The sequence below is a fragment of the Lolium perenne genome, chromosome 4 (assembly GCF_019359855.2).
Source record: "Lolium perenne isolate Kyuss_39 chromosome 4, Kyuss_2.0, whole genome shotgun sequence".
In the NCBI taxonomy this organism is placed as follows: domain Eukaryota; kingdom Viridiplantae; phylum Streptophyta; class Magnoliopsida; order Poales; family Poaceae; genus Lolium; species Lolium perenne.
Genome location: NC_067247.2, coordinates 9,523,608 through 9,595,696, shown reverse-complemented (window position 1 = coordinate 9,595,696; position 72,089 = coordinate 9,523,608). Strand labels below are relative to the sequence as shown.

The following is a 72,089-nucleotide window of genomic DNA, read 5'->3' as shown; positions in this document are numbered from 1 at the left end:
GCAAATTCAACAAAGTAGCTAGCATTATTATTCTCATCAAGTGTAGGAGGCATAGTATAATCATCATAAAATTTACTCTCCATAGTAGGCGGCACCAAAAGACCACTATCATTATAATCATCATATATGGGAGGCATATCATAATCAACATAAACTTTCTCCTCAATACCCGGAGGGCTAAAGAGATCATTTTCATCAAAACCGACCTCCCCAAGCTTAGAATTTTCTATATCATTAGCAACAATGGTGTTCAAAGCGTTCATACTAATATCATTGCTACTAGCATGCAAATAAGGTTCCATAGGTTTTTTAATTTTCGCATTAAACCATTCATGTCTTGACTCAGGAAATAGTGTAAAAAGCTCACAGATGTTTTCCATTATGCCTTACTAGTGTTTAACAAGAAACAAAAAGATGCAATTGCAGGATCTAAAGGAAATAGCTTCGAGCACACACACAACGGCAACAGAAAAGTACTTAGTTACCTGGGACCGGAGTATGAGTTGTAGGGATTCGTTGCATAGAAAACAAAAATTTTCCTACCGCGAGAACGCAATCCAAGCCAAGATGCAATCTATAAGACGGGAGCAACGAGGAGATGATCGAGACTCACCCTTGAAGATTTCCAAAGCCTACAAGATGAGGCTCTTGTTGCTGCGGTAGACGATCACTTGCCGCTTGCAAAAGCGCGTAGAAGATCTTGATCACGGTGCCACGATTGGGCAGCACCTCCGTACTCGGTCACACGTTCGGTGTTGATGAAGACGACGTCCTTCTCCCCGTTCCAGCGGGCAGCGGAAGTAGTAGCTCCTCCTTGACTCCGGCAGCACGACGGCGTGGTGGCGGTGGCGATGGATAGCTCCGGCGGAGCTTCGCTAAGCGTGCGGGAGAGGTGGAGGAGAGAGGGGGTGGCCGGCCTCTATGGGGTGCGGCCAGCTTGGTGTCTTGTGGTGGCCGGCCCCCTCCCCTATGCCCCTCATTATATAGTTGGAACCCCCAAGTGTTGGACTACAAGTCTTCGAATAAGACCCCAACCCAAAACCTTCCATGTGTAGGGAAACCTACCCAAGGTGGGATTCCCACCTCAAGTGGGACTCCCACCCTTCCATGAGGGGGGTGGCCGGCCACCTTAGGTGGAGTCCACCTGGAACTCCACCCCTCTAGGGTTGGCCGACCATGGGAGGTGGAGTCCCTTCGGGACTCCGCCTTCCAAAGTGATTTCTTCCGGACTTTTCTAGAACCTTCTAGAACCTTCCATAAATGCACCGGATCATTTCCAAACTTGGAATATGACTTCCTATATATGAATCTTATTCTCCGGACCATTCCGGAACTCCTCGTGATGTCCGGGATCCCATCCGAGACTTCGAAAAATACTTCGAACTCCATTCCATATTCAAGTTCTACTATTACAACATCAAACCTTAAGTGTGTCACCCTACGGTTCGTGAACTATGTAGACATGGTTGAGAACTCTCTCCGACCAATAACCAATAGCGGGATCTGGAGATCCATAATGGATCCCACATATTCAACGATGACTTAGTGATCGAATGAACCATTCACATACGATACCAATTCCCTTTGTCACGCGATATTTTACTTGTCCGAGGTTTGATCATCGGTATCACTCTATACCTTGTTCAACCTCGTCTCCTGACAAGTACTCTTTACTCATACCGTGGTATGTGGTCTCTTATGAACTTATTCATATGCTTGCAAGACATTAGACGACATTCCACCGAGAGGGCCCAGAGTATATCTATCCATCATCGGGATGGACAAATCCCACTATTGATCCATATGCCTCAACTCATACTTTCCGGATACTTAATCCCACCTTTATAACCACCCATTTACGCAGTGGCGTTTGATGTAATCAAAGTACCTTTCCAGTATAAGTGATTTACATGATCTCATGGTCATAAGGACTAGGTAACTATGTATCGAAAGCTTATAGCAAATAACTTAATGACGTGATCTTATGCTACGCTTAATTGGGTGTGTCCATTACATCATTCATATAATGATATAACCTTGTTATTAATAACATCCAATGTTCATGATTATGAAACTAATCATCTATTAATCAACAAGCTAGTTAAGAGGCTTACTAGGGACTCATTGTTGTTTACATAACACACATGTATCAATGTTTCGGTTAATACAATTATAGCATGGTATATAAACTTTTATCATAAACATAAAGATATATAATAACCACTTTTATTATTGCCTCTTGGGCATATCTCCAATAGTCTCCCACTTGCACTAGAGTCAATAATCTAGTTTACATTTGTAAAAATATAACACCTTGGCCTTCTGGTGCTTTATCATGTTTTGCTCACGGGAGAGGTTTTAGCCAACGGTTCTGACACACTCAGAAACGTATGTATTTTGCAATTCAATTTGCGTCTTCACGCATCACTCATTTTCCAAATGAGTCGGCATTTAATATGTTTGGTCTTCTGGTGGAACCTTAATTCCGCGGTCTGAAATATGTCACTAATATTGTCATACACAATATAGCTTCAAAGTTCTGACACTATCGGAACTACACCAAGTTCTCAAAGAACTTCTTGACTTAACATCCTCAATCATTGTCAAAATAATGACATACTCTGCCTTCTTTTGTAGAATCCGTCACAATATTTAGAACTTTTCTAAATCTAGCATTATGCTACCTTTTAAACAACACTTAGCCTAATTTGAGATTGAAATTTTATTTTTATATGTGACAAAACCAATATCGGTGCAACACCTTACAGCGATTTGTTTGTCATTTCTCCATATAAAACTATTTATATATCCTTGGTTCTTCTAAAGTACACAGGGATATTCTTACTGTTTGTCCAATGATCATCACATGAATCATTCTGGTATATGCTCCTAACATTTTAGAGCACAGGACATCTGATTTTGTACATATTAATTGTGATCTAAATCACTCATGTGTTTTTACTCATTGAGTGTCAGATACACTCAAGTTTTGTTAAAACTTCACATGACAAGAACATTTTCTTAATATTTCTATATCGAACTACTTCAATATCCTTTCTATGTACTTTGACTTAAACTTATTATGTGTTTCAATCTATCTTCATAGATCTTGACACTAAATATGTTTCAGTCCATATCCTTTCATTGAAGTTAATTCTCAATGAAACCTTTTATAATCAAGTATATAATTACATCATTTATAACCAACTATATGTATCTACATAAAGTATTATAAATATGTCTCAGCGCTCCCACTTAATTTCTTGCAAATGCAAGCCTCTTCATCGTTTCTGATGAAATCAAAAACTCTTTGACTATTTCATCCGGTGAAGATTCCAACTCCGTGATACTCACTTCATCCAATTGAAGTTCGTTTACCTATCTAGTTTTCCACGGACTAGCAAAACAATTGGTTGTATCTTGTATACACCTTTAATACAAACTTCTGTTAAGTAATGTATTTTGCCATCCTACTATCATATCTCATGAAAGAAATATGTAGCGATTACTAGAATAATCCACATAGACTATAAGCATTGCTACGGAAGATCTAATTTTATCATAGTCAACTCTTTGAACTTTGTCGTAAACAACTTTTTGACAAGTCGAGCTTATTCAAGGATATTCCATCCAAATCCATCAATTTTATAGATCCGTTTACTTTCAAAAAGTATTCATCTATCTTGGATTTCATGGCGTATAGCCATTTTAACGGAGTCAGGGCCCATCATAACTTCTTTGTATGTAGTTGGTTTATCATTGTTCAAAAACAATCCTTTGTTCACAAATCATTTATTTGATCACAAAGTAAACCATACCTACAAGGTTCAATAAGTACTTCGATCTCCATGACTATAACATTTTGTAGACATGGGAGCCATGATCGTCGTGGCCGCTTCCGGAACCAATTCCGATGCTGCGCTACTCTGATCATTATGCTCAGGTTCATAAACCTTATCAAGTTTTATTGTCCTCCCACTCAAATACTTCGCTAAAAACAATTTCTTGGAAATTAGTAAGAAACATCGACAAACACTTTTGTCTTTGTCTCCATAGTGGAAAGAATTCCCAATCAATTCTGTGGGATAACCAACAAAGACATTCATCCGATTTTGGTTGTAAACTTATTTACTTTATGCTAAGCATTCCAAAATTTAAGAAAGGACTATTAGGGTTCATACCCATGCCATAACTCGTATGGTGTCATTTCAACAGATCATGATGATGCTCTATTTAGTGTAAAAGCGGTAGTCACTAAAGCATAATCCACAAAAATATAATAGCATCAATATTTTATCTCATCATTGACCCAACAAGGTTTGGATACATCTCTCGGATACTCCATCATCACTATGATACTCCAAGAAACGTGAGTTGTAGAACAATTTCATAACTCTCTTAGATGTTCGCTAAAACTCGTAATTCAAATATTTCCACTATGATCCAATCATAGATATTTGACTTTTCTATTACGATGATTTCCACCTCATGCTGAAATTTATTTGAATCCATTCAAATGTTTCAAACTTCTTCATTATCGAATATATCCACATATATATACTCAATTCATTATTGGAAGTTTTCATGAAGTAGAAGAATCTCCCGCACAACCTATGCCCAGTGAACCACATACATCATCATGTATTTTTCCACTAAGTTAGTTGCCCGTTCAACTCTTGGCCTATGAACGGCATTTCAGTCATTCTCTTTAGAAAAGATTTGCAAGCGCCAAATGATTCAAAAATCGAATGACTCCAAAAATCCATTTGCATGGAGTTCCTTCATGCGTTCCTTTCTAATATGACCTAAATTGCGGTTCCACAAATAAGTGGAATTCAAATCATTTGCCTTATGGCATTTTAGCGTCAGTATTATGTATGTGTGTTTCACCATTAAGATTTATAATAACTTATCCATCGTACATGGAGTAATGTCATAATTTGAACAACTCATTGTTTTCATTTGACCAGAGCAAAATAACAATTATTAAGTTCTTTATCATAAATTCTAAGGGCTAGATAGGATGCCAACGACGAACATAATAACACTTTATTTTTGTTCCAGAAGTGCATTCCTATCATATTCCTTGTCAGTCACTTAGGCCATTGTATTCTTGTATTGCGTTGTTTTGTATGACATTTCATACCAACCAATATGGTACTAATACCCAAGAATTTCATTGTGTGACCAAACTAGGAATACAACCATAACATGTATATCATGTATATACACCTGAGCTAGACTTTCTAGTCTTTTTCTTTCTGCCAAAATATCTTTTGTAGTTTCTCTTTTAGCTTTCCTCATTATTCAGAAAATACTTCACCTTCAATAACTTCTAGGTTTGTTGGTCAAATACCAATAACCTTGAGGTTCTTACTTTGAAGTTGATCATCATATGACAAGTGTTTCAGATTTCACTATTAGTAGCTTTGTAATATGATGAACAATTTCACTCATAATTTTATCCATTATATCATGAACGACTTTCCGAGACCATGTCTGTACATGTTAGGCTCGTAAAGTTTTAACCTTAGTATTCGCATGTGCAAATCTGGCTTGCACCCGTTGTATGCACACGTAGAATCTATAACACCCGATCATCACGAGATGCTTCGAAACGACGAGTCTTAGCAACGGTGCATACTAAGGACGATCACTTCATGGATATGTGAATATCGTTAGTGCCCCAAAAGTTGGAGAATTGGGATGCCTGGCGTCTTCAACCTTCATACATTCCCATAAAACTTATGAGTTTATGTAGTCTCACCAAATTATATTCTATCATCTTGCAACAAGGTCTTAGATATCACATATATCTCATACCTCGCTTATTTCTGAAAAGTAAATTTTTAGCTCCTTACTTTTCAAACAGATTTGAACTTCAAGTTTCACGGAGGCAAGATGACTTTAGGTACTAATTGAAACCATAGCTCTTTGAATCAACAATGTGAGGTTTACTAAAAGTTTGCAATATGACTTAATCATTTCTTGATTCTTTAACAATACGGTACCAGTCCGTAAAGTTTCTTGTCAGATTTTAACAGTATTTCTATCTCAATTACAAGACTAGCGTTTGGTAGAAAACGGATGCCAATACTACAAATTAATTCAAAATACTACTCAGACTATGTTTATGATAATTAGTTCATGTTTTAATCTAATTACTAATGAACTCCCACTTAATACAACATCCCTCATAGTTGTTAAGTAGTACACGATCCACATCCACTACACCAAAACCGATCATCACGTGAGATGATGTAGCTTCAATGGTGAACATCAACATGTTGATCATATCATCCATATGACTCGTGTTCAACCTTTCGGTTTCCGTTGTCCCGAGGCCATGTCTGTACATGCTAGGCTCGTCAAGCAAACCCAAGTATTCCGCGTGTGCAACATGGCTTACACCCGTTGTATGTGAACGTTGAGTCTATCACATCCGATCATCACAAGATGCTTCGAAATGACGAACTATATCAACGGTGCATACGAGGGGAGAACACTTTATTATCTTGATATTAATGTGAGGGATCATCTTATAATGCTACCGTCGCGTTCTAAGCAAAATAAGATGCATAAAGGATTAACATCACATGCAATTCATATGTGATATGATATGGCCCTTTAGTCTTTGCGCCTTCGATCTTCATCTCCAAAGCACGGACATGATCTCCATCATCATCGGGCATGATCTCCATCATCGTCGGCGTAGCGTCAAGGTCCATGGCGCCGTCTTCATGGTTGTTCACCTCATGTAGCAACTATTACAACTACTTTGAAATACTACTCAACATGAAATTTAAAGACAACCATAAGGCTCCTGCCGGTTGCCACAATACAATAATGATCATCTCATACATATTCATCATCACATCATGGCCATATCACATCACCAAACCCTGCAAAAACAAGTTAGACGTTCTCTAATTTGGTTTGCATATTTTACGTGGTTTAGGGTTTTTGAGTGAGATCCAATCTACCTACGAACATGAACCACAACGGTGATACTAGTGTTGTCAATAGAAGAGTAAATTGAATCTTCACTATAGTAGGAGAGACAGACACCCGCAAAGCCACTTATGCAATACAAGTTGCATGTCGAGCGTGGAGCAAATCTCATGAACGCGGTCATGTAAAGTTAGCCCGAGCCGCTTCATCCCACTATGCCACAAAGATGCAAAGTACTCAAACTAAAGATAACAAAAGCATCAACGCCCACAAAACCATTGTGTTCTACTCGTGCAACCATCTATGCATAGACACGGCTCTGATACCACTGTAGGGATTCGTTGCATAGAAAACAAAAAATTTCCTACCGCGAGAACGCAATCCAAGCCAAGATGCAATCTATAAGACGGGAGCAACGAGGAGATGATCGAGACTCACCCTTGAAGATTTCCAAAGCCTACAAGATGAGGCTCTTGTTGCTGCGGTAGACGATCACTTGCCGCTTGCAAAAGCGCGTAGAAGATCTTGATCACGGTGCCACGATTGGGTAGCACCTCCGTACTCGGTCACACGTTCGGTGTTGATGAAGACGACGTCCTTCTCCCCGTTCCAGCGGGCAGCGGAAGTAGTAGCTCCTCCTTGACTCCGGCAGCACGGCGGCGTGGTGGTGGTGGCGATGGAGAACTCCGGCGGAGCTTCGCTAAGCGTGCGGGAGAGGTGGAGGAGAGAGGGGGCGGCTAGGGTTTGGGAGAGGGGGTGGCCGGCCTCTATGGGGTGCGGCCAGCTTGGTGGCTTGTGGTGGCCGGCCCCCTCCCCTATGCCCCTCATTATATAGTTGGAACCCCCAAGTGTTGGACTACAAGTCTTCGAATAAGACCCCAACCCAAAACCTTCCATGTGTAGGGAAACCTAATCAAGGTGGGATTCCCACCTCAAGTGGGACTCCCACCCTTCCATGAGGGGGGTGGCCGGCCACCTTAGGTGGAGTCCACCTGGAACTCCACCCCTCTAGGGTTGGCCGACCATGGGAGGTGGAGTCCCTTCGGGACTCCGCCTTCCAAAGTGATTTCTTCCGGACTTTTCTAGAACCTTCTAGAACCTTCCATAAATGCACCGGATCATTTCCAAACTTGGAATATGACTTCCTATATATGAATCTTATTCTCCGGACCATTCCGGAACTCCTCGTGATGTCCGGGATCCCATCCGAGACTTCAAAAAATACTTCGAACTCCATTCCATATTCAAGTTCTACTATTACAACATCAAACCTTAAGTGTGTCACCCTACGGTTCGTGAACTATGTAGACATGGTTGAGAACTCTCTCCGACCAATAACCAATAGCGGGATCTGGAGATCCATAATGGCTCCCACATATTCAACGATGACTTAGTGATCGAATGAACCATTCACATACGATACCAATTCCCTTTGTCACGCGATATTTTACTTGTCCGAGGTTTGATCATCGGTATCACTCTATACCTTGTTCAACCTCGTCTCCTGACAAGTACTCTTTACTCGTACCGTGGTATGTGGTCTCTTATGAACTTATTCATATGCTTGCAAGACATTAGACGACATTCCACCGAGAGGGCCCAGAGTATATCTATCCATCATCGGGATGGACAAATCCCACTATTGATCCATATGCCTCAACTCATACTTTCCGGATACTTAATCCCACCTTTATAACCACCCATTTACGCAGTGGCGTTTGATGTAATCAAAGTACCTTTCCAGTATAAGTGATTTACATGATCTCATGGTCATAAGGACTAGGTAACTATGTATCGAAAGCTTATAGCAAATAACTTAATGACGTGATCTTATGCTACGCTTAATTGGGTGTGTCCATTACATCATTCATATAATGATATAACCTTGTTATTAATAACATCCAATGTTCATGATTATGAAACTAATCATCTATTAATCAACAAGCTAGTTAAGAGGCTTACTAGGGACTCATTGTTGTTTACATAACACACATGTATCAATGTTTCGGTTAATACAATTATAGCATGGTATATAAACTTTTATCATAAACATAAAGATATACAATAACCACTTTTATTATTGCCTCTTGGGCATATCTCCAACATGAGTGCCTTTTACCTTTCCTCCCGGGCAACGGCGCTAGAAAAGTGCTGTTGCCGTGGGAGGCAATTCTCTGTGGTGTAACTTTTCTTCAGATTCCCCAGCAACGGCGCCAGAAAAGTGCTTGATGTCTACGGGTGCTTCTATTCTTGTAGACAGTGTTGGGCCTCCAAGAGCAGAGGTTTGTAGAACAGCAGCAAGTTTCCCTTAAGTGGATCACCCAAGGTTTATCGAACTCAGGGAGGAAGAGATCAAAGATATCCCTCTCAAGCAACCCTGCAATCACGATGCAAGAAGTCTCTTATGTCCCCAACACACCTAATACACTTGTCAGATGTATAGGTGCACTAGTTCGGTGACGAGGCGGTTCCTCGGCAATGCCCACCATGAGGGGCTTGGGTTTTAGAGAAAGGAAACGACGGAAGTTCCGGGAGCGAGGCGGTACACGACGTACCCAGGTTCACGCCCCCGCGGTGGAGGGTCGCTACGTCCTGCTAGCAATCCACTATATGAATATATGTATACAGGGGGCCGCCGTAGGCGGAGTTGTTGGATCTAGTCTAGTTCTAATCCGCGGGTTGCGGTGTCTAGGCGTGTTGCCTCTAAAATTATGTTTCTGATTGTGTGTGTCCCTAAGGGGTGCCCCTGCCTGGCTTTATATATCAGCCAAGCTAGGGTTTACAAGAGTCCTAGTAGGATTCGTTTTGGAGTCTTCTTTCCTTGTAGTCCAAGTTAAGGCGCGTGTAGGTCCAGCTTGTTGAGTCCTTGTGCTGGTACAGCTTTATAGTTTGCACCGGGTATGGTAATGTCGAGTACCCGAAGGGTTATGCCCACGTCATTCGGCGAAGAGATAGTGAAATACAAGTGGTATGAATGAATATGAGCAGTAGTAACGGCGCCAGAAAAGTGCTTGCTGGCGTGCAGTTGATGGTAGTAATATTGCAGGAAGTAAAGATGCAGTAAAACAGTAAACAAGCGATGATTGCAGTATTTGGAAACAAGGCATAGGGATCATACTTTCACTAGTGGACACTCTCAACATTGATCACATAAATAAATAAGTTCTCTTCCTTTGTGCTACATATACTCTTGTTTGATAATGAACACCATTCGTTGTGTAGGGCTACAAGAGCACCTCAATGCCGGAGTTAACAAGCTCGACAACATTCGGCATTCATATTTAAGTAACCTTTAGAGCATAATAGATCTTTGCAATTTAAACCGAGTACTAACATAGCATACACACTATCACCTTTACACTATGAAGGGGGAATAAATCACATCAATACTATCATAGTAATAATTAACTCCATAACCTACAAGAGATTATGATCATAGCCTACGCCAAGTACTACACGATGCACACACTGTCACCATTACACCGTGAAGGAGGTATAGAATACTTTAATAACATCACAAGAGTAGCACATAGACTAATAGTGATACAATGCTCATCATATGGATCTCAATTATGCAAGGCAATTCATGAGATCATTGTATTGGGGTACATGAGAGAGAGATTAACCACATAGCTACCGGTAGAGCCCTTAGCCTCGATGGAGAACTACTCCCTCCTCATGGGAGAAAGCAGCGGTGATGAAGATGGCGGTGGTGTCGATGGAGGAGCCTTCCGGGGGCACTTCCCCGTCCCGGCGGCGTGCCGGAACAGAGACTCCTGTCCCCCAGATCTTGGCTTCGCGATGGCGGCGGCTCTGGAAGGTTTCTCGTACCGTGGCTTTGTCGTATCGAAGATTTAGGTCAGGGAGCTTTAAATAGGCGAAGAGGCGGAGTCGGAAGGCTGACGAGGCAGCCACACAATAGGGGGGCGCGGCCCAGGCCCTGGCCGCGCCACCCTGTCATCTGGTGGCCCTGTGGCCCCCCTCTGCTGGCTCTCGGGTGTTCTGGAAGCTTCGTGGAAAAATAGGATGCTGGGCATTGATTTCGTCCGATTCCGAGAATATTTCCTTACTAGGATTTCTGAAACCAAAAATAGCAGAAAACAGGAACTGGCACTTCGGCATATCGTTAATAGGTTAGTTCCGGAAAACGCATCAAAACGATATAAAGTGTGAACAAAACATGTAGGTATTGTCATAAAACTAGCATGGAACATAAGAAATTATAGATACGTTTGAGACGTATCACTGCTCCTTGTGTTGCATGTGGGTGTTGCAGCCAGGGTCATCCTCGATCTGTCGGTATAGTTCCGGTGGATGTGGCGATCGGTGAAGACCGGTAGTGGGGGGATGACAACCTGGCTTGGAATAAAGGGGCTTTGGTCCTAGGATCCCTCTCACGCCATGGCGAAGATATACTTGATGTTTGTCTTCATTGATCCGGCCGAAGTGTCGAGTTCCGGAAGGCTCCGCCGGCGAACTCCAATGGACAAAAAGCTAGAGATTGCCGGATCGGATGGTACTCTATCGCGTGCAACCATGTTTTTTTCTAACCATTTGGTTTCCGAGGGAGCGATGCAAAGCTCTGCAATTTGTTGTCATCGCGGGACATGACTTTAGTTCCATGGTGAAGTCGGTCGCGGAGAATGGCATGGAAGCCGAGATCGGATGACTGGTAATGGTAGTTCGAGTCCTAGTGGTGATGAGATTTTGGCTTGGTGATTCGTGACTTGGAGTAGCGGCATCGGCAAGTGGGGCGATAACACAGGAGAAATTCTGTGGACGATAACATAGAAGAAATTCAGGGTCTAAACTTGCAGGATGAAACCAAAGGTCTAGCCTTAATTGGTTGTGCCTGGTACTGATCTTGTTGAATACATTGTTTTGCGAGCGCGAACTTTCTTCTATGTGAAAACATACGATCTATGATCAGGACCATGACGGTGCTTGTGCACTATTTCCTTCTTGGAGACGTCGCTATTGGAGAAGATGAATTTTTGGTGCTTTCTTAGTGTTGTTTGGTCTGCTGCTACAAGAAATAGATCATTGTAGCAGGACTCTTTTCAGTAATTCTTCTTTCATTTTTAGCTGCGCGTTGTTGCGTTGCAGAGGCCGGATGTAATTAATATCTTCGTGGTATTGATGTATTCCCTTTTTCAAAAAATAGCAATGTCCTAAAATAGAACAAATAGTTAGCATATTATTAACATGGATAACCAAATAAGATCATTGAAAAAGGATATGGAAGGAGGGAGCAATATGAACTGTAAAAAAACATTAAAATGGATGCACTTGAAGTAACCAAGGTCATACCTGTATCATCTTCCCCAACTATACAACATAAGAGCACATCATTCTCACTCCACAAAGGGTAGGAAATTTCAGTGAAGAATATCCTCAGGTTACTTAGATGTGAAGCTATAACGGATGCAGCCCCCTCCAAACTCAAAAAATGTTGAGATTACTCACATCTCAACCAGTTCAAACAGAAAAATAAAACGTAAAAACAATATTAAATGGATTATCATGATGAGAACCTTACAATGCTCGCTAATTTAATAAAAGCTGTATGAAAATCACAACACAACATGCACATTATCGAAAAACAGTCTAGAGCATGGCACGACTGCATACTACGGAGTAGATTGTAAGATCTTAACTGTCACAACTCAACATAGAAAGAGAGAAAGATAGAGGAAGACTTTTGTGTTGTTCGCCCTATTGTATTTGTGTAGGGCTACCTCGGCATGATTTCGTGCAACCCTTTGTCTAGACACCAATCTTCTTTCGCGGAGTGGGGTTCCTCACCTCTAGAGATTTCCTCTTCTCCATCACAAGTCGAGGTCCAGAGAAAATTTCCATTTCCAGGGAAGGGTCCGTCGGTGGTTCGGGAAAAAAGAACCGAAACCTAAAGCATGTTGCTCCAAGTTGATATCTACAGGAGTGCTCGTCTCCTTGGACACCCACCAGCTCGGCTCCTGATTCAACATATATATGGTTCACAGATTGTTATACCATAAAAAAAAGTTCAGTGCCATAACATGCGAAATTTAAGAGTACCATTTCCAAGTTTTTTCTCTCTTTCATGATGAAGCTGCATGCAGATTTCATGGAACATGGTTCACATATTCTCAAGTTCGTTTAGGACTCCAATTTGGCATGATGAATTGAATAAATAAATGTCAGGTGTGGATAGATAGCAAGCTTCTGATATAATGGAACACAACAAAAGCAATACAAGAGCGGTTCTGATATTATTTTCCTACAACGGATTGCTGAGTTTTTCAGTAGAATTGTTAGCATGTGATCTATGCAGCTCGCAATGTCGAATGGTTTTGTCAAAGAAACAAAATACAGCTAACCAACTACAACAAAAAATAGTTGGCTGATGAACAAAAACTGACAACTTCATACTGGAGCCAAAGGTTTAGCTATCTTCTTAAGAATGTCGAATAATGATGCATAATGATATTGAACAGAGACAGAGATCAACCAACAAAAAACTGAAGAGTTTAGGATTTTTACCTCGCGTATCTCCCCTTTGAAGCGGCAGGAGAACCTGCAACTTGGTGTTGATTTGGCTCCTCTGGCAACACATGTAAACTCTCCTGATACCTGAAACGGTACAAGTTCAGAACATAATCAGAATCAGAGTAAAAGCATGCCAAACATAATCGTATCCAATACTATTATAATTTCTAATTGCAGAAGATTTTAGATCAGTGAGGCCACAACATGATTTTCTCAATCAAGAGCTCAGAAGTATGTTCCGTGGTACACAATGCGGCAGACAAGGATTGCGTTTACCTGCAGGTGGGGACGCGCTCTCGGTTAGCCCATATCGTTCAGAGTTTGGACCTAGCGTCGCCGATCGGTGAGATAGCGCGGCGGCGCCTAACACCTATACACCGGCAACACCGGTCGGAGAAGGGGCAAGAAAGATCGGCATGAGAGAAGAACTTATGGATGCTCCACACTGTGGCTGCCGTCGTCGTGGTCGTCCGCATGTTCAACAGAAAAAGGCGAAAGAGAGATTCTAATCTGAATCGATTGGTTGAACTGCGTAAGTCCGGATTGTAACTACGAGGGTGTGTTGATCTCTGACTCGGTTTTCGATTCTGCAAAGTTTTGTTTTCCTCTTCGGTTGGGACTCGGAAAAAAACCCTATGAAAACCGAAGCTGAACACCAGTCGGAAACCTCTAGCCACCCATCGTCGATCCTGACCTATATTAGGGGTCGAACGCAACGCAACCTCACGTCTTGGGGTTACACTAGAGGGCTGCGAATTGATCTTCGGAATCGATCGAGTCGCTGCGTGCAGTCCATCTTCCGGTTCGACCATGGCGGATCACTGCTGTGCTCATCAGGAGGTTTCTTCGTAAGTCCTCTTCTCCTCGACCTGCGTGCGTATCTGCGACTACTCTCTCTCTCATTCTATTCCGCCCAGCTAATTCTGATCTATGAATCGTCTCGCATTCTGTTCGATTCGGTTCCAAACTAGGGTATCCGAGATAAATTTCTTACAGTGTACTGAAATTAGAATGATCAGACATTCTTGACCTGCTCTTTCTGAACATACCATGTGTTCTGGTTCAGGTACAAGGAGAATCTGGCAGAGGAGCCAAAGCAGCACGTTCCTACAGCTGCCGCTGCTTCGACGGGGAGGTACACAAGGTAACTCAAGTTCCTAACCTCCTCTCTCTTTCCTTTTGGATTTCTCTCTGGTGAACGCATCTTCACTGGCATTCAACCAAGTGTTGAAGACCGTGACTCAAATGCTCTGTTTCCAGTATTAAGCTGCACATGTACCTGAAATGCACCTTCTTCGCTCCGGCCTCCCCCTGAACCTTGGGCCGCGCCTTTCGACCGCTGCCGTGACCGAGCTCCGTGTGCTTACCTCCGAGTTTAGCTCCTTGGAGCTCCGTGATAACCCGGACTTTCGTGATAGCCGCCTCAATAACAAAAAGCTTTCAAACAAAAGTTTCTATGTCAATTCTTTCAGGCATCTGCAGACTGACGAGCTGGCCGTGGGGATCTGGAGGAGCGCTGCCCCCCTAAAGTGCAAGGTTTTCTGCTGGCTTGCTAGACGTTGGCGCCTCCAAACCAATGCGAGACGGTTCCGGCATCACCTCTCCACCTCCGCAACCTGCCTCTCCTGCCCTGAAGACGAAGATATTGATCACCTCCTGCTTCTATGCCCCCGCGCTCAGGAAGTCTGGCATTTCTTCCACAACAACTTCGGCTCCCGCGGGGTCGCCCACTTCACAGACATTTGGTTGGCTCGAGACCACTCCTACGAGGAAGCCACGATCAACACCGCCATCGCTTGGACCATTTGGAAGAGGCGGAACGCGCTTGCCTTTAATGGAATTGTGGAAGACCTCTCCCTCGCCTCCCGTCGCTGCATTGAGGATGTTAGGCTTTGGGCCTATCGTTGTAACACTCCCTCCTCCGCCGACGCTCTTAATTTTTGGTGTAATAGCTATGACCCCCCCTGAACTACTCCCTCCTACTCTACTCCCCTCTGCCCTCTAAAAACTGTTGTAATGTTCCCTGGTTATGCTCCTTTCTGGAGTAGTTTAATATAATCGTTCAGGCTGGCGCAAGCCCGCCGTAGTCCAGGTCAAAAAAAAAAAAGAATAGATATCGCAAAGACCTTGGCTGGTTCAGCTATCATGTAAACGTAAACATCAAGAGTTTCTTTTTCAAAAGCCACTGCAAGTTAATTTTTTTTTTCAATTAACTCTGCATTCACTTCACTCTCGTGAAAGAAAAACTATTTGGTGAATGATACTACTCGTAAAATGTTTGGTGCATGGCTTGACAAATTTTAATGACGTCAATGAACCAGGAGTCGAGCCGGCTGGCTTTCCAAGGAAAGGAGTACTCCCGAAGGCATCAACATGGAGGAGCATGGTTGGAGGTTTCAGTTCCATTTTCCCCAACCCACGGGAGGGTACGACAGCAGCTCGGATTCTGACTGGGAGACCCCGGTTATAAGGCAGAGGAAACCTCTTGAGGTGAGGAACGCGCGCCACGAAAGAAGAGCTGCGTTGAGAGAAAAGACTGCCCGTCATCACGCCGAGGTGGCCTTGCGCAAGTACAACAGAGCGAACAAAACCAAGGTATTCCTCTCTCTTTCTCGCGTGTGCGCGCATGCGTGTGTGTATGCAGTGTGACAATTGGCATGTCATAATCTAGTGTTCAGCGCACTAGACCTATTTTTCGTGATAATCTGCCCTTTGTGTTGCTGCTTTCATCTGGCTTTCATCCAATTTAAGCATTGTAAGATTATTAACCTGACTAATCCATATTTGTTGTTGTTGTTTTCTTGCAGTTTGAGCTGGAGGAGGTTCGAGTAATCTCTATATTTTTTGAGTTTGGAGGAGGCTGCATCCATTATAACTTCACAGCTAAGCAGCCCGAGGGTCACCAGCTTGGTAATTCCGCCATTACCAAGCTATTCTTCTCCGAAGTCGACCCCAGGTTTCGGAATGAAAATGATGTGCTGCTATGCTGTATAGTTGAGGAAAATGACGCAGGTACGGACTTGGTTACCTTGGGGTTAATCCATTACCGTTTTCTTGATTCCTCATTATTCTCATGTTAACTTGTTTTTTCGGGAGCTTTGCATCAGGTGCAATTTTGTCAATCTCATATTATTTTCGTCACAATCTCATATATTGTATCCTGGTGGTTTTATTTTCCAGGACACTGCTTTGGCTGCGAAGACTACAAGCCTATTGTTCACCCAAGTAGCCAAGCATACGGTGGTGGTAGTAGTACCTGTATTGAATTTCCTCGCTCGGACGGAGATAGCACAGAGAGTGACTAGTATGAAACACTAGAAGCAGCGCTGGTTTGTGTGGCTAATCTTATTAAGGCTGTGTCTTGCGAGAATGCAAGGGCACCATGTTCGTTGTCGGGTCGAGAAAATGAACAACTTAAGCATGTAGATAAAGAAATGTACATCTAAGGAAGTCAAATGATAATATAGTCCATATTATAAGGAAAAGAATTCTGAATTCTCATGTGGATGTACAATTATATTCTTGCCTACTAGTATAAATTAAATTTGCAGTTAGTTATGCAGGATATTATAAGGATTGGATCCTGAAACAAATTCGGCAAGGCATGTTCTTTACTGTAATCACCACACTCCACCGATAATTTCGATAATTTCCGACAAGCAGGACGTAGGGCCTAAACTCCCAAGAGCGGCCTGAACTTGGGCAAAATTGCCATGTGTTTGCCCTGCTTGTGTGAGATTGTTCACATTGCATTGTCGCCCCTCACCGAACCAAAAAAAAAGGGTAGTCTCACCCTTGGTATCCGTGAATGCACCCACCACAAACTTCTATCACAATGTTTATTTGAAAATATACAAACAACATGTTTTAGATTGTGGCTTTTTTCCTGATGGTTTGGTAAAAACACAAAAAGGGAATGTTTTCAATGTTGTGGCTTTTTTCCAGTGGGGATTGGCCTTTGGGAATATGGGTTGGTGGCGTGAATGGCGGGAATTGTATCACTGTTGACCGACGGGAATATTGCCCCCTGATGTTGTGGCTTTTTTCCTGCTGACGGTTGACCGACGGGAATATTGCCCCCTGGTGCAAAATTATCTTCCTATGTCGACTGACATCTATCAGAAATGACTTTCCTGTCTAACAGCCAGGCGTAGGTTCTTCTCACTGCTTAGGCATCTCTCTTGGCTAACCTTAGCAGTATTAATATATTCCAAAATCAATACAGTACAGTACAAGGTTTAGATGTGCCAGTTGCATCTAGCAACCAAACTTCATCCACTCAAAAAAAAATTATACTATTACATTAGAAAATACCTTAACAGTGATAATATACTCCAGAACCACATACTTTATAAAGATGTCTCCCGCCAATGACGCAGACCACTGTGCTAGTTTTTTCTTTTGCGAATATTAGTTGGCATTAAAAAAAACAACGAAGAGTACAAAGCACCTCAAAAAAAAACGAAAATTACAACGAGATCTTTGAGAAACCCTTCATCTTCAACGTCCAGACCGTGTCGACGGCTCGCCGCAGCTGCCGCACCTCTACGAGCTAGCATGACGTTGTTGGTTGCGGACGGGAAGTCGCCGAACGGATTAAAAAGAGCACATTCGTCCCGGAGACAAAGAAGAAGGATGAACTGCCGATGAAGCTTCTTGATGATCCGAAGATCCTCACAGCCAGAAGTCATTGAAGACCAAACCACTTCCACAAGCTTCTCGATGTCGCCATCTAGATGAGGCTGAAGCCGGGGAGACCTTATCGAAAGAGATGCTGCCACCACCACCTGAGCGCCGCTCCACCAAACATGAACCCTAAAAACATGAAAAACGAAGCCCTCCCGCTGGCAGGCCATGGCCTAGAGGTCACAGAGGCGAGGAAGAATGGCGGCGGCGCCGACAAGAGACCACTGTGCTAGTTGCATCTAACAACGGAATTTCATCCCTTGAAAAAAATGACTTAATAATAATAGCGTTTGATACAAAAAAAAATCATACACATGGTGGTTTCTTTTATAGCTTCTCTATGCTAGTTACTGAAAAATGATAATGCTTGGTCTAAAAATTTTGCTAGCAAATTTTTGGAGGACACTGAATGGTCCAAACGAAAGCTACAAAGACCAATTCTACCAGCGAGATCGTATGGCGTCCCCGTAATGTCCGTGCATGTGTCGGTGCCAGGGTCATGGATCTGAAGTACCAATGACTCCCCTTGGTCAAAAGAGCATTGCAAGAGCAGCTTCCCACCATCACCCAACATCCTGAGTGGCATGTAACGGCAAGCAGGTGGCTCCATTGTAATCGTGTACGCGTTGATCCAGGTTTTCTCATCGGAACTATCTAGGATCCATATGTTGGTGAATGGATCTGGTAGTTCAACCTGGCCATGGGTCTCAATGAACACAGAGTGTACCAAACACAAGGCACCATTGAGCTCTGTTAAGCGGATTCCCACTGTTCCACTCCACATCTCCTTGCCAACAAGTTTTAGTGGCCCTTCGATCACATCCTCCTTCCATCGCTCGCTCTCGAGGTCGAAGCAGAGCAAAGTATCGTCGTTATAAAGTCCCTTGTTCTGAAAGACGTGCATGACACCATTGATGACGACGGGGGAGCCTCGCTTATAGCAGATCTTGGCCGGCGACGGCTGCATTTGCCTCCATCCCCTGCCGTCTCCTAAAGTGAAGATCTCCCATGTTTGGTCAGCGACGAGGCGGACAAGTTTGTATCGACCCGAGAGCTCTTTTACAGTACCCAAGGATGAATATGGGCCATCCAATCTATAGATTGAGCCGTGCAGATGAAGCCATACTGTCAGATTTCGGCCGCCCAACACGCGAGCAGTATAGAGTGTCCTGCGCCGTCCAGAGCCAACAGTATATGTTGATGAGGGTATTTTAGGAAGATCATATTTTGTCCCGCAAGGCAGACTCCATCTCCTACCCCCGTTCGTTCACTTTGCCCACCCAAAAAATCCCCTCAGATATTCCGGCCGCCATGGACCTGCTCCCCTGTAGTCCCTCCTCTCTCTCCGGCTTGAGCAGCGGCGGAGACGGGAACCACCCTTCCGAGCCAGGGTCCGGCCGCCGCCGCCGCCAACGCGCAGCCCCCGTATCCCCTCCTCCTCGGTCGATTTGAATGGCCCCTACAAACTAGGGTTCGGGCCGTCGCTGACGCCGACCACCGTGGCGCCGCTGGTCGATCTCCGGCCAGGATGATCCGCGGACATGAAGGTTTCGGAGGGTCGCGCGGCCCAGCCGGTCAAGTACTGGGCCGAGGCAGACGCGGTGTCGCCGGCGGGTGTCGCCGGCGGTTGCCGCCGACCACGGCGACGAAGCTGCAGGTCCTCTGAACAACGACAACGGACTCCTCTGAACAGAAGGTACGTTGTGGTTTCAGCCTTAGATACGAGAACCGATTTTAGGAGATATGAAGACGGATTTTATTACTCACTCATTTGATCCTATATAGCTAGAGTTTTGATTTTGTTGCCTTGCCTGCTCGTTGCGGTGACATATTCACATAAATGGTTAGGCTTAGGCATGTCGAGGGCTTAGATATATGATGGAATCATATTGTAGGTTAGTGAACACATATTTCTGAGTAACTCACATCATGCAGGATATCTGAATAACAAAATTAGTAATTGAACGAAGACCTAGGAAGAACTATGGAGCTTCTCTAGGATGGTATGATTACTGTGCATACTTCGTTTCTGATAAAAAATACTTTAATCAGGTTCTGAGGTGGCTGAAGAAGGTGTGCCATGAATCACAGCAGGATAATAAGCGTCCCGCAGACTCTGAGCATTTTTCAGTTCCTCCGATCCATACTAGGCATATGAAGTCAAATTCTGCCTCCACTTCTGATGAAGAAAGAGAGGACATGGTTCCCATTTCCTGGAGGATGAAGCGGCGCCACCTGGAAACTAAACACGAAGATGCCAGCTACGAAGTGAAGCCGAAGGTGTATCCATCTACCAGCAGTTGTTCCCAGCAAGAGTTTGCGGAAGCAACTAGAGATGCAGCTTCAGTGGTCCGGCCAAAGCGAGTGAAAATCCGGTTCACTCCTAGCGCTAACAGACTGGTTGAGCAGCAGGACAGCTCAGGTCAGGGATTTGCAAGCGATGACAAGTCACCTGGGTATTGGCGCACGTATTAGGGTGCGGCTACACACAGGTGCTAACCTCAACAGATAGAATTCTTTGTTTAGGTGCATTGTTAACTAGACGAAGCGCTTGCATTATGGTTAGCACAGATGCTGACTGACTGAGTTTAGGAAGGGTGAGGAGAGGAGGATAGGGCTGATTGCTTTGGTTAATCCATTCTTTGTGCAGCATGGCCTCCAATTTGAGGCCTCGCAAGGCATGGTTAGAAATCATGATTTGTTTAGAGGCTCAGAGTCACCGCTTGCCGCTCTTTGATGCCTGCATTGCCTGTGACGGAATTGGGCCTCGCTACCTTCCATTCTGCAAGTCCTTTTTTCTTTTGTTTAGCAGCTGTAAATCTCTCTGTATCTTCTTGTTTTTATCATCAACGAGAGCAGCATTAGCTGCCGCTAACTGTATTCTTTCATACTTTCATACGCTTGTCGATTCAAGTATCCTTGGTTTACCTACTTCTGAAATATTCAATCAATTAAGCAAATCATTCTTTTAGGATGTTAGTTGGTTGATTTGGTTCCTGTTATGCGTGCTTACAAAGAACTAGCAATTACCCAGTTAGCTAGCATGAATGGTCCGGTGTTGGGAAAGCAGCTATCCTCCAGTCTTTCTCATTGACATTATTTGAAATACTTTTGTTGCTAATTTTGTCTCAGTTGAGGCACAAAATGAAGGAGCTCCTAACTTGTATTTGTTGTCTTGTATGACAGGTTGATGCTGATGACAGCATTTGGCTGGAGCTGGATGAAGGAATGATCCCATCAACTATTTTTAGAAGGATCATAAAAAAATTATACTTAGCCAAAATAGTCTTCTTCTAGAAATAACGAGGCATGTGTTTTAGCTCCGGTCAGCCGAGCATATATTTGTCTGAAATCGAATCTTTATATTTGCTTGTGAACTGGTTGTTTGGTAGACCATATATTTAGTGCAAATATTGGACTTTTACTTTAGTGACAATGTCCATGTAGGTAAAATTTCAGTGTTTATTATCAAGTCCATATATCACAATCCCTGCATATCCTTTGTAGTACTTGTAACCTTCTATTTCGATTAAGTGAAAGATAATCTTTTCCGTATAGTTTCAATTGGTACTTCCTGAGGACGCAACATAGACTGGTTGAATTCAGATAAGAATTGCACACAGTTTAATCTCGTGTGTTCGAAGGCCACCAATTTCATATTCAATGGCATCCGCCTTTTGAGCGTTATTCAACCCATGACGAGACTTTATGAAAGTTGTCTGATCACCAATGGCGAGTGGATGGTTATGTTCAACCATGAAATCTTTTACAAACCATTCACCACTTTTCATAGACATCTCGATCTCCATCGGAGCACTTCCTCACCCGGCATCCACAATGTCCATACCTGGCTTCTTAGTCAGCTCTTCTTTTCTAACACTAAACCCCCTTGGACTTAGCATACGCATTGTAGTACTTGTAATCTTCTTCCTCGCTACTAAAAGTTTTGTTAACCACCATATCATGTTCTTTATTGTCCTCCATGCCCTCCATGACATACACTGCGGTTATGAATCAGAGCTAGATTATTACGAGTCTGATACTAAAACTAACACATGTTTCAGTATGAATAATGCAATATCCATGTCATTCACTGCTTAAATTTTTTTACTTCAGGATTATCCTTCTAAACTACACAAATCTGGCCCACACTTAATTTAGCAATGATACTGACATGACAGAAAGTATATGCAACACATTACGATCACCATATACAAGTTCTTGTATCAGCATCTGGGCAAAAACATAAACGGAAACTGTTCACAAGATTTGACATGGGTAACTCATGATGAATCTGCACAGCGGTTCAATCAAACCTGTACATATAGTTCTGCTAACACCATCTACGCAAAACGAAGAAAATAAAACTATTACAGAGTTTTGCCACAGGTGAAACTCGCAATTGAATCTGCATAGGAGATTGCTGCGGACATAATTCTCAATTAAGACAGATCGAATTTACAATACTTAACTACACAGCTAGCTGATATAGTCTAATTTCATCTCAGAGTATGAATTTAGTTGCGATGAGGTTTCCCGGATCAGGACGCAGAGATCTGCGGTGTGGTCGACGAGCGCGCGACCACCTAGGTCAAACGCGGCGGGGGCAAGCGGGTGATGGCGGGCCAGCGCCGGGCGCTATGTATGTGGCGGCGGCCTAGGTCAAACACGGCGGCCAGATCGACGAGCGGGCAACCTCGGTGGAGGCGGCAAGATGCACACAGCAATGGCGTTGAAGGCAGAGGACTCGTGTGAGAAACGGGCTGGGAACTTGGCCCATCATTAACTCGCTTTACATTTTTTCCCCACTAATTTGAACAGATAGAATTGTCTATCATACCCTTAGCAAATCAAGGGTATACTGCTACGTGCAGTATAGGGTACCGTAAAAACCCTCCGACCCGAAGGGATGGCACGGCCGAAGCCGAAGGTGATGTAGTAGCGCGTGGCAGCGTAAGGAAATGTGTCCTGCTCTCTCACTTCCATATGTGGACAGGACACGAGCACCTTCCTGGTGGCCGGATCGACCACGTTGATGCCGCCGCACGAAGCGCCGTTGACGCAGATGAGGTCGTCGAGGCTCGTGTTGCACATCATCCCGTAGCCACCAACGCCCTTGATGACCCTCACGAGGTTGCCGTCCATGTCCATGAGCCGCATGTCACGCCCACCATCTGGTTCTTCTTCTTCGAAGGAGCCGGCATCGACAAGGAGCGGGCCGTGCCGGGACCTGTGCGCGGCAGCAAAGACGGGGCTGCAGATGACGTCGCGCCACGGCTTGGACACGCATCGGAACCGGCAGACGGACTTCACAGGCGTACGGGAAAGGATGTCGAAGACGACATGGTAGGGCAACGAGACGGTACCCATGCTGATCGTCCGTCCTGGGCCGCCGTGTAACTAGCTCACTTTGGTTAGCCTAGCTAGCCCTGATTTCCTCGACTAGTAACTCACGCAGATATATGCATAGCATCTTACAGAAAGTAACCAAGTAGGATTAGGATTCCTTTTCTACCCGGAGTCTGAGTCCCAGCTGCACGAAACGTCTGAAACTCTTAGACGTACGGTACCCATGCAGCTATGTCTGGAGCCTAAGTCCGACGTTTAGAAGGACTCAGACTTTCGGGCGAGACCGACCTGGAGTCAGATCTGTCACGGTCTACTCGTTTGTGTATATATACAAACCAGTACGTGCTATCCCAAGGATATCCAGGGACAAGGACTCGGAGGACGATCGTATCTGTGCCATGGCCGACGTGAAGGCAGAGAAGAAGGAGAAGGAGGCGAGGAAGAAGAGGCATGAGCGCCGGGTGGCCTTGCTCCTGCAGAGCTCAGCGGAGAAGTACTGGTACCCTAACCAAGAGGAATCCCAAGAGGGTGGTTGGAACGCCGGCGACTATTTCGCTGCGAGGGTATGGAACACCGACAAGATCAGTGAGTCTCATCGTTCAGACCTCCTATGTTGCTAATTTGTAGTACTTCCTCCATCCATACATCCAAATTTTCTTTATCGAAAAAAAATACATCCAAATTTTGACAAATCTAAGACATCATTTTATGGACAGAGGTAGTATTTCATTCCACTGTATTGTTAACCACGTTCACGTATATATTACATTGATGCAGCCCCTATCCCTCCCATGTATTTAACCGACGACCCTTCTTCCGGACGCCCCAGAGGGTGCCTGCAGATTGTTTCCATCAAAATCGCATCCATAAGAGGAGGTCTACGGTGGCCGATAGACGTGTTCGGCATGGTCACCGCGCGCGATGTCCTAGACCTTGATCGCAAGCGCAACATTATCTTCACGCGTGCAAGAAGTAATTGCCAGACCATCACAGAGAAGGTAACTATTTTCCTGTCCACGGTATCCAATCAACCATTTTTTTTATTGTTGACTTAATTAACGTTCACATGTGCTGCAGGATCCATATCTACTACTCACAGGTCCTACCCGTGCTGTTGTGACATGTATGGACCCTGGTACCATCGAGATTGTGCTCAAAGTTAAGGGCGCAACCGAATCCGACGACAGAGACCTGAGTTTTCTAGTCTTGACGTTAAAAAGCGGTGGGTACTGTTCTTTCGATGGGGATTCGTAGCACACTGAAGCTGCAATTCCACCACATTTACCAGGCTGTGGAGGCAACAATCAGTGTGCGACTCACTTGCGGGTCATCGTTGCCACCTGGTGGGTTTCAAGGTGTTTTTACGGCTAGCACCGCCAACATAGATAATGCGGAAATCTTGTTGCTCGCTTTCAAAGACGCTAGATTGCCTGTCGCCGATGATGGCACGATCAGTCTCTCACGGCGTGTTGTCTCCGTTGGATATGGTAGAAGTGATCGGCTCAAGGTCTCTATCCTGGCACGGTCTGATGAAGAGACCGGAGAAATCGATACAGGAGATGCTTTAGTTTTCATACCCCAGAAACATGGTACAAGTTGTGGTGTGCTAAATGTCGGCGTGTGCAAGATGCAAGTCACAGTTGCATGGTCACTTCTGCCGTAAAAGTTCACTCAATACAATGGAAAGTTTAATATAATCAGTTGATGTAAATATGTTTCTTGAGAAAAATGAGAAGCCTCTTTGGGCGTTGTTCTTCATATCAAATCAGCAGTATGTTGTTCTAACGGGAAAAGAAATACTAAAAAATTATGCTGAATTTGATTGTCTAAGCTACAAAATATTAAAAGGAAAAACACAGTGAGATGATAGATACCTCAATAACTCGGTACAAATTTAGTAAGTTCACCAAAGAAGGTTACATAATTAGGTGCTCAATATGGCATTATCTAGGCACACTAGTGGAAAATAGGCCTAATGTCGCGGGTCGTATGACCCTTTTGTCGCGGGCGGCCAGCCGCGACAAGGGAGGCGCGACATAAGGTCCACCACGTGGCAGCCGCGGGGCGCGCAGGGCACGGGCTCTTTTGTCGCGGGCGGTATTACCACCCGCGACAAAAGGCCCTCTACGTGGCGCACGCACAATGCTGCTGCTTTAGGGTTTGAGAGGTGCAGCACCCCCCCCCCCCCCCCCCCCGCCACCGACCCCCTTTTATTTCATTTTTTTCATTCGAAAATAAAAGTTGCATATATTTGTACGCTACTAGAAGTGGTACACGTTCATTCACTATATATATATAGATCGATCAAACAAATATTGGAAGCAAAAGTCGATTCCCCTTACACATATTCGTAGATTCCCTATATATATACATGGAGCTCACGATCGACAAGCGGTACTAACGACCGTCTATTTGGAGGTAGAGCATCTATTTGGACTAAACAAGCCTTTGTTGTTTATTACTTCTCTAACCAAAAGTCCCACCAGTTCCTCCGCGATTCCTAGTAGGTGTTCCTTTGGTTGGAGTCTGTCCCGCATAAAGTCGACCTATATACGAAAATGAGATGAGTATGACTATATCAGTCTTGATAACGAAATATTGATGATAATAAATAAAGTTGTGAATGTTATTGCTTACGTCGAATTTATTTTTGTTCTGCTTCTCAGTGGTTAACATGTGAATGGACTCGCAAACGTAGTATCCACATAAATTCGTCCCTTGTGGCTGCTGGGGGCACGGTACATGAGTAAATGTTACCTTCTTTGCCCAGGTAATCTCCTTATGATGATTCTTCAAAGCTTGCCAAGCCCTGCCAGGCAAAAGAATGATTGAATGAGTGGATAATTAATTGATATCTCACGAAAGATAAAGCGCGGCGATGAAGGAAATTACACTTGGAGCAACTTCTGCAAGTCCTGGAACCCGTCCACGCCTCTACTCAGTGGGTCTCTTACTTCAACTATTCCCTTATCAGGTTGAATGTCTAGTAGAATCCAGTATAAGCTGCACATGTTATGCATATACGTCAGGAATTACACTTAACATCGAGTAAGAAAAATTGAATGTGCATAAAAGATCATTAAGACTCTCACTCGTAGTTGTAAGGAAACAATATTGAATCACAGAAATATTGCTCCCCCAAAAACCTTAGTAGGTTTCCCCCCGTTTCTTCGCGTTTATGCTTTACCGTTTCAACATGTATTTTATCTGGGTCAATAAACCCAACATTGATAATATTATTACTTTTGCATTCACTGATCTTCGCCGCATAAGAGAACACATAAGATATAATGAGTATATGCAATGAAAACGAACATGAACTGAATGAAAATGAACTTATATGTAGTTAACAACTTACAAGCAATAGCAACTCATGAGAGATTTGTCGAGGGCATCTAAATTGAATAACTGCCAGAGTTCATTCATCTCAATATGGATCTCCTCCTTTCGGTAGTAATATTCCCATGGTATACTCGCCACGATGTACATTATGTTCTCCTTGCATGCATCAAGGTACCACTGATGCAAATTCCGCATATGTGTTGGCAGTTTATGCAGCTGCTCTCTGCTGACCAAGTCGGCCCCGTAGACAAATTTAGGAGCTATATCAGCAGTGGGTAGTGCAGCATCTGCTGCAGACAGCAATTCCTCCACGGTAACTGAACAGGAAGCCGCTAGCCTTGCAGCTTCTTCCATATCGAGACCACCATGTTCCTGGTACACCTTGGGAACATTAAACACTTTGAGTGATGGGATCGATTGTTTGGGCTGATCTCCGAGGAGGGGAACTTCCTTTCTCTTTCTGCCTTTTGTCGTTTGCTTGGCCTTGAGGGGTGCACTTGTTGAACTTGACTTATTCTCGGCTGCACTTCTAGCTGATGATTTGCTCGTGCCAGCAATGTCCTTCTCCTTAGCCTTTTCATCCTTCTTATGGTCAATTACCTTCGCAAGAGTGCGTGTATAGTCATCCTTCTTCTCGTGTAACTCATACTGCGATGGTGTGTTCAGAAAACTAGTGGCATATTCTATTTGCTTCTCTGTGTATGGCTCTGGCGCTGGAGGTTTTGGCTTATGAAAAAAATCATAATTGTATTTCTTAACAATGGCATCATTTTCCTCCTCAGTACGATCGTAAGGACGGGGGGGAGGAACCTTTGGTACTTTTGGGAGGGGCGACATCTTGCGGACAGGACTCTTGAAACGCTTCCGGCTGGGTGCATTCCGAGTCTTAGTGGGCGGAGGCGGCGGCGCTGGAGATGGAGATGGACTACCGATGTCGTGGTAGACGTCGTACCCACGGGGTAATGGTGGCGACATGTGATCAGTAGGAGGAGGTGATGGTGGCCTGCGATCACCTGGAGGAGGTGATGGTGACCTGCTGGGACGACTGGTACTAGGGGCTACCCAGCCTGGCAGCCTGATGTTCTTCTTTTCCCAGAGAATGATTTCACCCAGCACCTCTCTGAGTGTAAGCCCCCCATCACCTCCAGGGATTTCGAGCTCCAATGTCTCCCACGACGGGACAACTGAATCCACCCCGACACGAGCATAGCCAGCTGGAATCGGATTGCCATGCCATGTTGCCGGCTCACCTTCAGGTCCAAATGCCGGTAAGACATAGCCGACCGCCACCTTAACAGACACCTTCCTGAACACCTCATGGAGATCACAAGGTGTTTGCTCCTTGATTCCATCCAAGGGGTCGCCAGGACCGGCATCTATCATCATGCATGTAGGAGGGGCCTCCGAGTCGGCCACGCTGCTGTCTCGTCGCTGAGATATGCCAGCGGTATTATCTGGCGGGCGCTGTCCTTTTAGTTCATTTATCTCCCGCTGCTGCTGCTGAAGCTCCCGCTGCTGCTGGTCAAGTCGGCGTTGGAACTCGGCCATCCGGTCATTCTGCACCTCCAGCTGGCGTTGTTTAGCTCTCGCTCGGCTTCTATAAGTCTCCGCGTCGGCCGGAAACCCAAGCGACCACGGAACACTAGGGCCGAAGCCTCTTGTTCGTCCTCCCTTCTCAGGATTACCGAGGACAAGCGTCAGCAAGTCTTTGTCTCTATCGGGAGCAAACTTTAGTTTTCCCGCCTTTATATCTGTCGTCACTTCAATCCATTTTTTCCTGGGTACCCTAACCCTGCTGTCACTTTCAACAATGTTCCCTGTCTTCATGTCATACTCACAACCATGCGCGAGGAACCAATTTCGAGCCCTAATGTCCCATCCTTCTCGCGTGGGTTCTGGAGTGATCCCATTCAGCTCCATCTCAGCCTCTTGTGCATCCCACTTAGGCATGGCTACTTCGTAGCCCCCTCGCCCCGTATGATGGTGATATTTCTTTTCGCTTGCATTCTTCTTGTTTTTCTTGGACAGGTTCACAGCCTCCTCTGATTCTTTGTACTCCACAAATTCTTCCCAATGATGCTCCTGCTTCGCTAGATAGTTCTCGAATAATGGAGGCTTCTGGTCTTTCTTATAATTTTTCCATAACCGGTTCTTATACGCCCGGAAAAGTTCCCCCATCTTCTTAAGAGCCCATTTCTTCACTAGCGCCCTCTGCTTAGCATTCTCAGACTCCGATCCCAAATCTGGCAAAGTGAAATGTGCCATGAGGTCGCCGAAAAGTGTGTCTTTGTACCTATCGGCAACCTGATTTTCGGACACATTCTTGGTCTTGTTCCATTCTCTGATAGTGATCGGGAGACGATCTCTAACCACAACTCCGCACTGATTTTTAAATGTCACTCCGACACTCGCGGGTACCACCGGTTGGCCTTCCGGTGATATAGCTTCAATTGTGAAGTGGTCTTTTTTGCCCAACTTCTTTGCCGGACCTCGTTTCTCTATCTTATCTTCGGAGGCCTAAGAGAATACATATAGAATTGCATTAATGCCTCTATACTAATGCCTCTATACATATGTACATATAGAATTCCATTAATACCTCGTCATGACCGGAGCCGTCGGCTTCTCCGTCACCGGAGCCGTCGGCTTCTCCATCACCGGAGCCGTCGGCTTCTCCATGACCGGAGCCGCGGGCTTCTCCATCACCGGAGTCGCGGGCTTCTCCATCACCGGAGTCGCGGTCTTCTCGGTCGGCTTCTGTACCATCGCGGATTATGTCCACGAACATGTCTTCCTGTTCCAAGTCCCGTTCGAATGGATCCATTGTTTCTGCAAAAGAATTAAATCGATAAGTACATGTTCTAACCCTAACCCTAATCAAACACAAACCAAACCCTAACCCTAATCAAACACTAACCAAACCCTAACCCTAATCGGCGACACGTGTTTGCGAGAGGGAGAGGGTGTCGGCGACGCGTGTTTGCGAGAGGGAGAGGGTGTCGGCGACGCTTGTTTGCGAGAGGGAGAGGGTGTCGGCGACGCGTGTTTGCGAGAGGCTCGGATGTTCGCGAGAGGTAGAGGAGAGGGAGAGAGAGGGGAGTTGCGGCGTCGAGTGATCGCGAGAGGGAGAGGGAGCACGGGACGAGGGCGATTGCGCGAGAGGGAGAGGAGAGGGCCGGTGTCGGCGTCGGGGGTGTTTGCGAGAGGTAGAGGAGAGGGAGAGAGAGGGGAGTTGCGGCGTCGAGTGATCGCGAGAGGGAGAGGGAGCACAGGACGAGGGCGATTGCGCGAGAGGGAGAGGAGAGGGCCGGTGTCGGCGTCGGGGGTGTTCGCGAGAGGGAGTCGTCCGCTAGGGCTATGTACTAATTAATTTTAAACTAACTATAACTAAATACACTAAATAACTAACTAAATACATATACTAAAAAACTAAACTAAATACATATACTAACTAACTAACTATAAACTAACTACTAAATACGTGAACTAAAAAACTGTATTAAATACATTAACTAAAAAACTAACTAACTAATTAACTATTAAACTAACTACTAATTACATAAAACAAATGAAATAAAAACTAAAAAATTAAAACTATAACTATACTAACTAAACCTAAAACTATACTAACTAAACCTAAAAACTATACTAACTAAAACTATACTAACCTAAAACAATTACAGAAACTATACTAACTATACTAACTATACTAATTAAACTATACTAACCATACTAATTACTAAACTATACTAATTAACTATACAAAAAAACTAAAAAAAAAAACTGAGCTCGATCAGCTCGGCAGAGAGGCAGCGGTGCCGGCGCGCTACCTTGCAGCGACCGAGGCGGCGGCCCGAGGCGCGGCGGCGCGTAGAAGTAGGCGGCGGCGGCCGAGGCGGCGGCCGAGGCGACGGCGAGGCGGCGGCCCGAGGCAATTGGCGGCGGCGCTGGAGTCGAGGCAGAGGAGGCGCGCGGCGGTGAAGCCCGAGGCAGAGGAGCGCACAAGCGTCGGCGGCGATGGCCCAAGGCGGAGGAGCGCGCGAACGGCTGAGGGCGTCGGCGGCGGCGCAATCCGGCAGCCTGGCGGCGCGAAATCTAGGGTTGGCCTCCTAGTCGTCACGGGTTGTGGCTTGGCCCGCGACGGGCGGAGCTTTTATATCGCGCTCTTTTGTCGCGGGCGGTGGCTCAACCCGCGACAAAAGGCCCCCCTTTAATCGCGGGCGGTGGCACGACCCGCGACAAAAGGGGGGGTCTTTTGTCGCGGGTTTAGCCACCGCCCGCGACAAAAGGCCCTTTTGGCCGATCCGTGGCACTGCGCATCCAACGGCTCCGGCCGTTTGAATCCAACGGCCTGGAGCCGTTGGACACGGATCAGCCTCTGTTTTTTTTTTCTTTTTTCTTTTTTTCTTTTTTGTTTTTTCTTATTTCAATAACTTTTAAATGGTAAATCAAATAGAAAAGTGTTATATATAAAAATTTGTCAGAAAAATACAATGAACATGAATATGACATCCATATAACTATTTGCATCTCACAATGAACATAGTCGTGTATGTTTCACCCCTAATGATATGCGGAGTGACACCGAGTAAGGTTTCACCTCGCCACGTGTCGCCGCCGCTTCCACGTGCCTCGCCCGGTCGCTGCCGGCGTGCGACGTTTGTAGCCGTGGCTTACACGTGCCTCGCCACGTGTCGCCGCCTCTTCCACGCGCCTCGCCCCGTCGCTGCCGGCGTGCGACGTGTGTAGCCGTGGCTTACACGTGCCTCGCCACGTGTCGCCGCCGCTTCCACGTGCCTCGCCCCGTCGCTGCCCGCGTGCAACGTGTGTAGCCGTAGCTTACACGTGCCTCGCCACGTGTCGCCGCCGCTTCCACGTGCCTCGCCCCGTCGCTACCCGCGTGCGCTATATAGAGCGACGAGTGCGGGCGCAACCACACGTCTCCACCGCCTCTGCTCATTCATCTCCGGGATGCCTCCACGTCGTCGAGGGGCGTCCGGTTTCCGTGGCGTTCGAGTGCGTCCGAGCGGCAGGTTCTACGCCGAGATACGCGCCGGTGGCTTCCGCCTCACCCTCGGCACGTACAACACGCCGGAGCTGGCGGCGCGCGCTTACGACGCGGCGGCGTGGCGTTTTCGGTGGCCACGGCGCGACACGAACTTCCCGGATGTTGAATCGCTAGAGGAGGCAGAGTTCCTCGCGCCACCGCAGTGCCTCGTCGACGACGAGGACCATCGACGGCACCGCCAGGTGCAGCGCAGGATCGTCATCGCCGAGCACGACGAGCAGTTGATACGCCAGTGGAGGGCGCAGTTCCCCAACGACGTCGACAACACCGACGCGTTCTTCGCTATCCTTAGGGCACAACGCAGGTCCAACAGGCGCCACCATCGGGCCGTCGCCACATTCGAGCTCGAGAACCCGAATACAACTTGGACCGAAAACGACCCTCGGTGGGATGACATTTGGACGGAGACAACCTCCGACGACGACTGAGACTAGACTAGTAATTTATCTATTTTATTGTAATTTCAATAAAGTCGTTGTCGGTTCTATTAGTTTAAATTTAGTTTATAAAGTCGTTGACGGTTGTTTTTGTTCAATAAAGTGGTTGACACAAAATTTATTACGACTGAATTGAAATTAAAGTACAGAGCTCAACTGAAAATTAAGATACATGGCCAGATTCGAATGTTGGAGCCATTCAATCATAGTCGTGCCTAGCCCTATAATAGTCGCCACTGTAGTCATCATAGTCGCCGACGTCATCGTCGCTAGCATCGGGGTCGCGGTTGTCCAACCTCGGCGGGTGAGCACGCGTGGGCTGGGATTGAGGGTAGCGCAGGCGGGGGCCACGATAGGCCATGACGCTCTGGAGAGTCCGGCCGCGCCACCACATCCGACGGCCGGCCTCGTTGAAGTTCGAAGGAGGCGGGCCATCCTCCTCGTACCTGGCAACCGCCCTCTCACGCCGATTGATGAAGAAGCTGTCCCAAGTCGGGCTGTAGTCGGGATGCCACTGGGGATTCCTCCGCTGCTCAGGCGTGAGCTCGAAATAGTAGTGGTTCGTGATGGCCATCTCGCGTGGCACACCAAGAGGGATAGGAGGGACCGGTACGCCTCCGACGCTCAGCAACCAGCCGGTCGGGATGCGGTAGCCGGGCGGGCAGGGGTAGTTCGAGGCGCAAAGTGCCTCCGCCTCTCGGGGTGTTAGACATACGATGGAAGCCATGGGAGAGAGTGATGAGGTTTGCAGATATGAGTCCAAGCCTACATATATATAGTGAAAAAATGGCGGGAATGCGGGAAGAAAATAGGCGGGAATTAACGAAGTGGCGCGCGAAACTTTCATCCCGGGTGGAGGCTCAAACCGGGACAAAAGACTAGGGGAGGCTTATCTAGGAGGGCCTTTTGTCACGATTGGTGGCTGCAACCGCGACTAAAGCTGTCGGCAGGATAAGGATGTGTCGGTAACCTTTTGTCACGGTTGGTGGCTGCAACCGCGACTAAAGCTGTCGGCAGGATAAGGACGCGTGGGTGGACGCACTGCTCGATGAGATAAAACATGTAGCGCACGACGCCCTGTCGAAGGAATAAGACAATGTAGAAGCGGTGCCGTGCCTATAAAAGGAGCATCGATACGCCTTGCCAAGAAAATCAACAAGCCAAGCACAGTTTCATTCCCATGGATGAAGGAAAGGGTTCTCATTATTACATAAATGTAGAGATTGTCTTGGGAACTATATATGAAGAATACATTATTACATCGCCATCTAGTGTTGTGATCTTCTACGCCGTAGCCATGGAGAATCTTCATCATTTAGCAAGATGTTTGGGTCAATTTTCACCGTGAAGGGCGGAATTTCTTTAAACTTATTATAATCTTCTGACATGTCTGTCTTGTCATCCACTCCCACGATGTTTCCTTTCCCCGAAAGAACTATGTGGCGCTTTGGCTCCTCGGTTGATGTATTCTTTTGTTGATTTCTTTTTCTTGATTTGCTAGACATGTCCTTCACGTAGAAAACTTGAGCCACCTCGCTGGCTAGGACAAAAGGCTCGTCCAGGTACGCAAGATTGTTGGGATCCACTGTTATCATACTGTACTTATCGTCAATATGTATAGCGCTGAGCTTCACCCATTTGCACCGAAACAAAGGGACCTTAAAAGTGGGACCATAGTCAAGTTCCCATATCTCCTCTATGTATCCAAAATATGTGGTGGTCTGCCCATTCTCGTCTTTTGCATCGAAGCGGACACCGCTGTTTTGGTTGGTGCTCTTTTTATCTTGGTCGATCGTGTAAAATGTATTCCCATTTATCTCGTACCCTTGGAATGTACATATGTTTGAAGATGGTAACCTGGCCAACAAGTACAGCTGCTCCACAACAGATGGGTCATTAATGAGATGTCTTTGCAACCAACTGCCGAAGGTATTCATGTGTTGACGTGTAATCAAGGACTCGGGCTGGCCCGGGTTTATTTCTCGTAAAACATTCTTATGTTTCTCGATGTACGGAGCCACCAAGATGGAATTGTATAGAACTGTGTAGTGTGCTTGATTGAAAGAAATCTTGTCCCTGCACACCGTTGCTTTCCTTCCTAGTGTGCCTTTTCCAGTCAGCCTCCCCTCATACTGAGATTCAGGAACACCAATCGGCTTAAGGTCAGGAAGAAAGTCAACACAAAACTCAATGACCTCCTCAGTTCCGTAGCCCTTTGAGATACTTCCTTCTGGCCTAGCTCGGTTATGAACATATTTCTTTAAGACTCCCATGAACCTCTCGAAGGGGAACATATTGTGTAGAAATACAGGATCGAGAATTCTAATCTCTTCAACTAGGTGAACGAGGAGGTGCGTCATAATATTGAAGAAGGATGGTGGGAACAACAACTCGAAGCTGACAAGACATTCGACCACATCTTCTTGTAATCCTGACAAAGTTTCTGGATCCATTACCTTCTGAGAAATTGCGTTGAGGAATGCACATATCTTCACAATGGCTAGTCGAACATTTTCTGGTAGAAGTCCCCTCAATGCAACCAGAAGCAATTGTGTCATAAGCACGTGACAGTCATGGGACTTCAGGTTCTGGAATTTTTTTCTCCTTCATATTTACTATCCCCTTTATATTCGACGAGAAACCAGACGGAACCTTGATACTGAATAGGGCTTCAAAAAAGATCTCCTTCTCTTGTTTGGTAAGAGCGTAGCTGGCAGGCCCTACAAACTGCCCTGGATGATTGCCGTTTCGTCCTTTATGAAGTTCCTGGTCCTCCCGTGCTTCTGGTGTATCTTTTGTCTTTCCATACACGCCCAGAAAACCTAGAATATTCACACAAAGATTCTTGGTCAGGTGCATCACGTCGATTGCAGAGCGGACTTCCAGGACTTTGCAATATTCTAGCTCCCAAAAAATAGATTTCTTCTTCCACATGGGCGCGTGTCCGTCATCGTCTTTCGGAACAGGTTGACTGCCTGGACCCTTTCCAAAGATAACATTTAAATCCTTCACCATGTCAAATATATCAGCACCAGTACGGGGGACAGGCTTCGGACGGCGGTCTGCCTCGCCATCGAAATGCTTGCTTTTTTTCCTTAAGGGATGCTTGCGTGGAAGGAAACGACGATTGAACGGGTACACAACTTTTCTGCTTTTTCCCAAATATTTACTTTCAGTCTCATCTAAACAGTGTGTGCATGCATTGTATCCTTTGTTCGTCTGTCCTGAAATGTTACTGAGAGCAGGCCAATCATTGATGGTTACGAATAGCAATGCTCGTAGGTCAAATTCTTTCTCCGTGTGCTCATCCCACACACATACACCTGGTTTGGCCCACAACTCCAAAAGTTCATCGACTAATGGCCTTAGGTACACATCAATGTCGTTGCCCGGTTGCTTTGGGCCTTGGATAAGCACTGACATCATAATGAACTTCCGCTTCATGCACAACCAAGGAGGAAGGTTGTAGATACATAGAGTCACGGGCCAGGTGCTGTGACTGTAGCTCTACTCCCCAAAAGGATTCATGCCATCTGTACTTAGACCAAAGTATAAGTTCCTTGCCTCACCTGCAAAATCCGGGAACTCTCTCCCGATGTTTCTCCACTGCCGACCATCAGCGGGGTGCCTCAACATCGCGTCTTTGTTACGTTCTTCCATGTGCCATCGCAACAACTTGGCATGCTCTTTGTTTCTGAACAAACGTTTCAACCGTGGTATTATTGGAGCATACCACATCACCTTCGCAGGAACCCTCTTCCTGGGTGGCTCGCCCTCAACATCACCAGGGTCATCTTTTCTGATCTTATACCGCAATGCACCACATATCGGACATTTATTCAAATTCTCGTACTTCTCACCGCGGTAGAGGATACAGTCATTAATGCATGCATGTATCTTCTGCACATCTAATCCTAGAGGGTAGACAAGCTTCTTTGCTTCATATGTACTGACGGGCAATTCATTATTTTTTGGAAACAGCTTCTTTAATATTATCATCAATTTCTCAAATCCCGAGTCAGTCACACCGACCTCTGCCTTTCATTTCAGCAATTCCAATATGCTACCCAGCTTTCTATGCCCATCTTCACAACCTGGGTACAACAATTTGTGGTGGTCCTCTAACATCTTGTCGAACTGCAACCTCTCCTTATCCGTGCCACAGTCTCTTCTTGCATCAGAAATGGCCCGACGAAGATCATCATCAACAGGATCATCTGATGCATGTTCTTCACCTCCTTCTTCTTCATTGTCGTCCATTGCGGTATCAAAGCATTCAGAGAACATAGATCGGTACTTGTCATCATTATCTTCTTCTTCATCGCCGTCTTCCATCATAACCCCTTCTTCTCCGTGCTTGGTCCAAACATTATAGCTGGACATGAATCCAAACCGAAGCAGGTGGCTCTTAATGTCTCTTGAGCAAGAGTAATCCTTCTCGTTCTTACATTTTAGACATGGACAGCACATAAAACCTTGCTTCGACTTGTTGGCCTCGGCCACAAGCAGGAAAGAATTCACGCCCTCTCTGAAAGCGGGAGCACATCGGTTACCGTACATCCATGGATGACTCATCTGCATCATAAGTACAATTATATATGTATCAGATGCAATCACCTTGTTAAAATTGGTATTGTACGGACTATGCATATATATATAGTCGAGAAAATAGTTGCTAACCTTTTAGGATCAAAAAGAGGAGAAATCTTATCAAATAAAACCAAGTGGCATCCCTCTCACAAGCATTCCATCAAGCACCTCTTGTGCACATGTAGAAAAAATGAGCTAGCATACATCTCCACCTTCACCACCAAGGAAAAAATGAGGTGGGGGGTGGCTGGCTGCTTCTATATATATAGGCATGGACATTTTGTCGCGGTCCGACAAAAGGGGTGGCCACGTCGCTCCGACCCCTTTTGTCGCGGGTCGTAATACCGCCCGCGACAAAAGGCCGCGACAAAAGCATCTGCCGGATTAGGAGCGATGTGGCCACCCCATTTGTCGCGGGTGCAGGCGCGCCCGCGACAAATGGCTCCCACGGAAGCCCTATTTTCCACTAGTGGCAGTAGTTTGTTGTTCCAGGAGAGGTATCTTAATAGTTAATATTTGTAAGGCCTCATTCGGCACACAGGTTTTTTCAGGGATTGGAGTGTATCGCTTCGCCGAGCCAGCCCAAGACCTCCAAAAACGCTAGCTTTGTTGTTCGGCACACTGGGTTTCAACAGGTTTGGAAGTGTTCAGTCTCAAATATTACCGCAAAACACACCGATACATGTGTGAATCTAAACGCTAGTCTCCCCTCGCGTTTTCTCTGGCTAGTCTTTCCTCGCGTTTTGCCTGCTGTAGATGCTGGCGAGTTGCATGCTGCAGGTACTGGCCGGTCTCAAGAAACACCAGCTCATCGCCTGATGATGCGTCATGATTGCTAGCTGGTCCTCAAAAGCTAGGAAATCAGGACGCTCCCAGACCAGTAGCAAGTTTAATCTAAACAAACCCTGAGTAAACAAGTGTTTCCACCCAAAACACTAGACATAATACACCTCAATCCCTGCCTACCGAATGAGGTCTAAGAGCATCTCCAGTCGCGTCTCCTAAAGACGCCCCCCAAACCACGTCGGATTGAGTCTTTGGGGGACGTGTTTTGTTCGTGCCGCATTTGGGGGACGTCGCTCCCCAGCCGCGTCCCCCAAACATCTCCCCCAAATATTTAAAATACATTTTTTGATATTTTTATTTCAATTTCCACAAACTAATACATAATTGGGAACGTGGTTTACACGAAGACACAGTTAGGAACATGGTTTTCCACAAACTAATACATAGTTTGAACCATGGTGGACACAAATATAAAATTTTGCAAAGAAACTAAACCTAACTAGGCTGTGGTGCCGTGCGAACTTCTCCCAGCCGATGTTGAGGTACATCTTGCTGCGCGCGTCGTAGATCACGTCGATGATCCACCGGTAGTAGCCGCACGCAGCCTCCCGCAGATGCATCGTGCGCGAGCGGGCGTAGTCGGCGAAGGAGTCCGACAGCCTCTGGATGCCGCGCGGATCGCCCTTGAGGACGAGGACGAACTCGAACAGCATGTCCGGCTCCACGTCCATCTCCGACGATGAAGCCGGCGGCGTGGGAGGCGACAGCGAGCGTTCAGCTCTGCCGCGGCCACGACCACGACCACGGCCGCGAGGTCGGCCTCCGCCTCTACCAGACATAGCGTCGAGTCTTGTTGAGATGGTGGCGGCTAGGGTTTGGGAGAGAGGCGCTAGGGTTTGTGTGTGAGAGGGACGATGAGAGGCGGCCCTTTTATAGGCCGGAGGGAGGCGGAGGAGCGGTGGCGCTCATTAACGCCGGCACGTAGAGCTAGGCGCGACGGGATGAGTCGCTGCGGCTCTGCGGGAACTGCACCGTCGCTGCGGGAACTACACCGTCGCTGCGTGCCAATAACTTCCGTCGCGAGGTAGGCGACAGTTAGGTTAAAATTTATTGTGCCGCTGACGAGTCGGCCCCGCCACTCCCCGCCTCGCTTTTCGGTGTGTCCGGCGTCCCCGGTGCGTCTCCTGTGGGATCGGGACGGGCTCGGGGCGCCGGACACCGTATGGGGGCGCGCCGAACAAAAATGGGCTTTGGGGGACGCGGCTGGAATGGTTTTTTGGTCCGGCGCGCGCTAGATCCCTTTGGGGGACGCCCGGACGCGGCTGGAGATGCTCTAAGGGGATATAGGTTGGTGGCGTGAATGGCGGGAATTGTATCACTGTCTTGCCCCACATCATATTTTGCATGTAAAGAAGGAGTTTTGCTACACCTACGGGATTCGCCTACGGGATCAGCCTTACGGGATTACATGGGCTTAAGGTGGGGGCTCACGATCCGATAATCACGGCAGCTGATTTGTTTTGCACCAACGGAGTGTCTCCACCTCAGCCCGTAACATTTGCCCGTAAGGAAACTCCCCGTAAGTCTAGCATTTTCGGTAAAGAAGCATGGAGCTATTAGCCTCACAAAGAAATAGTACATCCATCAAATTTTCCATATAAAGTATGTGTATCAGATAGTTGTAATTACAATGCAAATCCCACGCATCTCATATACGTTTTGTGAGCTTGCTAGTTGCTACTAATCCTTGCTACTAAGTTATTTGTTGTTTCACAAGTCCCCCATCAGACAAGGGGTAAATGGAAAAGAGGAGATTATGTCATACTGCACTCTTACTCGGCCCAGGTCTTCTATCTTAGAGCTATTCACATGATAAGCTAATACTCGATAACTGCATAACCTAAGCAAGAAGACGATCTCTTTGGTAGGATGAAAACCAAGTATAGAAACACCACCGGGCGGATGTGGGTCCTTAGTCCCTTCTTGGGTCTCACTAACGTTATCATCATCCGAGTCCCATTCAAGTTCCTCTTCCCTTGGTGCTTCGTTGATCTTGCTATGTACATTCTGCCTCCAGGGTCCATCGATCTTTTTCATAGGCAAATTTGCTAGCAGGGGTTCAAGGTTGACCTCCTTCCTCAATATCCACTCCATCTTGCCACGTGATTCGTCGAGGAACCAAATCAAAAGATTGAAGCGAGAAACGACCATTGCGCAGTACACCCCTTTCTTCGATTTCCCTAGACGGTAGTCCGAAAAGTCACTTATTGTATCTGTCTCCAAGGAGAAAGTACACCTTGGAAGCTTGGTTACTCGGTATGTATTGCTTGATGAAGCAATTCTGCAAAATACAAAAAAACAGAAATCATTAGTGGATTAGTGGACGTGTGTTGATTCATTGAACCTTTAAGCTGTGGGAGAGAATTTAAATAAACTTGCACATAGATAGAAGTGTACCTCATGACAAAATCATGTTGTCGCACGTAGAGGGCTCCTCGCCAGTATGCGCTATAATACCACCGAAGTTGTCCATCGGATACCATGTCGGCAGTGGCACCTGCGGCACCTCCCTCCCGAATGAATGTCCTGTCCTCCCACCGCCGTGTGCTCGACGAGAAGACACGCATAGCGTACGACGAAGGAGGCCATTCTGCTTCTCTGTGATCCTTTGGACCACTCTTGTGGATTAGAAACACCTCGTAGTGCGGCGAGATGGCGGGGTCGAACGCGATGTACTCTTTCAGGTTGCATCGGTGGGAGATCTTGTGCCGCGTGCATGGCGGCGGGTCCGGGGTGTAGGGCAGCCTCTCGCAGCGCCGCGTCGCGGGGTTGACCATGAGGTCCTCATCGACGAGGAGGAGGCCGTTGCAGTGGTCGGAGATGACGAAAGTCACGGTGTAGCCGAGTTCCCGCAGGTAGCGGAAGTCGGCGCCGACAGGCTGGTGCGGCGGGCGTGAGAGGTACGGCGGGAACTCTGCATCGTGGGCGACGAAGAAGATGCCAGGCATGGAGAGCGGGAGGAGGTCCACGTGCAGCAGGCGGTGGTCGTCGACGGCGGCGCGCCACGCCTTGCGGACGCAGCGCGAGACGGCGAGCCAGCGGGGCTCGAGGCGGCTGAGGATGTTGGCCAGCACGTCGGCCGGTAGCGGCCCCGTATGGTCCATCTCCTCCGTGCTCGGTTGGCTCCACTTCTGCAACTATTTCTCTGGTCTGGTCTCACAAGTCCTAGTATATATGTACTGCGAAGACCTTGCTGCTATCCGACTCGGTGATCGATGGAACACGACTCCGACAGGAAACCAGTACGCCGTCGCCTACTCGCCTTGCCACGTCGGGTGCGCAGTGGGCAGAGTTGGGCACTGCCGCTTTTTGCTGCTTTGGGTGCGCACGCCTGCTCTTGTTCCCTGCAGGCTGCAGGCAACGCAAACACGAACCGTATCCGATCTGGATTTGGATTCTGGGACTTCTCTCTGTATAAATCCTACCCACGTCTTCAGAGTCAGACAAGAACTGCAAACTGATCTGCAGATACCACATAGTACGATCGATCAAGTGATTGCACAAAGTCGAACATGGCGGATCACGGCCGTCCTGACCAGCAGGGTGATTCGTAAGTTCTCTGTCTCATGCACGCAATTCGTATGTATGTAGGTCGCCGTCCCCCCCAAGGCGCCTCCCGCGTGCCCCGTTGGTCCGCTGCCTGAGATCTCGGCAGGATCGATCGGAGCGGCCACCCCCACTTGCAGAGCCATGTCCGGCGATGTCTCTCTGTTCCATAGATATTCTACCTTCTGAATTTGGTCTAGTTTCGATTCGTCTCTGAACGAGAATACAGTACTATACGTGTATTGTTAATCATAGATTATATTGACCACTCCGCTCCTGTGTTTTTTACTAATTCTAACCAAATGACATGTTACATGTTCTGGTGTAGGTACAAGGAGCATCTGCATGTCTCGCCGGAGGAGCCAAAGCACCACCACCCTTCAGAACTCCCTTCTGAAGTTGCAGCAGTCTCACCTGCTGCTCTAAAGGGTAGATATGCTAGGTAAATCTACATGTCGCAAGACCTTTAATCTTTAATCGTTTATCAACAATTTTCAAAGGTATAATTTACGATCACAGTTATATGACACAAACCGAGAACGCCATGTAATTGTGGATGGACGGAGTATCACAAGCACTCGTGTTTTGCTCGCTCTCATTGAGTCAAGCCATGTACCCAACCTGCTCATGCCATTATATTCTGCATCCACACCTTGCAGCTCTTTAATCCACGATGCCAAATTTGAATTTCAAATAATAAACTTGTCAGACTTTATAACTTTTTGTGCACTCATACACACACCAAGACTTCATCATAGAAAATAAACACAGAAAGACTTTGTTATAGAAATAAATAGTAAATGGATAAACACACCAGTAAACTTTTTTGCTTGGTAGGGGGATGTTATGTGGTATTTGATTATTTTTTAGTGAGTTTATAATTTGTCAATGCACTAGGAGTCGAGCAGTTGGGGATTCCAAGGAAAAGAGTACCCAATGGAATAGGAGCCGAGTCGGTTGGGCTTCCGAAGAAAGGAGTACTCCTGAAGGTGTCAACATGGAGGAGCATGCTTGGAGGTTTCGGTTCACTTTTCCCCAACCACCGAGAAAGTATGGTGGCCCGGGTTTCGTTCACGGACGTTCAGTTTTACCGAGGCAGAAGAAACCTTCAGAGGTGAGGAATGCACTCCGCGAAAAAAGAATCACGGCCAGACAAAAGGTTGCACGTTACCATGCCGAGGTAGCCCTGCATAAATACAACACAGCAAACAACACAAAGGTAACCCTCCCTCCCTCGGCCCCTCTCTCTCTCTTCTCCCTGTCTTATACTTTAACGTATTTCTCCATCTTGTTTTTCAGTTTGAACTGGTGGAGATGCGAGTAATCCGTTTGTTTTTTGAGTTTGGAGGGGGCTGTATCCATTATAACTTCACAGCTAAGTCTGGGGATCATCATATTGATGATGACAGCAGTACCAAGCTATTCTTCTCTGAAGTTAACGCTAGCTTTCAGAATGAAAATGATGTAGTCTTGTGCTGTATAGTTGGGGGAAATGATGCAGGTACATACTTACCCAGGCTTGTTTACCCTGCTTCATGTTTGTTCAATTCCTAATTACTCCTAGTGGGTCTTTACCCATATTAGATCCAAGATATCACATATAAGATATACATTCAATAAACCTGATTGATTTACCCGACCTTGCTATCTAAATGATCTAGTACCACCTTTTTTTTGGAAATGATTTAGTACCACCTAGTTGAGTGTCCTGCAAATATGATGAAGGTATGTCCCAATTGTATACCCTAAACTCTAGAATTCCCAGATTGCTGGCACTATGAGTGACAAGCAACATTCAGGGTACAATCACTATGCACCACTATCCGCATGGATCATCACGCTATGCAGAAAGGTGTAGGATATTATGTAATGTTGGTGATTTTATTGCTCTTCTTTCTGCATAAAGTAAAGAGTGTCACTATTCATACTTGAACATCCTACACATATGAAGAATTTGTGCTCAAAACGAACTACGGAGCAATTAACTGAAGTAGCATGTTTTGGATGCACATAACTGTTTTGTTCCAACCATAGTTACTTCCGGTCAGGTCTATACAACATACGTCTTTAGAATAGGATTTAGTCATAAATTTTCGTATTAGGTGCAAAATTTTATTTGTTGCGGTCTTAATTTATTTCCTAATACTAATATTCAGCTAACTCTCTTGCTTATCTATCTTTAGGGCATTGCTACGGTTGTGAAGGTCACCAGCCAGTTGTTGTTCACCCTAGCAGCCAAGCATACGGTGGGGGCAGTAGTACTTGCATCAATTTTCCTGGTTCGGACGGCAGCTCAGATAGTGATTAGTACTATGTGATAGTGCAGGCTTTATAAAGTATGTTTAAGATATATTTTTGCATGATGTAAGTAAAGCTGGATGTGGAACATCAGATGAAAACCGAGTTTCGATTGCATAATTTCATGTTTACAACACGATTTCCTTGCCTTTTGGAATTTTCTATCTAGCATGAAAATTTTGGTTGACATGTTTCATTTTTGCGTATTTTTTTGATATACATGCTTGTGACATGCTACAAGTAGTTTTTGCACTTTAAGATGCAGACTATTCTTCTAGTTTAAAATGCTGGGCCTGTGCGGCTACTATAGTTGCTCGCTCGGTAACACGCATTGGCTTAGGGCTTGTTCAATGACACAGAAGACACGCAGTCCATGTTATTTCGAGAAGACAATAAATATAATCGGTATAATGCACTACTTTTTATTGTTATATGTAGCGTTCAATAAAACTAAACTAAAATTAGTAGAAATTGTGTTGATAAGAGAAGGCACGTGGTATAATGAAGAAAATAACTTTTTTTCTATTTTCTGGGTCATTATTCTTAACCTGTGGCTAGATGGTTAAGAAGGCACTAGCACCGCAGCCACGAGGACTCAAACACAAATTCAGTTTGACATTTTTGTGTTTTATAAAACCGAAATATTTTTCATCGATGTTTCTGGTGACATCTATGGTGACTTCATCAACCTCAAGACCACTCAGGTCAGTTTTTTTGGACTTAGTCTCTCGAACGTGCTTGCAGGCCGGGGTAGTGTGTGCGTTCATCACGTACGTTCCTAGAGGTGAGTGTATATACATATTTTTCAGCTTTGCGTCTATAATCTCTACTATTAAGAGCAAACTGGTGAATGCCCGGTGTCACATTTTCAGGATGGACAATAATACCCCCCACGTCCAATCTAGATAAGTACGGAAGAGAAGAAGATATATTTTTAAAATTAAATATCCTATCTGATCCAACAATATCGGTAACAACCCGCTTTACGTTTGCCAAGGGGAGAAAAATAAGCGGCACTACCTTCCCGCTTCCGCATCGCGCGACTGAGCTAGGATTTCCTTCCCATTGGGGGCCGCCTCTTCCATCCATTGGCTGCCACCGCCAGTCCTGCCCGGGACATCGTCTGCGCCACCTACTCACCTGACTTCCACCGTCACAGATCGACCTGGCCGCCCGAATCGTGCCACTGACCTGCGGCCTCGCCCGCCCGCCTTCTGTCCATGCGACGCTGGGTCAGTGCCAAGGAGCGCCGCACATTCCTCATCCATCCGCATCCAGCCGGAGAAACCAACGAGCAGGTCGAAGACTCGAAGTCGCAACCCACCAGGAGCAACATCGCTTGCCTCTTGGCACCTCCATTTCATCGCATCGCCACCGGTTGTCAGTTCCGTGCAACCTACGGATGTGCAGTGGTGTCTAAGAAGAAACACAAGAATTTGAGTCCTCGTTCCGTGGTTGGGTCTACAGCTCGGCATCTCCGCCAGCCAATTCCTCTCCATCTTCGTCTCCACTCTCCAAAGTCACTTCAGGTGAGAGGTGACCTCCCTGCGGCCGTTTGCTTTAGTTGGTCCCTGCTGGTTTGTTCTGAAAACTGTGCAGGAATAGAGCATTAGCATCGCAAAGCTAGCAGCAACAGTAGGGACGAGCTGAGGAAGAAAATTGGGCCCACCTTTCATTGAATGCATAGCAAACTAGAGCATGAACAAAAATACAGAGCGAAGATTTTGCTAGCTACGTGTACATTATTGCTGCACTGAATTAAGGACATGTGAGTTGTTTGGTTGCCTGTGGTAATTCATTATTCATGTTTCTTCAAAACTCCCTTTTTCGGCGAATTTGTTCGCAACTCTAATTTTACTATTCATGCTCCAATATGATGAGCAATGTAATATATGTATTTTTTTAATCTTTGCAAATACCGGAAACAATGATCGTTTGGAGAAGATGGCAGAAAACCAAATGTTATGTGACATAGTCGCGTGTATAGGTATATCTGTTTGTTATGCTCGCTGAGACATGCACCTGCTCCAATCATGTCATGTATGAATCAACCAGTTGTGATCTTTCTACTTTGTTGTTCCATAGGTTGTTCTTGCAACTCTTAGATCAGCTAGATATTTAAAAACAGATGCAACTTGGTGCTATATGGTTCGATGGAACTGTATTGTTAATTTATTTTCTAGATGGACATCACACTCACTCTTGGATTTTTTTTTTTAACTTCTGGCACTTGAATACTTTTTTTATAGAAATGGGGCATCCCCAACTTGAATACTTGGTAAATGAGTATTGGCACTTGATTTACCATGCGAGAGTGATCTGGAATTTATTTTGTAGTTATTGTACTTCTGGTGTTATGAGAGTGTAAGTAAGTCTTCTATTTTCTAATGATAATTAGGAACCAGATGCGAATGGTCTTCATGTGGTGGCTACTACAATGGATGCTATGAAGATACTACCTCCATCCTAAGATTTAAGGCTTATAACTTTTCAAAAAGTCATACTATATCAAGGTTGATCAAGTTTTTATCAAAAATAGTTAACATGTAAAATACACAATATCATATTTATTGATAGATTCTTCTAAAAGTTTAGTCAAACTTTACTCAATTTGACTTTTCAAAAAAAATATAAGCTTGCCTTGGGATGGAGATAGTATTTGCTTCCTAGATGGACGGTATAACTCTTCGTGGTGTACCCTATCATTTCCATGATTACCTATGATTATTTCATTCGCGTCCTGATAACCTTTTCTATTTATCAGGTTAAATGTCCTAATATTGAGTGTCAATCGGAATTTCACGACGAACCATGTTCGGAACTGAAGGGTATGGCAGCATGGAGTAACCATTCAATGAGTTTTTTTAATAACATTTTAGAGACTGTTTGGATTAGTTACTCCCTCCTTTTCATATTAGCTACAGCAGACGAAGTAGTTTGTAATGAGAGTGGTATTTTGGCACATGCGAGCATATGCTTTCTTTATTTTAAAATGCATGTTACGCATATTTTGAATTTTTTTTAAAGATTGAAACAAAAGATTCGCACGTGTATCTTCACGTGCTACGCGTTCACAAAGTCATTTCATGAAAAAACGACTTGTAGTGTGGCGTGTGTAGAAAGACAAAATTCAATGCTAAAAATAAGGCTTTTCAGAAGATAAATTTTCTTTTTTTTTTTACATAGACTAGAAAACATATTGGTTCCTTGCGAAATTTGATGAACACACATATATTATGGAGATGTACATGTTTTTTTGTGATTTTTTTTTTGAAATTTCTAAATATTTTTTTCATTGCCTCTTACGAAATGAAACCATTATGAGGTTAGGGTGTTAGGCAACAAATTGGCAGAGAATAAAGAAGAGATGGCTCTTGTGTGTATAACAAGATATTGTGTACATAAACAGAAGTGGAAGGATTAAATGCACAACATCGGAATGGGTAAGTTTTCCAGTCTTCCTCTGGTGTGGTTCCTGAGGAACCTTTTGCCGTCCACGTGCCTGTGATATTGCTGCCCCCGGGACAGCTGCTCTCGGTTAGGCAAGGTCACGTGGGTAAGCTGGCGGCAAGGCGAGAGAAAGCCGACGGAGGGGCGGGAAGAAGGAGGCGGCGCCGAGCTTGTGCGTCGGGAGACGACGAACCTCGTAGGCGGCCATCACGTGCTCTGGATGGGAAATCGACGGCGGAGAGCGCGCATGCTAGAGTGGGGGAGGCTGGCGGCGAGCATGGTTGGGCTGGTAAGTCGGAGGAGGTTGGGGCAGGAGGGAGACAAGGAAATCACATTTTCCTTGTCTATTAAGAGCAAACTGGTGAATGCCCGGTGTCACATTTTCAGGATGGACAATAATACCCCCCACGTCCAATCTAGATAAGTACGGAAGAGAAGAAGATATATTTTTAAAATTAAATATCCTATCTGATCCAACAATATCGGTAACAACCCGCTTTACGTTTGCCAAGGGGAGAAAAATAAGCGGCACTACCTTCCCGCTTCCGCATCGCGCGACTGAGCTAGGATTTCCTTCCCATTGGGGGCCGCCTCTTCCATCCATTGGCTGCCACCGCCAGTCCTGCCCGGGACATCGTCCGTGCCACCTACTCGCCTGACTTCCACCGTCACAGATCGACCTGGCCGCCCGAATCGCGCCACTGACCTGCGGCCTCGCCCGCCCGCCTTCTGTCCATGCGACGCCGGGTCAGTGCCAAGGCGCGCCGCACATTTCTCATCCATCCGCATGCAGCCGGAGAAACCAACGAGCAGGTCGAAGACTCGAAGTCGCAACCCACCAGGAGCAACATCGCTTGCCTCTTGGCGCCTCCATTTCATCGCATCGCCACCGGTTGTCAGTTTCGTGCAACCTGCGGATGTGCAGCGGTGTCTAAGAAGAAACACAAGAATTTGAGTCCTCGTTCCGTGGTTGGGTCTACAGCTCGGCATCTCCGCCAGCCAATTCCTCTCCATCAGGTGAGAGGTGACCTCCCTGCGGCCGTTTGCTTTAGTTGGTCCCTACTGGTTTGTTCTGAAAACTGTGCAGGAATAGAGCATTAGCATCGCAAAGCTAGAAGCAACAGTAGGGACGAGTTGAGGAAGAAAATTGGGCCCACCTTTCATTGAATGCATAGCAAACTAGAGCATGAACAAAAATACAGAGCAAAGATTTTGCTAGCTACGTGTACATTATTGCTAAGGACGTGTGAGTTGTTTGGTTGCCTGTGGTAATTCATTATTCATGTTTCTTCAAAACTCCCTTTTTTGGTGAATTTGTTCGCAACTCTAATTTTACTATTCATGCTCCAATATGATAAGCAATGTAATATATGTATTTTTTTAATCTTTCCAAATACCGGAAACAATGATCGTTTGGAGAAGATGGCAGAAAACCAAATGTTATGTGACATAGTCGCGTGTACAGGTATATTTGTTTGTTATGCTCGCTGAGACATGCACCTGCTCCAATCATGTCATGTATGAATCAACCAGTTGTGATCTTTCTACTTTGTTGTTCCATAGGTTGTTCTTGCAACTCTTAGATCAGCTAGATATTTAAAAACAGATGCAACTTGGTGGTGCTATATGGTTCGATGGAACTGTATTGTTAATTTATTTTCTAGATGGACATCACACTCACTCTTGGATTTTTTTTTAAACTTCTGGCACTTGAATACTTTTTTTTTTAGAAATGGGGCATCCCCAACTTGAATACTTGATAAATGAGTATTGGCACTTGATTTACCATGCGAGAGTGATCTGGAATTTATTTTGTAGTTATTGTACTTCTGGTGTTATGAGAGTGTAAGTAAGTCTTCTATTTTCTAATGATAATTAGGAACCAGATGCGAATGGTCTTCATGTGGTGGCTACTACAATGGATGCTATGAAGATACTACCTCCATCCTAAGATTTAAGGCTTATAACTTTTCAAAAAGTCATACTATATCAAGCTTGATCAAGTTTTTATCAAAAATAGTTAACATGTAAAATACAAAATATCATATTTGTTGATAGATTCTTCTAAAAGTTTAGTCAAACTTTACTCAATTTGACTTTTCAAAAAAAATATAAGCTTGCCTTGGGATGGAGATAGTATTTGCTTCCTAGATGGACGGTATAACTCTTTATGGTGTACCCTATCATTTCCATGATTACCTATGATTATTTCATTCGCGTCCTGATAACCTTTTCTATTTATCAGGTTACATGTCCTAATACTGAGTGTCAATCGGAATTTCACGACGAACCATGTTCGGAACTGAAGGGTATGGCAGCATGGAGTAACCATTCAATGAGTTTTTTTAATAACATTTCAGAGACTGTTTGGATTAGTTACTCCCTCCTTTTCATATTAGCTACCGCAGAGGAAGTAGTTTGTAATGAGAGTGGTGTTTTGGCACATGCGAGCATATGCTTCCTTTATTTTAAAATGCATGTTACGCATATTTTGAATTTTTTTTAAAGATTGAAACAAAAGATTCACACGTGTATCTTCACGTGCTACGCGTTCACAAAGTCATTTCATGAAAAAACGACTTGTGGTGTGGCGTGTGTATAAAGACAAAATTCAATGTTAAAAATAAGGCTTTTCAGAAGATAAATTTTCTTTTTTTTACATAGACTAGAAAACATATTGGTTCCTCGCGAAATTTGATGAACACACATATATTATGGAGATGTACATGTTTTTTTGTGATTTTTTTTTGAAATTTCTAAATATTTTTTTCATTGCCTCTTACGAAATGAAACCATTATGAGGTTAGGGTGTTAGGCAACAAATTGGCAGAGAATAAAGAAGAGATGGCTCTTGTGTGTATAACAAGATATTGTGTACATAAACAAAAGTGGAAGGATTAAATGCACAACATCCGAATGGGTAAGTTTTCCAGTCTTCCTCCGGTGCGGCTCCTCAGGAACCTTTTGCCGTCCACGTGCCTGTGATATTGCTGCCCCCGGGACAGCTGCTCTCGGCTAGGCAAGGTCACGTGGGTAAGCTGGTGGCAAGGCGAGAGAAAGCCGACGGAGGGGCGGGAAGAAGGAGGCGGCGCCGAGCTTGTGCGTCGGGAGACGACGAACCTCGTAGGCGGCCATCACGTGGTCTGGATGGGAAATCGACGGCGGAGAGCGCGCATGCTAGAGTGGGGGAGGCTGGCGGCGAGCATGGTTGGGCTGGTAAGTCGGAGGAGGTTGGGGCAGGAGGGCGACAAGGAAATCGGGGTGGTCTCTACTCGCTAGGGTCCATGAGGGAAATCGTGTCAGTGTCCTTCCTTTTACGGGGGTGCGCCAGAACGTACGAGCGGGCGCCTGTGCGTCCGCTAGACGAGTCATATAGTTAAAGCACTTTTCGCGGAGGGATTTAGGTGTGCCTTGCATTCAGTTGTTGTGTGAGTATAAGTTGTGAGAGGTGCAAGTTATTGCATTGTTCGGTTTGCTATTTCGCTACGGTTAGGTGGAATTGCTATTGGTAAAAAGTGAGGTAATCCAAGTTTTTCATTCAGCTGTCGATGCGCATGCAAGCTCTCCTTTATAGTTGCTCGTAACCTAGGTTAACCTCTCTATAACTCTTGCTCCTCAACTTTGAATAAACATTTTATGGTTTCCCTCCTTTTGGAGATTATGGTACAATGGAAAAAAAAAGATTTTCATAGGCTAATTTACTTGCTTGTGCTATTACTTTAGACGCAAAAAAAACTTAAGCTGCTTGTCATTATCCTAGACAAAATGTTAATGTTTTCCTTTTTTTTTCTTGTTTGCGAGGTCATAAATTTGATCTTATGTACCATCCGGTGTTGATCCCATAAATGCTATATCAGTTATATTTCAATTTCGTCACTTTTTCTAGCAAAAAGATGAAGTATTATATTAAAACGTTGGTGGAACGGAGATCAACGATTCAACTACTTCTTGTTTGCATGATAGAACTTTATGTGGAAAATTGACAAGTTGCTTTCTTCTGCACTCTCGAAGATGGGCATACATGTGTATTCATGATCTTGGTTTTCATTACCTCTTCTAACATCTTTGTGATCTTCTTTACCTGGTTGTAGTACAAATGCTAAATAGTTTTAAAAAATTATTTTGATGTGCACAATTATGCGACACAAATATTTTCTTTTCACGTGCAATGTGCCATCAGATTTTCTCAAATAATTTTTATTTCATATTCCATTGCCTACTTTATGCATGATTTAGAAACAACGTTGAGCAGTATGAGGTTGCGCCATCATAGTTTAGTTGAACATCTTAAACATCTCAAAAATCTCACTGATCAATATCATTGTCACCGGTACAACGAAAAGCACATAACCTGCAAGAATCAGTGTTGAATTACATCTTCATTAGATTGCACTTAAAAGTGAAGTTAAACCTTAATTATTTTGTAAATATCATGTTAACATCTTTTAATACACGTGAATTTTCACTTGTATTGTATTTGCATGTAGTGCAACAAAATAAATTTAGTGAAACCGTAGCGAAGCACGGGCATCCAACTAGTGTGTTTATAGAAGAAAAAAGACAATCATTTTTTTTCATTCTCTGCTCGAACTAAGAAAAACCCGACGACGGCAAGAAAAGGCTGACATCAGCGCTGGAGCTTCTACCTGAAAATTAAATTGAAAGCCCACCACAGCCAGCAAGCAGCCTCTCCACGCGGCCGCTAGGGCTTTTCGATTTTTCTCTTCCCACGCCTCCCCAAACCCGAGCCCCGGGCCGCCGCCGCCGCCGCCACCGCCGCGCGATGGTGAGGCTCAACGCCGACCTGATATGGAAGAGCCCGCACTTCTTCAACGCCATCAAGGAGCGCGAGCTCGACCTCCGAAGTAAGTATTATTCCCTTCCTCCACTCCCCTCGCCCGCCCATCAGATCTAGGGTTCTGCCTTATCCGCCCCTCTAACCGGTTCCTTCGCCGCCGCCGCAGGCAACAAGATCGCCGTCATCGAGAACCTCGGCGCCACCGAGGTGAGCCCCGCCTCCGCCTCCGCCACACCACACTCTTTTCCTTCTCGTTCAAAGTAGTAGCATGCCATGAGTTCCTTCGAGTTCAGTACCGCTGCCTGCAACCTTACCCGCAAAAAACAAAAAAATATAGCGCTGCCGCAGCCGAACTGGCTACAGAGGCTGGGAGGGGTAATGCTGTGGTGTTGCTCAAGTTAGCAGAGTCACTGATGGGATTAGCTCTGCTGCCCATTCGATGCTAGCCGAGTAAAAACATCCCCTCCATGGGTTTGCAGTCCTTGGCCATGTGATAACCAGGGAATTTTAACCTTTATCGCTGTGTGCTATACTGCTAATGCTGTGCCTGTGCATTTTATTTATTTTTTGCTTGAGCTGGTACTGTTTCGCTGGCGTTCTGAGGAGTCCTGCAAGTACTTTTGAGCGTAGCGTTGTACAAACTTAAATTGTTATCCACATGCATCACATTGCGTCCCTTTTTTCGAGTTAATAGTGTTCTAATTTGAGTGGCTAGAGAGACTTGGATGGGTAATGCTGTTGTGCTTTTCAAGTGAGCGGATTTTGCTGTTTGATTATATATATGTTGGTCATTCCATGCCAGCCGAGTGACAATTTAATTCGTGGTTTTGTAATCCTTAGCCAAGTAATGACCAGGGAGTTTAACACTTGTCACTCTGTTATTGCTGCGTTGGGTGCATTTCATTTTGTCATATTGAATTGTGCGCCATGTAGGTTTTTTTTTTAGCTTAAACTCGTAATGTTTTGCTGGGGTTGCAAGGAGTGTTGTGGGTACTGTTTGAGTATTTTTACCGTAGTGTAAGCCAGCCTTAAACTGGTAGTGCTTTTACCGTGTAGTGTCAGCCAAAGAGTGGTGCACTTTGTTGCTGCAAAATCTCTTGATCAATTGAGGTGTTTAATCTGCATGGACAATTTCTAACATGTTCTAGCGTAGCTGATATACTTTATGTTACTGAGTCTACTACAAGTGCACATCTTGGTGATTTCTTTTATAGCGATGGCTTAGATTTCAAATTGAACTGATAGGGTTTATCTTTATCTCATTTTGAATTGCCTGTAGTTCCTCCAGTTTCTTCTCTAGCTGTTTTTGTAAATGTCCCTGTTGCTTTATTTTATAACAGGACCAATTTGACACGATCGACTTGTCGGACAATGAGATTGTCAAGCTCGAGAACTTCCCTTTCATGAACCGCCTTGGTACTCTGCTAATCAACAACAACAGAATCACACGTATCAATCCCAACCTGGGTGGTAAGAGGAACAATACCTTGTCTCTTTGGTATCTGCTTGCATCAACTTGCATAATTTGGTCCATAGCTTGTCTATTTTTTCATTTTTCTATTCTTTGTTCTCATGTAGAGTTCTTACCGAAGATGCACACTTTGGTGCTGACGAACAATCGTCTTACAACTCTTGCGGAGATTGACCCCCTTGCCTCTCTCCCAAAGCTGCAATACCTTAGCTTGCTGGATAATACTGTAATTAAGCAGCCAGACTACCGGTTGTATGTGATCCACAAATTGAAGCATTTGCGTTTGCTGGACTTCAAGAAAGTGAAACAACAGGTTAGCAATCACCATGCTCTTGAGAATAATTATGTTCCGATGTTGATATTTGATAATCATCTGTAGTCAAGTTTGATTCTTTAGAATCTTGTTACAATTTTTTTTCTGTAGTGCCAAAGCTTTTTTTTTATCCCAAATGACCTCTATTTAATTTTCATTGCAGTTTCTCTCATTTCATAACTAAACATGGTTTTGTAAGGTCAACACCCTAGGTTTGCCTTTTTTAGATGCTGTAACATCGTCAGCCATTTATGTTCAATCGTGCTGCATTTGTTATCTAAGATATGAGTTGGTTCAAACAAAGTAAAAAAATTAACAGCATTGCAAGATCATGTGATTTACACTAATTACTAAACTATGGATGCATTAAGTCATGTGTTTAAGTAGGGATTAATATTCATTAATCCATGATAGAAATGGGGGTATATAATCAATATTTACTAGTTAGTGAAAAACACCACCTAGATGCTATGAATCAAATCAAGAAAATTTGAAGGACTTAAAGAACAGAGGTGGCATCATTAATTGACAGTTTATGAGTATGGTCATACTCCTTTCTAGTAATATTTTTCTCCATTCTGCACCTTTCTTATGTTCTTTTTTGCAGTTTCTTAGTGGAACTAGGTTCTTTTGTTGATTTGTACCATGTGCTCATTTTCTCCATAATGAAGTTTTGTAGAAGTTGCGGAAATATACAGAAACCCCATCGCCGCTTGATTTGTTGATTTATTCCCCACAGGTTTATCCATTTCCTTTGGAATGATTTCCGAAATGATTTTGGAATTGACCTCAGAAGTGCTGGCAGCAAAATGGACAAAAGAGCGACTCTTTTAATTTTGAATTTCTGTGAATTAGATACAAATGCTATTGAATGCTTTTGGTTGGCATGCTTTTTCATGTTATTTGGGGTGCATGATTTTGTTTCTGTTTCTGACATTTTGTATGAGATTTTGTGTTCCTGTAGGAGAGAATTGCAGCAGCACAAAAGTTCTACTCGAAGGAGGCAGAGGAAGAGGCGAAGAAGGTAGCTGCCAAAGCTTATACTCCAGTAAAGGTGGCTCAAGATACCACCAAGGAGCAGGGTCCTAAAGTAGTGGCCCCAACACCCGCACAGATCATGGCTATCAAGGTACTTAGGCACCCTCTTTTTATGTTGGTCACGTCCTGTTCATTTCATTAGTACAAGTTAATTAGAACTCCTATAGTTGACTTTGGCATTCAGAAAAAATATGGCCATCTCTTACTGGCATGTTTTGTATGTGCTGGATAGTTAGCTTCATATGTTTTTGTCTTACTACCATGGTTCATGTTCATCTCTAGGTATCATGTATTCTCAACTGCCATATCTAAGTCCTGTTGAAAATTGCAGTATCTTCTATCTCTCTTTGTTATAAGTATGGCTGTGAATTTTGGTTGAACGAGTTTTGCATTTGTAGGCTGCTATTGTGAACTCTCAGACACTTGACGAAGTTGCAAGGCTCGAGAAGGTAACATGGCATGTCATTTAGCTCTGGTGCTTTCTACACTTCAGAGCAACCAACTTGTGTACTGATATACTGTTGTTCATCACCGTAAATAGGCTTTGAGCACTGGCCAAATCCCTGCTGAGTTTGAGATCCCCAAGCCTGATACCAACATGGCTGAAGCTTCAGAGGAAACTGACAAGATGGAGACAGACGGCCAGGACCAAGAGAAGAACGGGGCTGATGAGCAGAAGCAAGACGAAGAGAGCATCCCAACGCCAATTCAAGAGGTAGTGATGTTTGCAGTGTATTTTTTGCCTTATGTTTCATATGCTACCTATTGTCTTCATGACAGCTTCTTACCTCGGATTTTTTTGCTGAACTTTACAGGATTGATGTAACGCCCATACACCTGTATCATCTGGGACCAATGTCTGAGCTTGGTTGCTGGTTCTGTGGCGGGCGAAAACGAGCTGCAACGCATGCCTAGTCTCACTGAACGCTCTCCTAGTATCAGTATTGCTGTGTCTTGTGGATTCTAACAACAGTTTTCAGTGGTACTGTCATCTGAGTTGAGGAAAGAAACACTGGGTTTTAGACCTAAGCTCTGCTAGATTTGTTGGTGTTGTAGGCTGTAGACAACACAGGCGCATATCCTGAATGTTGCTGAGACTGTATTTATTCATTTTGTTGATTCCGACTTGCTTGGGATCCACTGTAAGTGTGTTACTGATTACTGAGATAGTATGTTACACCCATCATTAGTTTTCTTCTTGGATTTGGATCTTGATGGGGTTTCTAATTTAAAATGAGAGCACCTGTTTATATCAGCTTATGGAGAACAAATCCGTACTTGCATAACACAAAATCAATTGCGCATGATGTCATACAATGATACAACTTCCAAGCTACACAGAAATGCTGCTGATTTGACAATAATTACTCACTCTTTCTTCGTTACAGTTCTCCAAACTGAAATTAAACTTAAAAAACACCAGAACAGATCATGAGGTTCAGGTTGACGCATGCATCAAGCTTTCTGTAGCACAATCCAAAAAGGTCCAATTGACAACACTGGTGACTACAAGTCTCAGTTTCTAATGTACATAGGGAGTGAGGCTCAGGTTGTAGGAGACAGAATCTAGTGAAAAAAAATTCCATTTCTCTTCCGTCTCTCTCGAACCTCCTCCTCGCTTCTGGTCTCCTCCGCAGATAACCCGGGCCTGATCGGAGCTTCTCCTGCCGGCGTTGCCGCGCAGCGAGGGCGAAGGGATGGTGCCGGCTCTAGGATTAGTTTTTGTCTTTGTTTAGAGTTTTCCTATATGGAGTTTGAGGGTAGGATGGTGGATCTCAGCGACCAGATCCATTGCGTCGTGGGTCTCCTCTTCCTTGCTGTAAGAGCAAAGTTTAAAACCCAAGTTTTGAGTGTTTGATGACAACACTTGAGTAATCTCACCGTGTGCCTTGAGTATCATTGTTAGATTTGCAAGTGCAAGGTGACCTCGCTGGACACGTCAAGATCGGAAGACTGAAGCGTAGTTGATAGGTTTTCTGATTTTGTGTGTATATCGCGAGGTGACATGGCTGGAGAGAAAAAGGGGAGAAAACCAGTTTTAGCCAGGCCGGTACTACCGGTACCTGTAGCGGTAGTACCGCTACCCCTATGGGTACCGCCCCACGGTACCGCTCTGAGTTCTGCGCTAAAATGGTCCCACAGTACGAGTTGCGGTACCTCTGCGGTACCTGGAGTGGTAGTACCGCTTACGAGCGGTAGTACCGCCCATGGTATCGGTCAGGTACCGTAAACTAGTTACGGCAGTACCGCTCTGGTACCGCTTTGGATCCAGTAAGGTTTGGACCCCATTGCGGTACCTCGAGCGGTACCTCTAGCGGTAGTACCGCTCTGCGTCCACGTGGACCAGATCTGGGGAATTCAAACTCAGAGCGGTAGTACCGCTTACCCAAAGAGGTAGTATCAATTAGGCAAAAACTGGACATAACGGTTGGATTTGGAGGAGCCTATTTAAGGGCCCCTTCTTCCCCAACTCGTTTTTATCTCTTCCCTCTCTCTCTCCTCCATTGTTGCTGAGCTTAATCCTTGAGGATCTCCCCAACCATCCAACCAATCTTGCCCAAACTTTGAGGAGTGGTGGAGGAGACCCCGATCTATAGTTCTACCAAGAGCGATTTCACCAATACTAGCTATTCCTTAGTGGATCTTGGTGGTAGGGTTCCTATGGTGGGACATTGGAGATGTGCAGCTATGGAGGCTAGCTTGGTGATCTACTAGCTCCATAGGGTGTTGGGAGCATCCTTGTGTGTGGAGCTCGCCCCAACCTTGTGAAGGAATCACCGGCTCGACCGGTGCCTTAGTGGAAGAGGGGGAGCACCTTCGTGGAGCTCTCTCGAGGAAGAAGGTGAGGCCTTCCTTCGTGGTGTGGCCGTCTAGTCTCTTGTGTGAGACTAGCACCTCCTCAACGCAGACGTACTTCCTATTGTGGAAGGAACTGCGGGAAACAAACCTCGCCTCGTCTCCGCGCCCCCGGTTGTCTCGCTCCTTACTCTTACTACCTAGTTGATTCCTTCGCTTTTTTGCACTTGTCCTAGGATCATTGTAGGATCACCGCTATCGCTAAAGTTATCACCTTTACCTTCCGTTGCACTAAAAATTGAAAAAGACTAAAACTTGTTGTAGCGCCATTCACCCCCCCCCCCCTCTTGTTCGCTACGATCCATTCAAGTGGTATCGGAGCAAGGTTTTCTTGCTCGGGCTTTACCATCTAAGAAATGGCCGAACAAGAGGCGGATGGGAATGGGTCACCTTTCCTTGTGCCACCCGCTCCATCATCTCCCATCGATACCACAACGGCGACGTTGGATGACCTCAAGAAATTGGAGTCATCCATCGTTAACCAAATGAAGGCGATGATGATGGAGTTGGTTGCACAAAAACCGAACCCCATCGTTGATCCTAAAGCAAGTGCCGAGGATCCCCCACCAAAAGTTAACCCATTTCCTCTTGTTGATTTTGTCACGCAAGCGACAAAAGATCCACAAAAGGAAGGGCTTGGGGAGACCGGCACTTCAACAAAGGGGAAGGATGAGACACCGGTTGCGGAACGTCTAGGGGGTTATCATGAGGTGCCACCACCAAGTGATTACACCGTAAATGTTCCAATACCTATGCCACATATCTTGTCGCATGGATCACCACCATTACTTGAGTCAAATAACTTTGAAAATTAGCAATTCTTAATGCATTCTCATGTGCGCAGCGCATTTACCGAGCTTTGGCGTATCATCGAGGAGGGCTATTCACCACGAGACCCAAAGAGCTTGACAAGAAGAGAAGTGGTGGATGACCAACTCAACGCCACCGCCATCAACATGATTCACATGGCCATCACGCCCAAGGACCATGCTCATATCCGCTCGCTCAAGACCGCCAAGGAAGCATGGGATAAACTTGAGAAGCTCTTCCTCGGAAATGCAAGCATCCAAAGCTCTCGTTTTGATGAAGTGAAAAACATGGCCGACAACTTCTTCATGATTGAAGGAGAGTCCCCCGAAGAAATGTATCGGCGCCTCATCGCTCTTGCCGTGCAAATGCAAGATCTTGGAGCAACGTTTGTGGATGACCATTGGATCAAGCGCAAGTTCTACAACGCTCTCCTCCCTTATGAGGAAGTGAAGTTGACGGCCATCCGCCAAAACGCATCCTTCCGTGCTATGACATCCAATGAAGTTCTTAGCGAAGTCATCGCTTTGGACATCTCCAAGAAGAATGCAGAGGATCTTGTTGCTCACGCCCACAACTCCCGCAAGCCCGACCTTGCATTGAAGATGGGGGTACATGAGGCTAGTGAAAGTGATGAGGATCCCGTTGAGTGGGGACCGGATGATCTCAAGATCAATTATCATGAGCACATGGCTCTCGCCGCCAAGAAATTTTGGGATGGAAACAAGTCCCGAAGCACAAGACCAAGAAGATCACGTGATTCTCCAAGAAGTTTCTCCAAGAGCCCAAGGGAGGGGCAAAGGGGAAGAACATGCTACAATTGCGGCGACAAGAATCATTTTGTCACGGATTGTATGTTTGAGAGAAGAGAAGATCATGGTGGAAGGCTTATCCGCAAGGAAAAGTTCAAGTCACTCTCCAAAGGATTCTCCAAGTTCTCCCCCAAGTCCGATGACGACAAGGTCTCCTTCACCAAGAAGCCTAGAGCCTTCATCATTCGAGAAGAGTACTCCTCCGATGAGGATGAAGAACGTGGGGACAAGAGCTCCAACAAGGAAGGAGAGGGAGTGGCCGCCATCGCCATTACCACTCCCTCTATCTCCCTCTTCGACTCTCCCAATGAGAACCTCATCACCAACAATGCTCGTTGCCTTATGGCAAAGGTATCCACGGAGGTAAAATCCCCCTCCAAACCATCATCCTCGACTAATGCCTTATATATTGATGATGCCACTAGTCTCACCGTTAAACGTGAGATTATGGGTTTGGATTCTTTTCTCACTAACATGCAAGGGGATACCAAGACTCATGTTGGAGCTCTCTTGAGCCAACTTGGTGCGTCACAAGACCTTATATAGGAGAAGGAGAAGTTGGAAAGGGAAGCGGCAAATGAGATTGCCTCTCTCAAAGAAGAGCTTGAAGATGAACGAAATCTGCGCATGTCTCTTGAAGCTAGTGTCATCGTCCTTGAAGACTCCAACGAAGCTATTGTTTCTCGACTCACCAAGGATCGAGACCATGCTCTTGATTTGATTGGTGAGCTCAAAAAGAAGATGCTCTCTCTTGAGGAAGCCAACAAAGAGAAAGATGATGAAGACCCCAATTATTGCCATGACGAGCTTGTTGATCAAGTTGCTTCCTTGAGGAAGCACAATGCTCTTCTTTTGGAAGTCAATGCTCTTCAAGAAGAAGCCTTGGATGAATATTACCGCTTGTGCAAAGAGAAGACCTCATGTTGCAACCATGAAGAAGAAATTGCCGCTCTTGAGGCCACCAAGGCCAAGCTATTGAGTTTGAGTAGCATGCAAGAAGAGTCTTTGGTGGAGTGTCTCCGCATGAGCAAGGAGAAGGCCACTTGTTGTGATCATGAAGAAGAAATAGCCACCTTGAAGAGAAGGGAAGCGAAGCTCATGGAGGTCAATTCCATGCAAGAGGAAGCATTGAAGGTGCATTTCACTTTGAGCAAGGACCGTGCGTGTTGCACTCGTGAAAGTGACATTGCCAAGATGGAGAGTGACAAGCGCATACTCATGAAGATGAACGCTCTCCAAGAGGAAGCTTTGATGGAACACTTCCGGGTGAACAAGGCGATACGTCTCCAACGTATCGATAATTTCTTATGTTCCATGCTTGTTTTATGACAATACCTACATGTTTTATACATACTTTATGTCATATTTATGCATTTTCCGGCACTAACCTATTAACAAGATGCCGAAGAGCCAGTTGCTGTTTTCTGCTGTTTTTGGTTTCAGAAATCCTAGTAAGGAAATATTCTCGGAATTGGACGAAATCAACGCCCAGGATCTTATTTTTCCACGAAGCTTCCAGAAGTCCGAAAGGGAAACGAAGTGGGGCGACGAGGCGGCCACACAGCAGGGCGGCGCGGCCAGGCCTGGGGCCGCATGGCCCTAGCGTGTGGGCCCCTCGTGGCGCCCCCTGACCTACCCTTCCGCCTACATAAGCCTTCGTCGATAATAACTCCAGTACCGAGAGCCACGATACGGAAAACCTTCCAGAGACGCCGCCGCCGCCAATCCCATCTCGGGGGATTCAGGAGATCGCCTCCGGCACCCTGCCGGAGAGGGAATCATCTCCCGGAGGACTCTTCACCGCCATGGTCGCCTCCGGAGTGATGTGTGAGTAGTTCACCCCTGGACTATGGGTCCATAGCAGTAGCTAGATGGTCGTCTTCTCCTCATTGTGCTATCATTGTTAGATCTTGTGAGCTGCCTATCATGATCAAGATCATATATTTGTAATGCTACATGTTGCGTTTGTTGGGATCCGATGAATATTGAATGCTATGTTATGTTGATTATCAATCTGTTATCGCCAGATTTTAACCAAGTCCGGAGATGGGCCGCGATTAAATGGGTTTAGAGAATATGCACGGAAAATATTCCTGAATCGGCCTTGTACAAGAGTTTGGGCTAGATTGCCCGTGTATCTGTAAATTATGGTAGGTTACGTGTCGGTTAGAATTAAGAGATAGAGTTTAGCTCATACACGGTTAGGTTTATTCCCAAGTTAGAAAGTTTACGGACTATAAATATGTATCTAGGGTTTTTGAGAAATGAGGACGATCACGTTCACAACAAACCAATCTAGGCGCATCGCCACCCCTTGTTTCGAGGGTTTCTTCCGGGTAAGCGCCATGCTGCCTAGATCGCATCTTGCGATCTAAGCAGCATCTTGTTTATTCGTTGTTTATGTGTTGCTCGTACTGAAGCCTTGTTGATGGCGAGTAACACCTTTATCATAGATATGTTAGGGCTAGCACCGATACTTTCTTGATGCATTCGCTTAGCCATGCTATCCCTAGATATCTAGCTGCCTTTGCACCTAGTTTAGGTGTAAGGGCAGCACCTTGCTTAGTCTTTATTTAGTAGATTCGATCTGTTATGGTTGTTCCTTGTTCTTCAAGGATTAGTTTGATATCCATATGGTTAGGCCTTGCAAACGGGTTGAATGATCCAGTAGTTGTAAGGTACGGTTAGCCGATCCTAAAGGAGATGATCCGGGAATCAACTCTATGTTGGTTTTTAGGCCTTTTCTAGGACTGGTTTTCTGTTATCTTTCGTATCTGCCAGGCTCAACTACGTGTAGGACGTTCCGGTTATGTGGTGAAAACCCTAAATCGTCGTAGATTGTTTTAACTTAGTATTGATCAAGCAGGACCACCATGTTATCGTAGACCCAATACGAATCATGGGTGGATCGGCTCCTTGAGCCGATTCACAGGGTAACCTGAGAGCCGATCGAGGCTCGTATTTAATGTTTACGTGTATGCCATGCAGGAAACTAGTCGAAGCAATCCATCACCTTCCTGACCAGGTATAGGTCAGGTGGCACGCCCTTGCACCAGGTAGGACGTGTGCCGGAGCATTGCGGGCCATCGCCCGAGGGACCAGGACCCACCAGCAGTTCTGGGAGCCTCCCGGCTCTCCGTGTTGCCCGTCGCTGCTCGCCGGTGGGTTTTGGCAGGCAACACATTCTGGCACGCCCAGCGGGACATTCTACATCAACTGCATCAACATCTACAGCTGAGATGGCGGAAGAACCGATCATGTACGAAGCACTGCCTGAGGAGCACAAGAAGAAATACGATGAGATTAAAGCTCTCTTCGAAGCCGACCTCATCGGCTCTTTCGAGAGGACCCGCACACATGGCATTAGGTGGAAAGGGTTCTCACCCGAAGGCGCTCTCGATGAAGTGGATCTGTCTACCTCTTCAGAAGAACGCACCAGAGCTCTGCGTCAAGAAATTAATTACATGGTGGCTCATTCGCTACACCGTCATTCTGAGAGCCTGGTGAACGCTTTCGAGCGCGTTGCGCTTCGCGTGGTCCAGGAAATCATGAAGCATCAGTACTCTCCGTCAGGACCTACCCTAGGGACTCACCAAGGAGAAATACCGTTCCAGACTAGACCGCAGCTGCCATTCTCGCTGGCAGCTCCAGAGCCGCCGGGTTCACCGGCATACGTCGTCTACAAGATCGGAGGCGATCCTAGCGATTACCAGTTCCTGTATGAACCACCTAAGGAGATCCCGCATGGATACATGTGCACGTACGTGCCGGACTGCAATAACTTGGCGCGCACGAACCAGATTACAGCAGGAGGGATTTCTGGAACAGCAGGAGGGATTTCTGGAGCGGATCCCGAGAAGCAGGCGTGCCTAGCTAAATACGCCACCACAACGAGTCATCAAAGCTCGGCCCCTGCAGCTCATACCGTGGACCAAATCAGTGCAATCTTGAGAGACCAGTTCGGCATGGTGCCAAAAAGGAGGGCAATCAGCTATTCTAAGCCGTACCCCAACGAATATGATTTGATTCCACTGCCGCCCAAGTATCGGCTCCCTGAGTTCTCAAAGTTTAGTGGATCAGAAGGCTCTAGTTCAATTGAGCATGTGAGCCGGTATTTGGCACAGTTGGGCATGATTTCAGCATCAGACCAGTTACGTGTAAGGTTTTTTGCGCAATCTCTCACAGGATCAGCTTTTGGGTGGTACACCTCGCTGCCACCAGATTCAATCCGGACGTGGAAGCAGATGGAAGAGCAGTTCCACATGCAATATCACTCAGAAGCTACCGAGGCTGGCATTGCCGATCTGGCGCAAGTGCGACAGAAGCGTGGAGAAACGGTGTCCGAATACATTCAGCGCTTCAGGACTGTCAGGAACCGATGTTATTCGGCTCGTTTGAATGAGAAAGAGGCAGTCGATCTGGCAGTGTTGGGCCTCGCCGTGCCGATCAAGGATCTGGCTTTCCAAGCGGAATACACTTCACTGGCGCATATGGTTCAGAAACTATCATTGTATGAGCAGCGCCACCCAGAATTGTACCAGGACAAGTTCAAACGCCCGATAAGCCTGGTTGAGACAGAAGAGGTTGAAGACTCTGCAGGAGACCAGGAAGTAGCTGTGGCTGAATGGGCTCGGGGGGCAAACCCCGTGTCCTGCAAATGGGTGAAACCACAAGGTCCTGCAAAAGGGTTTGATTTCGACGTAAGCAAAGCTGAGCAGATTTTCGATCTATTGCTTAAGGAGAAGCAGCTGAAGTTACCCGAAGGCCATAAAATCCCTACGGCGCAAGAGATGAATGGAAGACCGTACTGCAAGTGGCATCACTCGTTCACCCATACCACCAGCGACTGCAAAGTGTTGCGTCAGCAGATCCAAATGGCGATAGAACAAGGCCGTCTGATTTTCAGCCAGTATGCCATGAAAGTGGACACGCAACCATTTCCTGCTGTCAACATGGTGGAGTGCAATCACCCCGTGAAGCGCCAGCCAGATTTCTCGTTCAGTGTTAACATGGCAGGACCTGTATACCACCCTGGTAGGGACAAAGAAGAGAGCAGTCGCTCTCGTGGCAAGGAAAAAGAGGAGGCCGACCCACGTGACCGGCCCCGATATGATGACAGACGGTACATCACAGAGGAGCAAGTGAGAAACGTGCGGTACCAACGACCACTCTCCGTGCATCTCCTTAACAAATATGAGCGTCAGTACGACCGACGCCGGCGATACGACGTAGACGACAAAAGAAATCGTCGGTCTAGTGTAGACAACAGGAAATATCGTCGGTATGATAGAGACGACGAAGGATATGAATGCCGCGCTAAGGGAAAGTCAAGAGAGCAGGAGGACATGGACAAACACTGGGATTGTCCTTTCTTTAAGCATTGCTGGGATTCAGGAATGAGCCGATTGCCTACAGTCGACAACTGCCCGGAATGTAGAAAGAAGAAGAAGGACACAGGTGACGTGTCAGTGTTCAAACGTCTAGGGCCTCTCCCATCTCGGAACAAGCAAGCTGAGTCCTCTCGGGTGGAAGATCTCGAGGAATTAGAAGACGAAGATGAAGAAGAAGAAGAAGATAGATACCACCGGCCAAGGTGGTGCCCTGATGGACTCAGTCACTCTCAAAAGCGTAGGGTTCAGCGACTACGTAGCTTGGAGGAAGCCGAGAGGCAATACCTGCACACGTTGAGGAAAGCGCGGCCCGATCTGGCCGTGAAAATTCAGCAAACTTTGGACGAGGAGGGTCGTCCACAGAAGAAAGAATGGCGCCCCAAACAAACAAAAGCCGACGAGAAGGCACCGGCTGGCACAAACATGGTGTTCGTACTTCCGTCGGAGTTTTGTGCTCCAAGAACAGAAGAAGCACCTGTAGCACAGCTTGACTGCGGCCCACGACCAGTTATCTTTGAAATGCCACGAGAGAAGAGCTACATACATCTGAAGGCCCTGTACTTAAGAGGTTATATCAACGGGCAGCCTGTCAACACGATGTTGGTTGACACGGGAGCGGCAGTCAATATAATGCCATACTCCATGCTACGTCGTCTGGGATGCTCTAGCGCGGATCTGATCAAAACCAACGTCACACTAAGCGACTTCAACGGCCAAGCATCAGAAGCGCAAGGCGTTCTGAACGTGGATCTGACCGTAGGCCGAAAAACCATCCCTACGTCATTCTTCATCGTCGACAGCAAAAGCACCTACGCTGTCCTGATAGGGAGGGATTGGATTCACGCCAACTGCTGCATTCCATCCACAATGCACCAATGCTTGATACAGTGGGATGGAGATGAAGTAGAGGTCGTCCATGCAGATGACTCAGCCGAGATCTCAACGGCTGGCATGAACATTTGGGAAGCGGAAGACCAAGAGCCGCTCTCTGGAGTCAGTTTGGACGGCTGTGAGCGCATCGAGGTTACAAAAAACGGGGTGAGGCTGGTCTTATCCACTGGCCTGACGGAGTAGCAAGAGCAAAGTCGAGCGACGTACATGGCGAGGCCGATCCCGGCGATCGGCCCCAAAAAATAAAAAACACTGATCTCACTTCAAGCACGTCACGTAGTCGTAGTAACGGGACTCCTTCCCGTAGTAGAGCACGAACAAGTTGTAAACCTTCATCGAGCAATGCAATCAAAATGGGGGCCGATTCCAGCAATCGGCCCATATTATCCTCGCCATACGTTTTGCCTGTGTTTAGCATCGATCTAGCAGGCGACGAAAAGCTAGGGTATGGGTTTACATCGGCTGATGAGCTAGAAGAGGTTGACATTGGTCCTGGGGATAAGCCACGACCAACTTTTATCAGCAAAAAGTTAGATCCGCATCTAAGGAGCCTGATGATAGCTCTGTTGAAAGAATACCCAGATTGCTTTGCATGGGATTACACAGAGATGCCTGGGTTAGACAGGAGCATAATTGAGCATCGGCTCCCTCTCAAGAAAGGATTTCGGCCGTTCCAGCAACGAGCACGTCAGATGAAGGCCGAGATTCTAGAAGAAGTCAAGAAAGAGATCGAGAAGATGTTGGACGCCGGGTTCATCAGGCCATGCAGGTATGCTGAATGGATTTCTAGTATCGTACCTGTACAGAAAAAGGACGGCCGATGGCGTGTTGCCATAGATTTTCGAGATCTCAACAGAGCTACTCTAAAGGATGAGTATCCAATGCCGGTAGCAGAGACATTGATCAATGCAGCTGCTGGTCATAAGGTGTTAAGTTTCATGGATGGCAATGCCGGCTACAACCAAATTTTCATGACTCCAGAAGATATACACAAGACTGCGTTCAGAGTACCAGGTTCAGTGGGCTTGTTTGAATATGTAGTCATGACTTTTGGGCTGAAAAATGCTGGCGCAACGTACCAAAGAGCCATGAATTACATCTTTCATGATCTGATTGGCAAGTTGGTGGAAATTTACATCGATGATGTGGTGGTCAAGTCTGTCTCCGTAGAAGGACACTTGGAGGATTTGCGACGCATCCTGGACCGAACTAGAAAATTCGGGCTAAGAATGAATCCAAAGAAGTGTGCTTTTGGTGTGACGGCCGGTCAATTCTTGGGTTTCTTGGTTCATGAACATGGAATTGAGATCAGCCTGAAAAGCCAGGAGGCAGTGCGAACAATGCAGCCACCTACCACGAAGAAGGAACTCCAATGTCTCATCGACAAAATCAACTTCGTCCGAAGGTTCATCTCCAATCTGTCAGGACGAATCGAGCCGTTCATGGGATTGGTGAAAATTAAATCTGATGACGAGTTTCACTGGGGGGCAGAGCAGCAGCGAGCGTTTGACGAGATTAAAGAGTATCTAACGACGCCGCCTGTATTAGTTCCGCCTCAGCAAGACAGACCATTCTATATTTACTTATCAGTAGCTGACACTTCCATCGCTTCAGTGGTGGTGCAACTTTATGATGGTCTGGAGAGGGTGGCTTTCTACCTCAGCAGAAGGATGTTGGACGCAGAGACAAGGTACCCTGAGATCGAGAAGTTGTGCATCTGCCTATTTTTTACCTGCAGCAAGCTTCGTCACATCTTTCTGTCAGCGAAAATTGTCATCATATGGAAATCAGACGTCATCAAACATATGTTGTCGGCTCCTGTGTTGAAAGGCCGACTCGGTAAGTGGATGTTTGCATTGTCAGAATTTGATCTCCGGTATCAGCCTGCGAAAGCAGTCAAGGGACAAGCGTTGGCCGATCTTATTGCTGAACGAATCAACACTGATATAGCAGCACTCTCTGTACGTGCATGGGCCATGTTCTTCGATGGATCGGCTTGTGATGATGGTTGCTGCATCGGCATTCTACTCGTGTCGCCTCGAGGGGCAACATATTCTTTCTCCATCAGGCTATCTACTCCTTGCACCAACAATGTGGCTGAGTATGAAGCAATACGCAAGGGAATGGAGTAGCTCTTAGAAGCCGGGGCAGAGGCCGTGGAACTTTTTGGAGACTCAAAATTGGTGATTTCCCAGCTCACGGAGGAATACAAGTGTGAGAGTGAGTCACTCTTCCCATTATGGATGCAATGCCGTGAGCTGATGGCACAATTTAGGTACATAAACTTCAATTGGGTCCCAAGGTCGCAAAATACCGAGGCCAACGATCTCGCACAGATGGCGTCAGGCTACAAGGACATACCAGATGGATCCGATGTTCAGGTACAGTTCCTGGAGCAGGATGACTGGAGAGCCGATATCTTCAATTACTTGAAACATACGGCTCGGGGGGCACCTAAACGGATAAGATACAAGGCCATGAAATATGTCCTTATAGGAGATGACATGTTCTACAGGACTTTGGAGGGGTTACTTCTCAAATGCCTAGGACCAGCCGAGTCGAATCGGCTTTTACACGAGATACACGAAGGCGCCTGTGGAACTCACCAATCGGCTCATAAGATGAAATGGTTGATCAGGCGATCAGGGTTTTACTGGCCCACCATGCTTGAGGACTGCTTTAGGTACTATAAAGGGTGTCAAGCGTGTCAGATGTTTGGGAAAATTCAGATGGTGCCCGCATCAGCAATGAACCCCATCATCAAGCCTTGGCCATTTCGAGGTTGGGCATGGATATGATCGGCAAAATCAATCCTCCATCGAGCAAAGGCCACGAGTGGATTTTGGCCATTACAGATTATTTCACTAAATGGGTGGAGGCCGTCCCTATGAAGTCAGTAGCGTCGAAAGATGTTATCAATTTCGTTAAAGAACATGTCATTCATAGATTCGGGATTCCCCAGACTATCACGACCGATGGAGGTTCGGTCTTCATTTCTAAAGAGTTCAGAAAGTTCTACGACGACATGGGAATTAAGTTGATCCGGTCGTCTCCATACTATGCTCAAGCAAATGGGCGAGCTGAAGCGTCCAACCAGAGCCTTATCAAGCTGATTAAGAGGAAAGTTGACGAGCACCCTAGACGTTGGCATGAGGTATTGTCAGAAGCTTTGTGGGCTTATCGTATGTCATGTCATGGAGCTATAAAAACCTCGCCATACCATCTGGTCTATGGACAAGAAGCCGTATTGCCTTGGGAAATTACGGCTGGATCGAGACGTGTTACGTTTCAGGATGATCTAACAACTGAAGAATATGCAGCCCTGATGAGTGACAGTATTGAGGATCTAACGGAACTCAGACTTTGGTCGCTGGAGAAGATTAAAGAGAACAAAGCCAAGGTAGCTCGCGCATATAATAAGAAGGTGAGACCAAAGGAGTTCCACGTTGGTGATCTAGTATGGGAAGCTGTATTGCCATTAGGAACTAAGGATAAAGTGTATGGTAAATGGTCCCCTAATTGGCACGGGCCGTACATAGTCGATCAAGTTTTAAAGGGTAATGCATACATGCTCGAGCAGCTGGACGGTGTTAAATTCCCAGTAGCTGTCAATGGTCAGCATCTCAAGAAATATTTCCCAAGCATGTGGGAGGACGGACAGTGAAATATGGGGGCCGATACGTGAAATCGGCTAGTAAAAAAATGTACATACAAATCACAGCCGATGCACAGACATCGACTTTATAAAAATATGCAAAACAACAGGACACAAGTACATCCGATGCACAGACATCGACTTCAGACTAAAAAGCCGATGCGCAGCCATCGACTCTAGAGGTACAGATTGTTACATAGATGGGCTCTACTGAAGGAATGACTCAAGAGCGCTAAGGGCGTCAGCACGAACACGATCCACCTCGGCGATCTCGGCCTCATCGTCTTCATCCTTGCCTGTCACCAGCTGTTTGTTCAGGGCACAGATTGCTGCCAGTTCAGTCTTCAGTTGAGCTTTGAGGCCTTCTGCTTCCTCTTGGGAGCAGGCAATAAGAGCTTCCTTGTCTTGGATAAGCTGTTTGGTTGCCCGGACCCTCTCTTCAAGGTCCTCCAACTCCTTTCGCAAGGTCTCAAGTTCAGCAGTGCTGACAGAGGTGTCTGTTTTGGCGTCCAAGACAGCCTTCTTCTCATTGAGCCGCTGACATTTGTCTGCAATATCGGCTTTCAGCGGAAGTTGGGCGTGGCGTAGATCGATTCTCTGACGAGCCAACTTCACCCTTGACCTATAGGCAGACAGAGTCACAACTGGCCAGAGTTTCACCTGCAACGTCACCGGGAGATGGGGCTGGATGCTTTCGAGAATGCTCTTCACTTCCTCAGGGTCTTCAACCAATGTCTCAATTGAGGAGGAGAGCAGGGCCTTGAGACGCTGGAGTTGACCCTGGGTAGCGCTGGGTTCTGACTCTTCACTTGCCCTAGAAGTAGCTGGTTCGATGGATTCAGGGTCGAACGTTAGCAAGCTTGAGAGGTCATAACCCTGACAAACAATAAGAACAGCGTCAGTATGCAGCAAAAGAGAAGAGCAGAGCCAAGGGAAAGGAGTATACCTCTCCTAAGACCAGAGGGACAGCCGATGATGAGGTGATCGGCTCTTGTGTTTCCGCTGTGGGCTTGGCCAAGTTGGCAACCTTGTCAGCTACACTTTTAGAGGTTGCTAGGTCCAGGGTGGTGGATGGCATCAGTACCTCCTCGACTTCCCCACTAGAGGTGTCATCAGTCTGCAAAGGAAGTGGTTAGCCAATGTGAGCAGCGATGGGTTAGCATGAAATATGAGCCGAGGAGAGTATGGGGGGTAATTACATTTGAAGCCTCTTGGTTTGAAGAAGGGGCTTGCGGTTCCTTGCGAGCTCTCTTGATGCATCGGCTCTTTGTGCGTAGACCGCCCTGCCCTGCTTTGATTGGAGCTTGGGAAGCAGCAGGTTCAGGAGCTGACCTTTTCTTGGAAGCAGACGGTGGCAAGTCTGGCTAGCTCTGCGTGGTGGTTTTCCCAGAGTTGCCCGAGCTCGAATCCCTTCGACTGGACTGTGTCTCCTCGCTGGAGTTTTCTTCAGTAGAGGCATGTAAAAGAAATACAAGCATGTTGCAGAAGCCTAGAAGGATAGATGAAGTCAGCCAAGGCATGGATCAGCTTACGTGCAAACTTCCTTGAGCTGGAGTAGGGGTTTGGCGCTTCAAGGTCTTCCTGGCAGCTACTTTCCTCACTGCCGTTCTCGCCTTGATTGAGTCTCGGGGGGCAGCTGCCCTGGAAGATACTCTGCGCTTGGGAGCCGATTTTGGTGAAATCGGCTAGCTCTGCATCACAACCTTCTTCAAGGGAGGTGAGCTTTTGCAGAAAAGGACCACTGGAGCTGGTGGGAGGAATTTGAAGGGAGAGCCATCATCATATACCGGTTCTGGACCATCTTTTTGCTACAAGGAGACAGAGCAAGGTTATAGAAATCATTATAAGCCACTGCAAGAAATTGGTGAGTAGTGGTACCTGTTCTGCAGGGATATCATATTCAGCATCAAGTTGTTTCAGCAATGGTCCCAGAGCTCTCCTGAAGGCATGGGTCTTCCACATTGACCACCAGGTCTCAAAACCATCAGTTGATGAGGTGAAACAGAGGTTGTGAGGGACTGGAATGGCTAGAGCATCAAAGAAAGAGTAACACCTCTGGCCGGTGAGGACATCAGGCAACTCAGCTCTGCTCTCTGTTAAGTGGTGGAGGAAGAAGTGTGGAGAAACCTGCCCAAGACCAAACTGCCGGGCTACTACGACTGGCTGATAAGACTCATAACCAGGTTTGATGATCCTGTTTGAGGTGCTCATGCCAACTGGAAGGAAGCAGGGACGGATCATGATGGAATACAACTGCCGGGTGCTGGCGTCATCGGCAAAGCTGTCTAGCCTGAAGGAGACAGGATTTTCAAAATTTTCAGACTACTTGTAAGGAAAAAAGAGAGAATTGTTCAGGCCTTGGAAGAAAATCCTGAACCACTCTGATGCTTCCTTGGGGATCAGTTTGCTGCCTGGAAGGCTATATAGAGCTTGGCCGTAGCTACTGCATCGGATCTGCTTCCCATTAGCATCTGGGAAGGTGCAAGTGGCCAAAGGTGGAAAGTTTGGGATCTGGTTTTGGAAATACAGCTGAGCCCATAGCAGAATAAACCACCAGGGGCCTCCTGTTTTGACTGTCTTTTGGGAAAACAGGTTGACAGACATCAGTTGGAGATATCGATAGACCTCTCCAAGGAATAGTTTCCCAATGCCAAGCTGAGTGCCTCTGGCAAGTTCATAGGCCAAGGAAAGGTAGTTCTTGGTTGGGGCAAGTGAAGGGCCACAAAATATGAAGTGTTCCAACCAGAAATTCAAAAAGGCTGTGTGTTCTTTCTCTGTTACAGGGCCTTTGGTTTTCATGTGGCGTCTAAGGTAGGCACCCCAGTTTGTACACTCTGTTTTGGAGGAGAGTGTGAAAGGAACCTTTGGCAGCATAAAAGCAGAAGGGCTTGGGGATGCAATGTCCAGACCAGTGATCATGGCCACGTCTAGTAGGGTTGGTGTCATGGGGCCGTGGCCAAACATGAA

The 72,089-nt window shown here is 45.9% G+C and overlaps 2 protein-coding genes and 1 long non-coding RNA gene across 3 annotated transcripts; all 3 read left to right on the top strand.

The window, feature by feature from the left end:
* Positions 1-19,236: 19,236 nt before the first annotated feature.
* Positions 19,237-21,729, top strand: LOC127291737 (uncharacterized). Its single transcript, XR_007844695.2, has 3 exons — positions 19,237-19,861; positions 20,218-20,657; positions 21,352-21,729. It is a non-coding gene; the product is annotated as an uncharacterized lncRNA (long non-coding RNA).
* Positions 21,730-41,309: 19,580 nt separating this feature from the next.
* On the top strand, positions 41,310-43,662 carry LOC127348102 (uncharacterized). Its single transcript, XM_071828850.1, has 5 exons — positions 41,310-41,347; positions 41,672-41,785; positions 42,241-42,562; positions 42,643-42,844; positions 43,527-43,662. The coding sequence occupies exons 1-5, from the start codon at positions 41,310-41,312 to the stop codon at positions 43,649-43,651; spliced, it is 801 nt and encodes a 266-aa protein (XP_071684951.1). The 3' UTR covers positions 43,652-43,662.
* Positions 43,663-51,765: 8,103 nt separating this feature from the next.
* LOC127291736 (U2 small nuclear ribonucleoprotein A') lies at positions 51,766-55,897 on the top strand. Its single transcript, XM_051321046.2, has 8 exons — positions 51,766-51,956; positions 52,056-52,096; positions 53,230-53,359; positions 53,468-53,673; positions 54,638-54,802; positions 55,110-55,160; positions 55,253-55,426; positions 55,527-55,897. Exons 1-8 carry the CDS (start codon positions 51,875-51,877, stop codon positions 55,530-55,532), a joined length of 855 nt encoding a protein of 284 aa, XP_051177006.1. The 5' UTR covers positions 51,766-51,874; the 3' UTR covers positions 55,533-55,897.
* Positions 55,898-72,089: the final 16,192 nt, after the last annotated feature.

Excerpts from the sequence above, each read along its gene's own strand:
- LOC127348102 (XM_071828850.1), top strand. The coding sequence starts at position 41,310 with ATGGCGGATCACGGCCGTCCTGACCAGCAGGGTGATTC. Across the intron at positions 41,786-42,240 it reads CTAAAGGGTAGATATGCTAG|GAGTCGAGCAGTTGGGGATT; the intron begins GTAAATCTACAT and ends TCAATGCACTAG. Across the intron at positions 42,845-43,526 it reads AGTTGGGGGAAATGATGCAG|GGCATTGCTACGGTTGTGAA; the intron begins GTACATACTTAC and ends ATCTATCTTTAG.
- LOC127291736 (XM_051321046.2), top strand. The coding sequence starts at position 51,875 with ATGGTGAGGCTCAACGCCGACCTGATATGGAAGAGCCCGCACTTCTTC. Across the intron at positions 53,360-53,467 it reads TATCAATCCCAACCTGGGTG|AGTTCTTACCGAAGATGCAC; the intron begins GTAAGAGGAACA and ends GTTCTCATGTAG. Across the intron at positions 53,674-54,637 it reads TCAAGAAAGTGAAACAACAG|GAGAGAATTGCAGCAGCACA; the intron begins GTTAGCAATCAC and ends GTGTTCCTGTAG.